The sequence below is a fragment of the Schistocerca nitens genome, chromosome 3 (assembly GCF_023898315.1).
Source record: "Schistocerca nitens isolate TAMUIC-IGC-003100 chromosome 3, iqSchNite1.1, whole genome shotgun sequence".
In the NCBI taxonomy this organism is placed as follows: Eukaryota; Metazoa; Arthropoda; class Insecta; order Orthoptera; family Acrididae; genus Schistocerca; species Schistocerca nitens.
This window is the reverse complement of record NC_064616.1, coordinates 331,126,833-331,198,921: the sequence shown is the minus strand read 5'-3', so window position 1 is coordinate 331,198,921 and position 72,089 is coordinate 331,126,833. Positions and strand designations below refer to the sequence as shown.

Here is a 72,089-nt window from a genome sequence, read left to right as displayed (position 1 = left end):
ATTGAAGAAATGTATGATGAGATAAAAGCAATTATTCAGATTGTGAAGGGAGACGAAAATTTAATAGTCATGGGTCACTGGAATTCGACAGTAGGAAAAGGAAGAGAAGGAAACATAGTAGGTGAATATGGATTGGGGCTAAGAAATGAAAGAGGAAGCCGCCTGGTAGAATTTTGCACAGAGCATAACTTATTCATAGCTAACACTTGGTTCAAGAATCATGAAGGTTGTATACATGGAAAAGTCCTGGAGATACTAGAAGGTATCAGATAGATTATATAATGGTAAGACAGAGATTTAGGAACCAGGTTTTAAATTGTAAGACATTTCCAGGGACAGATGTGGACTCTGACTACAATCTATTGGTTATGAACTGTAGATTAAAACTGAAGAAACTGCAAAAAGATGGGAATTTAAGGAGATGGGACCTGGATAAACTGACTAAACCAGAGGTTGTAGAGAGTTTCAGGGAGAGCATTAGGGAAAGATTGACAAGAATGGGGGAAAGAAATATAGTAGAATAAGAATGGGTAGCTCTGAGAATGGATAGCTGTGAGAGAAGAAATAGTGAAGGTAGCAGAGGATTAAGTAGATAAAAAGACGAGGGCTAATAGAAATCTTTCGGTAACAGAAAGGAGAAAATATAAAAATGCAGTAAATGAAGCAGGCAAAAAGGGATACAAACGTCTCAAAAATGAGATCGACAGGAAGTGCAAAATGGCAAAGCAGTGATGGATAGAGGACAAATGTAAGGATGTAGAGGCAAATATCACTAGGGGTAAGATAGATACTACCTACAGGAAAATTAAAGAGACCTTTAGAGAAAAAGAGAACCACTTGTATGAATATCAAGAGCTCAGATGGAAACCGTTCTAAGCAAAGAAGGGTAAGCAGAAAGGTGGAAGGAGTATACAGAGGGTCTATACAAGTAGGATGTACTTGAGGACAATATTATGGAAATGTAAGAGGATGTAGATGTAGATGAAGATGAAATAGGGGATATGATACTGTGTGAAGAGTTTAACAGAGCACTGAAAGACGTAAGTCGAAACAAGGCCCCGGGAATAGACAACATTCCATTAGAACCACTGACAGCCTTGGGAGAGCCAGTCCTGACAAAACTCTACCATCTGGTGAGCAAGATGTATGAGACAGGCGAAATACCCTCAGACTTCAAGACGAACATAATAATTCCAATCCCAAAGAAAGCGGGTATTGACAGATGTGAAAATTAGTGAACTATTAGTTTAATAATCCACGGCTGCAAAATACTAAATGGTTCAAATGGCTCTGAGCACTATGGGACTTAACTTCTGAGGTCATCAGTCCCCTAGAGCTTAGAACTACTTAAACCTAACTAACCTAAGGACATCACATACATCCATGCCCGAGGCAGGATTCGAACCTGCGACCGCAGCGGTCGCGCGGTTCCAGACTGTAGTGCCTAGAACCGCTCGGCCACTCCGGCCGGCTGCAAAATACTAACACGAATTCTTTAGAGACGAATGGAAAAACTTGTATTAGCCAACGTCGGGGAAGATCAGTTTGGATTCCGTAGAAATGTTGGAACACGTGAGGCAATACTGACCTTACGACTTATCTTGGAACAAAGATTAAGAAAAGGCAAACCTACGTTTCTAGCATTTGTAGACTTAGAGAAAGCTTTTGACAATGTTGGCTGGAATACTCTCTTTCAAATTCTGAAGGTGGAAGGGGTAAAATGCAGAGAGCGAAAGGCTATTTAAAATTGTACAGAAACCACATGGCAGTTATAAGAGTCGAGTGGCATGAAAGGGAAGCAGTGGTTGGGAAGGGAGTGAGACAGGGTTGTAGCCTCTCCCCAGTTGTTGAGGCTTTCGTGGCCACTTGTTGACAAACTGCCTATTGGCTTCTGTCTCGGGTTCTTCGGCCGACGTTCATCATTAGATGAACGTCGGCCGAAGAACCCGAGACAGAAGCCAATAGGCAGTTTGTCTCTCCCCAGTGTTATATTGAGCAAGCAGTAAAGGAAACAAAAGAAAAATTCGGAGTAGGTATTAAAATCCATGGAGAAGAACTAAAAACTTTGAGGTTCGCTGATGACATTGTAATTCTGTCAGAGACAGCAAGGGACTTAGAAGAGCAGTTGAACGGAATGGACAGTGTCTTGAAAGGAGGATATAAGATGAACATCAACACAAGCAAAACGAGAATAATGGAATGTAGTCGAATAAAATTGGGTGATGCTGCGGGAATTAGATTAGGAAATGAGACGCTTAAAGTAGTAAAGGAGTTTTGCTAATTGGGGAGCAAAATAACTGATGATGGTCGGAGTAGAGAGGATATAAAATGTAAACTGGCAACGGCAAGGAAAGCGTTCCTGAAGAAGAGAAACTTGTTAACATCGAGTATAGATTTATATGTTAGAAAGTCGTTTCTGAAAGTATTTGTATGGAGTGTAGCCATGTATGGAAATGAAACGTGGACGATAAATAGTTTGGACAAGAAGAGAATAGAAGCTTTCGAAATGTGGTGCTACAGAAGAATGCTGAAGATTAGATCGGTAGGTCACATAACTAATGAGGAGGTATTGAACATAATTGGAGAGAAGAGAAATCTGTGGCTCAACTTTACTAGAAGAAGGGATCGGTTGGAAGGGCATATTCTGAGGCATCAAGGGATCGCCAATTTAGTATTGGAGGGCAGCGTGGAGGGTAAAAGTCGTAGAGGGAGACCAAGAGATGAATACACTAAACAGATTTAGCAGGATGTAGGTTGCAGTAGGTACTGTGAGATGAAGAACCTTGCACAGGATAGAGTAGCATGGAGAGCTGCATCAAGCTAGTCTCTGGACTGAAGACCAGAACAAGAACATTACTGTTCCATTTTTTCTATGCTTTTAGTCGATTGTCAATTGCTTCATCACACAGCTCGTTCCACCATCTGCGTCTTGGTATTCTTCGTGGTTGCCCCATTTCTTTAACTGACTCTAGCATTGTTTCTTTAATTTCTTCCCAATCATCCATTTTCCTTATGTTTAGTATATCACAGAATTCGTCCTGATTTTGCATGAGAAATTTAGTGTTTACTCTTGGAAATCATCTTGGTTTTGGTTTAGGTTTGTTCGGTTGGATCATGGTCTTTATTTCAGCCAGATAATGGTCTGAGTCTATGTTTAGGCCCTTCCACACTCTGACATCCAAGATTTCCTTGTAGCTGCGAGTCGTTATTGCCACATGGTCCAACCGATACTCACCTTGATTTGGATTAGGTGATACTTGCCTTTTTTCTTTCTGGCAAGTTTCCTGAAACATGTCGACATTAGTTTTAGATAAAATTGTTTACAAGAATCTGAGTCTTTCCCCATTTCTGTTGGTTCTTGCATGTGAGGGATAATCTCCAACTACTGATTTAAATTTTATTTCTTTGTCAACTTGTGCATTAAAGTCACCCACTAAAAATTTTTTATGTTCTTTTGGTAATATGGATGTTTCGTGTTCTCTCATTTCCCAAAAAATCTTCCACTTCGTCTACATTTGTTCTGTTATGTTGGTTGATGGGTACATGTGCATTTATAATTGTGTAACGTTTGTTACCTGACTTGAACGTCAGAAATGAAATTCGTTCTGAAAGGGAGCTAAAATTAGTTATTGCTTCCGTAAATTGCTTTTGATTATAAACGCGGTCCCTAATATAGTCGTATTATTGGAATTTTTAATGGCTGGTTTTCCTTTGTAGATCCTGTATCCGCCTGACTCAAATGCATTTTCATCCAGATACCTTGTTTCTTGAAGTGCTAATATAATTATGTTGCGTTGATTGGTAGTGTCTGTTAGGTGCTTGTTTTCCAACTTTCATAAGTGTGTTGATGTTCAGAGTCCCGATGTTTTATCTTGGGTCTCATCTTTGAAGAAGTACTAGGAAGCTCCGACTCTTCCTTACATGATGTTATAGGCTCTCCAGAATCCAAAGGCCTAGTTGCACCGCCATGAATAGCGATGGAAGATTGGTTACTTCCTGGAGTAGTTTTCCTTTTGAAATTTACCATCATGTCTTAGGTTAAAGTTTGGTTTGGGGAAAGGTAGTTGAACCTTTCGATGATAGAAATTCAAGGATTTAGCTTAGAATTCTAACTGAGGCCGCCACTAACATATTGGACATACGTCTTTAGTAGCCGCCCACTGTGGGAGCAGACGCTACAGTCTGGTGCTTTTATACAAAGGCCTGCCTCTTCCGCCAGTTCCGCCGTTCTGATGATCTTCATCGCCGCCTTCACTGCCGTTGAGGTCTTCACCGTTTCCCTGGCAAGGGACCCTCACGAGGTACTGTCACCCGGGCCAGGTGAACCAAGGTTTTTGAACGACGTGTTACTCCTCTTCTTCCTACTCCTCCTCTCCTCTTTCAACCGGGCTTGGGGCCCGCCTTGGTGTATATATATATATATATATATATATATATATATATATATATATATATATAATCACACGTCATTTGCAGTCTAATAATTGTAGCTATTGCAAATCGCAAGCAGGCCGCTGTGACCGAGCGGCTCTAGGCACTTCAGTCCGGAACCACACTGCTGCTACGGTCGCAGGTTCGAATCCTGCCTCGGGCATGGATGTGTGTGATGTCCTTAGGTTAGTTATGTTTAAGTAGTTCTAAGTCTAGGGGACTGATGACCTCAGATGTTAAGTCCCATAGTGCTTAGAGCCATCTGAACAAGTCGCATGTCTTTAGGTTGTTTAGTACCTCCACGTACATGTGGCAAGAGCAAGCTAGTAATGCTTATTTTCCCCTGGGTACCAGTTCAAATATTGAAGCGTGTAGACATGGACGCAAATCGGGTAGTCTCTACTGACGGACATAGTCCACTTAGTAGTGCAGTTGCGACCATGCAAAAAGCAGTAAACATCAGGTCGTAAGGTTTGAGACGTGCTTGTGGGAAGAGTATTCGACGCTGAGACGAAACAACCAACCCACTGCTGTGTGAACATATTAAAGTACAACTTATAAAAAATCTGCACTTACATCCGTTACTTCTGGTATACATTCAAAGACAGAAAAAAATGACACCCCACGAAGGAATTATCCGGATGGGACGGAAATCGATACATGTCATGTACATGGAGAGACAATAAAATAATTACAATTTCTGAAGAAATTAGAAGATTTATTCAAGAGAAAGAGTATCTCAAAATGAAAAAGTCAATAACATACTCGTCCAGCTCTGGCCTTTATGTAAGCAGTTATTAAGCTTGGCATTGATAGACAGATGTGTTGGATGTCCTCGTGAGGGATATCGTGCCAAATTCTAAGTAACTGGGGCGATATATCGCCAAAATCCCGAGCTGATTGGAGGGCTCTGTCCATAATTCTCCCAGCGTTTTAGTTGGGGAGAGATTCGGCACCCTCGTGTGCGGGCAGGCATTACGTTGCCGATATGTAAGCCCAAGATGGCTTGTTGTGAAGGGCAAAAAACAAAACGGGGCGCAGAATGTCGTCGACGTACCTCTGTGTTATAAGAGTCTTTCGGATGACCGCCAAAGGGGTCCTGCTACGAAAAGAAATGGCACCCCAGATCATCATTCGTGGTTGTAGGGCCGTATAGTGGGGGATAGGATGGCATCCCACTGCTTTCCTTGGTATCTCCAGACACGTCGTTGGCCTGGAATCTTACTGAACCGGAGTAGAACTGTGTTCAGTGATGTCTCGCTTCGAACTGAGCCCCGAGGATCAGCGTCGAATGACTGCTTGCATAAAGGCCAGAGTTGGACCAACGCGTTATTGACTCGCTCAGTTTGTTAAGCCCTTTTATTGAATAAACCATCCAGCTATTCTGAAATTGCAATCATTTGTTTGTCTGAACATGTAAATCACATCTATCGATTTCCGTCCCATTCGGATAATTCCTTCGTGGTGTGTCCTTTTTTTTGTCTTAGTGTGCATATATACTGGGTGTCTCATCCAAGACGTCAAGCGAATTTTCTCCAGTATTTTGGCAAGTATTTGCAATGTCGTTTTTGTAATGTGTAAATTGTGACGCCGTAGGCCCCCAAGAAGGCACCTCATAAACTTTGGTTATGGATGCGGCCGACAGCGCGGAGTTTATGTTCTGTGTAACAGTTGTCGGAAAGTATTTGTATGGAGTGTAGCGATGTATGGAAGTGAAACGCGGACGACAAATAGGTTAGACAAGAAGAGAGTAGCTTTCGAAATGTGGTGCTACAGAAGAATGCTGAAGATTAGATGGGTGGATCACGTAACCAATGAGGAGGTATTGAATAGAATTGGAGAGAAGAGAAATTCGTGGCACAACTTGACTAGAAGAAGGAATCGGTTGGTAGGACATATTCTGAGGCATCAAGGGATCACCAATTTGGTATTGGACGGCAGCGTGGAGGGTAAAAAACGTAGAGGGAGACCAAGGGATGAATACACTAAGCAGATTCAGAAGGATGTAGGTTGCAGTAGGTACTGTGAGATGAAGAAACTTGCACAGGATAGAGCAGCATGGAGAGCTGCATCAAACCAGTCTCTGGACTGAAGACAACAACAACAACTACAGTTGTCGGCGCATGATCTCCAGTCTGACAGATAAGATGGATTGGTAGAAAGACACGTGGTGGCTGAGCGTGGCCGTCCGCTAGATGTCGGCGCTCTTTGAGGTCTGCTATTGGAGCGGACACCATGTATGAGAAATTCTAATGTTAGCAGATGAGTAACTCACTGTGACAGCTAATCGTCGGTATTTCCAGTGCTCGAAACCCGCTGGGGAGAAAACTGGTGGAAAGGGCCCCCATGAGAGACTAAAGGATCTTGTTAAAGACTGAAAGATCAAATATGTTCTAATAAAATGTGAATCCAGTATGATACTGAAGAGCCAGTACCACAGAAATAAAGGGAAAATTATAGCAAGTACGAGGGTATAAGTGCGTCCTCGGTGCGATGAATGCTTTTTAAGTTCTACTATGTTAAACACCTTACAAACTGTAAGTACTGTATGAACTTTAAGAAATTGTAACTCGGTGACAGGTACACCGATTTTCATAAAAGAAGTGTCAATGGATAGATCTCGTAGAGATCTGTCAGAAAATTAAACCAAAATTGTGATAAACATTAAAATTTTTGAACTAAAGGCCGCAATTCCGTGCTGAAAAATTGGCAAATTTAGCCACACGATTAATTTATGTCGTAAACGTAGCGGTAGCATTAAAGAACAACAGTAGTTAGGAAAGTAGAAATAGGTCCATAATCAATTTTTTATATTTGTTAACAATAATATCACCAAAAGTAATGTTTTCATGTTAAAAGTTTAATTCATGCCAAAAGCAATGTGTGTGCTAAAAATCTTATTTCAGCACTGAATAGCTTATAAAATTTGGAAGTGATTTCATGTATAATTATATCAACAGATTTATACTTTTATCTGATCAGGAAGCAAATATACTTGATTTGACTCATGTGACCTATGTGAGAGTATAACTACTCGTCCACCATCTTGGCTGAGGCAGGCTGGTTTGGGTAGTATTTGCGAGTAGTCTCTGTGTGAGTTGGTCGTCTCGTGAAAGTATTGAGATTTATTACAGTGCCGAGTTGTAGACTTTCGTTTGTGTCGCCAGTAAACATTTAGTAATATTTTCAAGCTGTGGACTTGTATTTTCTCAGCAGAGGACGATTCCGAATTCTTAAAATTTTACAGCCGATCTAGAGTGTGGATTCGGACTTGCAATTTTTCGAGTCTTTGGAGTAAGTGGGGACCTAGGTGAGGAAATGTCTAGTTATTTACGTTTTCGCGCAGGATAAACATTCATCCTTGGAAGTTGATTAAGCTTGTTGCTGCGGCTCATAAGGGGAAAAAATCTAATAATTTCTTGAAAATCAAATCTTGAGAGTTGTGAACTTTATTATTCAAATCCCTGCCTGCATTCTGTTGAATAATTTGGACAAATGCGACGAGTGAATGGTTGGTCCCTAGAAGTTAATGCAGCAGAGTTTAGAAAAACCCAACTTTTCAATGTGCTCCATGGTGGTGTGCTACTAACTAAAACTTTAATAAATAGATAATTTGCACAGTAGTGCTGGGAGCTCAGAGCTGTTTCAGTGATCCACTGGAAATTGACTTTCAAGTGACGTTTGTTCAGTTCAGTACATCAGTTTTAAGTTTACATTTTCAAGTTAGCGAGTGCACATGTTAATTAGTGGGCAGTGCAGTACAATCGCAAACCGGAGTTGATTTTTAAAGTGGAATTTTATGTGCCTGTTCGACAGAGTACCTACAGATAAGTCTAGTACGATATTAGTTTTATCGATGTGTATAGCAGGGACAATAAAACAGGAAGGTTTACTAGTACTCCACCAAAGACCGAGTAGCGCTGCTGGATAGCGTTAGCAGACAACGTGAGGCGAGTCGCTGCTGGAGTTCTGGTTAGTCTTCTTGTTTTACTTCCCTGTTAATACACATCGATAAAACGAATATCGCACTAAACTAATTCGGGACCAACCTATCAAAGTGGCACATAATATTCCGCTTTAAAAAAATTTTGTCTTTAATGAAAAACAAACCAATATTTCCCATTGACACTGGGCATCGCAAGCAACACGTGATTAGCAGTATTTATTTGGGCTGATTCCAGTTACACATTGCAAAAACTAAATTGCAAACACGTGCTGAAACAATAACGAAGATGCACCTTATGACTCTTACAACAGGCACCCTGTACATACACCGGGTGTTACTTCTAAGAGTAGGTAGGACCATTTCCTGTGATGTATATGTACAGATATTCACCGTTTCGTTTTTGTGATCTGTACCTGGAATCGTCCCAAACAAATACTGCTTTACACAGCTTTCATGTGCCAGCGGCCAGTGTCGATGGAAAGCGTCGGTTTGCTTCCCATTATGAATAAAATGATTTTTAAAGCAGAATTTTACTTGGCCATTCGATAGAGCGGTCTCATATTGGTGTTGTGGGATTTTTATTTTATCGATGAGTATTTTTGCACGGCAGATCCAACTCAAGGATCTGCAAATAAATTTGTGAAGTCATTACTGTACTTAGCGCAGACAGCAGAGTGTCACATCCGACTCATACCATGTGTCACGATCGGTATCTGCGCGCACAAACAGTGCCGGTGTTCAGAACGCAGAGCCCCTCTCGTAATACATTTCCACACCGAGCCAAACCGTAATCAAGGAAGGTAAAAGGCGGAGTATGACAGCGCCAAATACGTCAGTCTGCAAGCACAGCAATAAGAGTCATAACATGTGATCACCGACCTCATCCGCTTCACAGTATCCTAGCAGTGACGGAAAGTGCAAAGGCAAATGGAACTGACAACTGAGAGACCACAATGGGGGCAAGTATGCTGACACCTTTATATAGGAGGGCAAATGACTGAATCACCAGCCGTGATGACGCTACGTCCAGCTTAAATACGACCGATTCAGAAGCCTAAGGATCAGTATCTGGTCATCCCGTCTGCATCCCTGATTCCGACAGAATGACAGCCTTACTAATTACTGGATAACCTGGTTGGCGAACTGTGATCTGCTGCCTGCTTCCTAGACAAGACAGCTGGCTGTAGGGAAACCTAGCCGCTCCAAGCTGCCACTGCTGTTTGGTTCCCTCAGTGACTGATAGAAGATGTGGACGAAACTGAGCCTGGTCCTGGAAAAGGGCCATACCAAGTGACTGCAAAATAATGCCTACATCTTACTTGGCGAGACACATGAATTCAGCCTCCTGATTGTATGCGGTACTGCCTCCCTGGCCATATGCTGTTTGGTTGTTTTGGGTCCTGGACTTCCACCTTCATGACGCCCCCCTCTCTGGCACTCTACTGGTACCAGCTTAAGCACATGTCCATATTACAGAGTGCTGGGGCGAGCCACACAAGATAATGGCGATCCACGGTAGGCGTGGGCCTACAGACTCCTTTCCAGGTACCTACACGACATCGGCCGCTGGGTCCTGACCTACATTGCTGCCGCAGTCAACGAAGCTCTGTGTCCACATCTCTTGTCACACTGGAGTGTGTGGAGAAGACAATGTGCACTGTAAAATCACAAGTAATAAATATTTTCCCAGACAACGCTGTTTCACTGCCGCTTTAGGGCGTGTGACAGCCACCCACACCATCTCCCGAACTCAGCCTCCTACTTCTGCACATGACTACCTTAAAAAAAGGTTCAAATGGCTCTGAGCACTATGGGACTTAACATCTATGGTCATCACTCCCCTAGAACTTAGAACTACTTAAACCTAACTAACCTAAGGACATCACACAACACCTATTCATCACGAGGCAGAGAAAATCCCTGACCCCGCCGGGAATCGAACCCGGGAACCCGGGCGCGGGAAGCGAGAACGCTACCGCACGACCACGAGCTGCGGACTGACTACCTCACCTGATCAGTCGCCATTCCTCTTAAAATCCTGAACTGAGGACTGACTGCTACATCTGGTGATCAGAAGTTGGCCTCATACTGACGCCACTACAAGTGGCATAAGAATTTTCTGACGACTACAATAACTGGTGGCCACAGGTGAGCTTTACAACGCTACCACTGGCATTAGTTTCTGAAAACGCTATAATCACCATAGCAGTTACGCTCTTTTTGCAGTCAAAGCTTCGGACAATGTAGGGCGGTGAGTGAGAAGCATTTCGTTTACCTTGTAACTGGCCATTTTCGTTGTATAATTTCTTAGTCAAGGTGGATTGTAGGGATATCTGTTTTAATCTGAAAGTAATTCTTGTGAAACTGTGTTAACCACCTGACTTGCCTGGCAAGGATAACTGTCATGAGCCATATTTAACACATGTATGGTGTACATTTTGCAGCCTTTTTAGCCACGAGTTGCCGTGCACGATGGTGGTGCAAACCATACGCTTCTCTTGTGACTTTGGTCGTCAATGGAATGAGACTGTAGTAAATGTAGGTGGCCTATGATATGCTTTAAGAAACAGACTAACTTGTTGTGTATGACGTACTCTAGAGTGTGGACCTTGTGGCATTCCCTTTTGTATCGTATATCTCTTTCTTGTTTGGGCAGTAGTGGAATACACAAGAGGCTAGTAGAAACACACGCCGCTAGTACGTCTGATTCTATCGCTGCTGTGACAGAGCATATCGTTAGGTTACAAGCATTGGTCGAACAAAAAGCTGGTGAATTAGAACATTACAAGGATCAGGCACAGGACAATTTGAGGAAGTTAAGTCTATGACGAGTGTACCCTCTCCTTTTATCGATTCTGCAGCAGCAAATTTGATATGACCACTTTACGGTTGACTGGAGAGGGTAAGGTATACGTTAATTACCATGAGACCTAGCGGGATGCGCGAATATTCAGACATTTAGCTGAGGGCTCATGACACTGGTACTGTAAACAAGGCAGCACTTGCTTCTTTAGGGAGAAATTGCATCCGTTAATGCTGAATCGTAATGAGTCCTTTGAATCATTCTCGGATGGGATTAACATCCAGATGTACAAGGTAACGCAGAATGAGGAAGTCCATACAGTGTTAAGCCGAGAAGTCGAGAATAGAGGTCTCGACGTATTTTTGCTCGACATTCCCGCTGAAAAGTAGCGTAGGGTTAGGATGGAGAATCCGTCTGATTTGGCTGCAGCTATTAGGATCGCTGTACAGTTGGAAGAGATATATTGGTAGCGACTAAGGGCCGTGGTGATCGCCGTGTGTTTGCTTCAGTAATAAAATGTCACGGGTATAGACATGAGGGCCATGCCCAACGACAGTGTCGTCAGCCGGAATACTACGAGTGTGGACGAGTGGGTCACAAAGAACAGGAGTAAGAAATGGGAAAATTGCGATCAACAAAAGCGTTCGTTTAAAGTGAATGGAAATGATCACTTGTCGGAAAATGTTCCCACCAAATAGGATGGATGCAGAGAAGAAATGTTGCTTGTGGAGTTTAGTTGGTGGCAAATAACGTAAATTTTAGTAGATATAGGGGCATATGTATTCGCCTGTGCACTATCTCATGGGTAGAAAGAGACTAAAGTCTTTGTATTATAGGTTATGTGAAGTTGGTAATAATGATATAGGTTCATTGGGGAAAACATTGCTAAATGGAGCATACAGAAATGTTGCCAAAGGTTGGTGAAGGGCTTGATTTCCTTATATACATCATGCTAAAATCGACCTCCGCAGCATACAGTTGAGATTGTAGGGGCTTTCTTTCCGCTGGGTGACACCGCCACGAGTGAGGCAATGTCGCAAGGCGCACTGATCTTGAAGGCGTTGCTGCCTGCACTACATACATGCATGCTGAACATAGGTTCCCACAATAACGTAGCATCAGGTACAGGGAAATTAGGTTGGGTCTCTGCAGGTACAGACCTACCACAGGAGACGTTATGTATGGTTGAGCCACCTGAAAATAACGAGCATCTGGATACAATGCACTGTTTTGTACATAGAAGTTCGGGACACTTAAGTACTTTGGATGGTGTCTGTATGGTTCTGATTAGCCTAGACAGTTTCAATATGGACAGTGTACGTTTACCGAGGGGCTGAATGATGGCCACATTGAATATTTTGAATGAAGAGGATATAGATAGGTCATGTCCTGACCACAGCCAAAAGCATACCATCAATAATTCTGCATTACGTGACAAAGTGGGTCATCTGCTGGGCAGTGACCAGAGAACTATGTTACAGTTTAAGCATTTGTTTAATGCACAGGGTTCATTACCCATTGCTATGGTTACCCAAGAATGCATTCCAAGAGGAAATAATGATCCAGTTTATAGGACACTGTATCGTACACCAAAGCAATTACAAACATTCATAGAAGAGCTCATTGACTAACAGAGCTCGTAGCAGGCATCATAGAATCTAATAATAGTCCCTGAGGGTCACCTGTGATCCTGGTCAAGAAAAAATCGACGGATGATATAAAAAAAAATATCACAGAAATGCTTTATAGCTTAGGCAGATGCAAATACTTCTACACAATGGATTTGTGGAGTGGTTACCACCATACGAAAGTTGTGCTAGAGGACAGACCTTAACAGCTTTTACAGTCCCATGGGGTCATTTTAAATATCACAGGGTGCCGGTCAGGCTTAAAAAGGCACTACCCACATTCAAAGATTGCTAGATGGGGTTTTGCATGGCCTAAAACCTTGAAAATTGATGCTATATCTCAATCACATAGTTTTTTCAGAAGGTACGAATGAACATGTAAAACAATAGAGGAACTATCCATTAGATAAAAGGCAGCACATCTTACGCAGAATACTGAACAATCTAATTCTACATGGACTCAGCACAAGTACCTGGGCCATGTTCTACGTGAAAAAGGTGTATGAATTGATCTCCGTTTCATGTCAGTAGTATTAGAATTTTCTACCCCTCAAACAACGAAACAGCTACAATCTTTTCTGTGACTCTGTAACCATTACCAAAAATTTGGCAAACACTTTGTGCAAATTGCTCAACAATTAAATAATTTTCTGAAAAAAGCTGTTAAATTTCAATGGTTGCTCTCAGTGTGAGGTTGCCTTCCACATGCTTAAAAAAGCATTAACAGAAGACCCAGTACTGGCGTTTCCCAATTTTGACATAGAATTTATCCTTTCCTGTGATGGTATCAGTAGTGCTTTTGGTTGCATTCTCTTTTAGAATATATATGGCGAAGACCATCCTGTAGTGTACGCATCTCAACAGCTAAACAGAACAGAATGAAATTACTCTATCACAGAGAAGGATACGTTGTCAGTGATCTGTGGGAGCACTTGCTTTTGGTATTACTTATACAGACAGGAATGGAAAGATATAACAGATCACACTCGATTGAAGTGGTTCCTGGGTTTCAAGGAGCCCTCTAGCAGGTTCTTAATCTGAGTGAGTTCAACTACAAAGTTATTCACAAACCTGGGAAGAAACACACAAACTCAAATACTTTGAGCTGTGAGGTCGTAGTCCTACAAGCACTTGGTAAAAGTGTGAGTGACTGACAGAGTGCAGGCAGATTGCTTGTTTGCTCCATTTGCCTTTGTATGGACCAGTGTCTGGTCACTGTGGTTGTGTAGACTTTTCACCACTGTGCCCTGTTGCAAAATCAGTGGATCATTTATCTGTATGTGAAGTGCATGGCTATGAGGGTAAACTGAAGGATACACACATAGTGGCTCAAGAATAAGTGTAATATTTTGTGGTATTGTAAGAACACGTGTAAAGAGTTCTGTAACTCAGTATAGAGTTATGAGAATATTTTAGTTAATAGATTATGCGATGAATGCTTTTGTCAAAGCTGAACGAATAAATCAGAATGAGTAAGTGCAGGCAGATGATGCAGACTATCAGAAATTTAGGGCAGAGCCACAGTTCATAATGCACGACAGCTTAATATGCAAGCCAACAAAATACAGACCACACCTAGTAGTTCTGTTGTCACTGAGGAATGAAGTACCGCGATGGGCACATGACGATGTATTGTTGATTCATGGTGGTCAAAGAGTGGCACATAGAACGGTGACCAAAACATTTCGTTGGCACATAAGAAAACGTGATACGGAACAGTATGTTTGAAACTGCATACCGTATGCACAACAGGCCGATCGCAGCCATAAAAGAATTCCTCTCCAAAGTTTACCAGAAGCATCAAAACCTTTTTATATATTATGATCTGATATTTTGGATCCGTTTAACAGAACCCCAGTTGGTGCTAAGTATATATTAATAATTATTGATAATTTTTCACATTTTATATGTATGACAACAATTTCAAACCTGCAGGTTGCTACAATTGCTTCAGCATTAGTGAATAACTGGATTCTTAACTTTGACACAAAAACTGCTTATCTGGTCCGATGAAACACCTGTGCCGTGTACGCCCTGCTCGCAAGTTACGGACAAGTCCCTCCCAGCCATAAGCAAATGGCTGAACAGAATGCACTCGTTGAACAATCTCGAAGATGATGACTCATTAGGTTAAAAGCCAACATAAATATTTGGACACAGATTTAAAATTTGTGGTCAGTGCATTCTGTTCCAAAGTCCATACTGGTACAGGTCTCTCACTGTATGACATTGAACACAGAACGAAAATACCAGAGCCTTTGATGTGTTACAACCTAAGTTAGGTTCCGACGTGGTGTCAGCTTATGAGTTCACCAAACGGATACACGAAGTTTGGCAAAGACTCAGACTAGCGAATACGAAAGTTCTGGAAAGACGAAAACACATGGGGCAGAATGCAAGTCAACTTCAACATTTCAGAGTTGATCAGTAGGTGTTAGGTATCAGTCCTTACACACTGAAAGAGAAAACCAAAACTTTAAGAAACATAATGGTCCTTATCAAGGCACAGAAATGACCTCCCCTGTCAATGTTAAGATTCACTTACCAATTAAAACTTCCATTGCACATATCAGTAGAGTAAAACAATTGAATCATTCAATCAGTGACTTATCCCAAATTCCAGTACCGGTACCACAGCAGAGCAGTAAACCAAGAAAGGTTCAGACAAATGCACTACCTGGTTGGTTGGTTGGTTTTTGGGGGAGGAGACCAGACAGCGAGGTCATCGGTCTCATCGGATTAGGGGCGGATGGGGAAGGAAGTCGGCCGTGCCCTTTGAAAGGAACCATCCCGGCATTTGCCTGGAGCGATTTAGGGAAATCACGGAAAACCTAAATCAGGATGGCCGGACGCGGGATTGAACCGTCGTCCTCCCGAATGCACTTCCTGGTAATTATGCTATGCACAAGGCACCACAACAATGTCACGAAACCAGTAGTTGACACTTCCATATTATTCAGTGTATTCTGCATATTGTATTATTACTTTTTCCCCTTTGTTGTGCTGTTGCAATTATCCTGTGTGTTAGGAGTTAGTATGACATTCGTGTAAGACATTTCCCTATTTGTGCTACGGCGTGGGCACTCTTTTTTGAAGTAGTTCATTTTTGATGGAAGTTCCTTTCCCTCAGGAGGTGTAATGGCATAGGAACCCCAAAGCATAATTGTAATCTGAATGCCATGGCTTGTCATCGAAGGAAGAGTAGGAGGTGCAGTCATGAACCAGCCATTGAACCCTGGAGTGTTGTTTTCCAAGCTCGAAAGTTAGTAACGAGATTTGTAGCCTATAAGACAGATTCAAGGAATTATGTGAGGATGCGTGGAAAGAAACCACTTTATGGGAAATTAGTGATGATTATCAAGAATTAGAATTGTCTTATGGGAAGCCACAAGCATAGCTGTGGCAGATAACAGATGTCTTGCCACAGTCATATATACATACAAAAAAGGGGTTGGATAAGTACGGGAGGGGGCTTGTTAAAAACCTTGTTTGAGACCATAAACAAAGAAGATTTGTGGGAATCTTACACAACATTACGTCACATGCAAGACACAGTAAGAAGTATTGAGGTCAAAGAAGCGTGGCATAGTACACAGCTAACGCATCTGGAGCAAAATGTGTTGAACAATGCTAAAGTAATATGTGAGACAGCTACAGATCTCACGGGATTCGTGTATAATATGGTAGCAACAGTAAGTAACAAACTGGCAATAATTCAGAAACAATCACGTACTCCGGATGAAAGGATAACCGTCGATAGAGTGTTATGGATACAGACAGCATTAATGATGCAACATTTAGAGTAGCAGGAACGGAAGAAGCCGTACGTCATACAGTATGCAGACAGTTAAGTTCAGCATTAATGCCACCACAACAGTTTTTGGGAGGGTTTTCCCAACACAGAAGGAATGCCCAACAAAACTACAGCATGTAGTTCAGTTAAAACAAGAAAATCTAGCACTTTCCTATCATGTACCAACTGTCGAAGAAAGGTGAATTGGGCTTATTATGATCTGATTGCCAGTAGTACGAAGAAGCCACATTATCAGTGCTACACCGTTCATCCGCACCTGACGAAATGGAAAATCATGAATAAATACCTGCAACTACAGACTAAGGAAGTGTTGGTGATTTCGAAACACGGAGATGCGCATGCTCTTACGACATTAGAGGAACTGCGAGGGTGTTGATTGTCCAACCAGAATAGCCGCATAGTCCTGTGCAGTTTAGTTGTTATGAGTTGAACTTGAGGGGGGGGATGTAATGGACTTTGGTCCAAAAAATCGATTTTTCAAAAATATTGTTTTCCTGATCTACACCGTTTAATCTATGTTGTGTGTGAATTTTATCGTGATAGCAGCTCTAGAAATGCCTTCAAATTGTTAAACTGATTAACTCTGTACTGGCGGCCACTCCCACCTTTTGTGAAATTTGGGAAACTGCTTGCTTCAACGAATTTTTGTCAGTGTGAAGGCTATTTTCTTTTGATATCTTTAGCTGACATTTATATCTCTGGCTGACATCTATATCTTAGCCAGAAAAACTTCCTTGCATGTGGTTTATTTACGTTTGCACAATACTAACACATATAAGTAGGTGAAAGGTTGAATTCGCAATCCTTTAAGTGGAAGTAAAGATTTATGCATAATGGATGCTAGAAAAACTGTGTTTCGGAAACGGAGGTGTCATGAAAATCTGTTTACCAACAGAAAATAGGAAGCAGCTCGAAATGAAGAACATAAGCTCTCAACTTCAGCATCGAAACTTGGGACAGGACAATTGTACAGGTGCGTGAATGATGTTGATATGGATTCCACTGGATTCAGACTTATTGATTTGGAGCTTCTCTGCCAGGTTATAAAGTTTTCATTTTCATGTGTTAGCTGTAAAAATACGGAATGCATGATTGTTGTTGAAGAAAGAAGAATGAGAATAGCTTGTGATTTTAAATTTGTAATTCGTGTGGCTATGAATTTGCATTATCCCCCTCCAAAAAACCTGACACTGGAACCCATGAAAGCAATTTTAGGTTAGCATATGCAGATGCTCTGGACAGGGCACGGAAGGAGGTAATTTATTGTGTGGTTTTCTGAACATACCTCCACCTTGTGCAAGGTTTGAAAAAATAAATAAAGAAATGTCTGATGCTGTATGCGGTACAGCCCAACTTTCTATGAGAAAAGCAGTAGTGGGATTGGTGGAAATAAACTAAAAAGAAATAGATCCTGGTGTAGATATTCATGACAGTGAATCTCCTGCAAATGTTACTGACCTGTCTGTGTGTGTGTGTGTGTATGTGTGTGTGTGTGTGTGTGTGTGTGTGTGTGTGTGTGTGTGTGTGTGTGTGTGTGTAGATGGGGCCAGGATGAAAAGAAGTCACATATCTCTGTATGGAGCTACATCTGTTATTGGTATTGACTCGTGAAGTTTCAGATGTAGAAATTATACACTCCTGGAAATGGAAAAAAGAACACATTGACACCGGTGTGTCAGACCCACCATACTTGTTCCGGACACTGCGAGAGGGCTGTACAAGCAATGATCACACGCACGGCACAGCGGACACACCAGGAACCGCGGTGTTGGCCGTCGAATGGCGCTAGCTGCGCAGCATTTGTGCACCGCCGCCGTCAGTGTCAGCCAGTTTGCCATGGCATACGGAGCTCCATCGCAGTCTTTAACACTGGTAGCACGCCGCGACAGCGTGGACGTGAACCGTATGTGCAGTTGACGGACTGTGAGCGAGGGCGTATAGTGGGCATGCGGGAGGCCGGGTGGACGTACCGCCGAATTGCTCAACACGTGGGGCGTGAGGTCTCCACAGTACATCGATGTTGTCGCCAGTGGTCGGCGGAAGGTGCACGTGCCCGTCGACCTGGGACCGGACCGCAGCGACGCACGGATGCACGCCAAGACCGTAGGATCCTACGCAGTGCCGTAGGGGACCGCACCGCCACTTCCCAGCAAATTAGGGACACTGTTGCTCCTGCGGTATCGGCGAGGACCATTCGCAACCGTCTCCATGAAGCTGGGCTACGGTCCCGCACACCGTTAGGCCGTCTTCCGCTCACGCCCCAACATCGTGCAGCCCGCCTCCAGTGGTGTCGCGACAGGCGTGAATGGAGGGACGAATGGAGACGTGTCGTCTTCAGCGATGAGAGTCGCTTCTGCCTTGGTGCCAATGATGGTCGTATGCGTGTTTGGCGCCGTGCAGGTGAGCGCCACAATCAGGACTGCATACGACCGAGGCACACAGGGCCAACACCCGGCATCATGGTGTGGGGAGCGATCTCCTACACTGGCCGTACACCACTGGTGATCGTCGAGGGGACACTGAATAGTGCACGGTACGTCCAAACCGTCATCGAACCCATCGTTCTACCATTCCTAGACCGGCAAGGGAACTTGCTGTTCCAACAGGACAATGCACGTCCGCATGTATCCCGTGCCACCCAACGTGCTCTAGAAGGTGTAAGTCAACTACCCTGGCCAGCAAGATCTCCGGATCTGTCCCCCATTGAGCATGTTTGGGACTGGATGAAGCGTCGTGTCACGCGGTCTGCACGTCCATCACGAACGCTGGTCCAACTGAGGCGCCAGGTGGAAATGGCATGGCAAGCCGTTCCACAGGACTACATCCAGCATCTCTACGATCGTCTCCATGGGAGAATAGCAGCCTGCATTGCTGCGAAAGGTGGATATACACTGTACTAGTGCCGACATTGTGCATGCTCTGTTGCCTGTGTCTATGTGCCTGTGGTTCTGTCAGTGTGATCATGTGATGTATCTGACCCCAGGAATGTGTCAATAAAGTTTCCCCTTCCTGGGACAATGAATTCACGGTGTTCTTATTTCAATTTCCAGGAGTGTATCTAAATACTGCCACCAGTGTGCAACAAGGAAAATGTCCAACAATGAAGACAGTGAAAAATTGTGGCAATAAAAGCATGCAGTAGCATGCTCTAAAAATTATAATGGCTCAAGTGGGGGCATGGAGGCTGCTGCAGTTGTAAGGATGTTCTCCAGATCTGAGGACCAGTATGGTGTTAGATATACTAAATACCTTGGTGAAGCAGACTCCTGTTCGTTCAAAGCTGTAACAGATAAAAATCCGTACAATACAACAATAGAAAAGTTGTAATGTGTTGGCCACATCCAAAAGAGGCTTGGTGGTAGGCTTCGTCGCTTGCTGATAGAGAGGGAAGTTGAAGTACTTCAGGATGGAAAACCACTAGGAGGAAATGGCAGGCTTACTCTGAAAGAAACTGAGTCTCTTCAATTACTTTGTGGGAGAGCTACCAGGCAACACACTCATAATTTAGAGGCAATGAGGCGTGCTGTGTGGGCAATATTTTTTTTCTACAAACGATTGAGTGACCAAACACCAATGCTAAATCTGTGACTGGAAGACGATTGGTGTAAGTTCAGCAACAGAAATGAGACGTATTCACATAAACACTCATTACCGGAACTCACTGTGAATGCAGTTAAGCCCACATTCAGGTTTCTTGCAAATCCTGGGTTATAGAGGAAGTGTCTTCACGGAAAGACACAAAATGCAAATGAAAACCTCAATAATTTAACTTGGATTAAATGCTCAAAAAGTACATTCTGTGGACCTGAAGTATTCAAAATAGGTGTCTGTGATACAGTTTTATGTTACAATAACGAAAATAATGGCAGAATTGAAGTGCTGAACAGAGTTGGTGTAGATCCTGGTTTGTTTACAACAAAAGCATTTTACACCATCGACGAGAGCAGGATCAAGAAAGCTACAAGATTAGTGTCTTACCTGCAAATACAGGCCAGGCAGATTCGAAGAGGAAAGAAGACAAAACCTGGAGAATGAGGAGTACCAGTATGGAAGATTTTAAAACTGAGGTAAACTTATTACATGTAGAAGTATGAGAAGAAAGCCTTTGAACCTCATTTTCTCTGTTTTACATTTTATACGTTATTAGAAGCCTTTCCTAAAAAAGTATATGCGCTAATGCTATGAAATTTTAAGGAACTGTTCGCAACCTGTTGCTGTCTCCTTAGAACTAAAAAATACGAGATCCTGCAATTACATTGATAAAGTTAATTTTGGATGTGCAAAATTAAAAACTCTGTCAATGATACAGTTTGTACCATAAATTAATAACTGCAGTTCAGTGGTCTTGTAACCTTCTCAGGACACTACGACCACTTAGCAGTTGGTTGAACCACCAACAACAACAACAACAATGTTGTGACTTCTCGGCTAATGTTCTGTTTGCTCTGCTACAGTCTCCAATCTCTACCTGTGTGCTTGCAAAGGGAGAAAAATGTTATTTCTTAATTCTAATTTATATAATGCTGCGTAACACTGCGTCTCTGCGTCACTCTGCGTCTGTGCCTATCACCTGAAAATTCTGTGCCCTAACAGCTACACAAAAATAGTAAAAAAATGCAAAATTTTCCAACACAATAACACACGCCCTTTTCCCTACAATTCTGCTTTCTTCACTACCTGTATCTATTCTGATCCCAATCTTTGCAAATAGCTATTTAATACATGAAAGAAAGTTCTTCAAAGTGCTACTGCTGCAACGTGCCGTGCCTAACTATCCTGACACTTTCCTATCCTGGTAACTTACCTATTTTACCTATCCTGGCAGGGTCGCCATTTTCTGTGGTGTGGGGTTGATCTGTTATTCTGTTGTTCTGCGCAACAGATTAATCTGAGATGTACCCTTTACCCTGTGGCTCCTGCAAGATGCAATTTCCACCCCCACACTACTACAGAAGTCAGACAGACGCTCCTAACGTTCTAAAGAGAAATGCCTGAAAAACTTTCAGCAATAAATATCTTCTGGAGTCATCTGCTGTAAGGAAATGACACAAAAATTCACAAAATTTCTTACGTAACTAGTGGGATACTTGGGTACTGGAGTAGTGCTAGTTAGTGTAATAAAAACATAAAACTACCGAAAATTATTTATTTTTGCAAAAATTCTGAGGAATCACAATGACACTTTTAGTTATGAACTTAACACGTTATTTCCAGGTTCTTTTCGGAATATGAAGTTACCTCTCAAGGATAGGATTCGCTAATGAAATTTGTGTACAAAGTTTAAAATTGTTATTGATTTGGCGGAATGGCTGAGAGCCGCGCCTACTCAACTTTAATAATTATCTGTTAGAATGTTGCTAGGCACGGTCGAGGCTGTCGTGTGTGAAATGCAGTGAAGGGTACTGTTGTGGAGGAAATATGGGGCTCGCAATAGCTGTAGCGCACAATACCGTAAGCTGCAATGACTGCTGTCTGCGCCGCTCACTGCTGACAAATAAGGTAACTCTCGTTCTATCTGGATTGACCTTTGCCAATCTCTCTCCCTACGCCTTGATGAAGTCAAGGACTCCTATTCGCCCCTAGTCTAACTATTGGCGTGGTGCACCGGTCAGATAACCAGTCCACTGCGATGCCAGTCAAAATTCGCTCACAGGCGTTTAACTATAACTGTCCGTTCACACCGCACAATAAGTGTTGCGGCCAACACAGTGAACAACGCTTAATTGCAAGGACTCAATATAGAGTCGCACTTCGATTCGCTCTCGACAGAGGTGCTCTCCCAGTGAAGTACTGAGGAGAGACTAGTTCCTCGCTCTTTGAGTACACGTACGAGCGCGCACGCTCTCGTTACGTGTTCTCGCTCCAAGAGCGACAACGGAACGGCCCCCTCGGCACCAGACGTGAAGGGGTATATCTTTCGGTCTCTTCCATTACTCCTTCAGCTCAAGGCGTCAGAAATATCGTCTGCCAATCAGCATTGCTCTTCTAAAACAGGAGAATGACGTTTCGTTTAAGGCGACCAATCCAGAAACCTGTAGTATCGGCGTTTAGCGTTTGCTGTCTCCATGTGAAAATCTCTGAAACCGCATGCTATGTGTAAAGAATGCGTAGGCTGGCTGCTCCCACACAAAGTAGCGGAATTTGCTTTTAAGCCGAACACGGGGACGTTCCTCCTTTCACTCGGACAACCGCTGTCTGCTCTATGGCCGGTCACAGGCCAAAATAGATAGGCTGGGTCGTCGTCTGAAGGGACCAGCCCCCTGGCGTGCCGTCTGCCTCTCTCGAACTAAAGGCTCCTGTGACTGTCGTGTCTGGAATGTATGTGTGTACGCCAGCCTCGAGTATTTCAACCACGGTGCGCTTACTGGTTATTTGCATATTGTTTACATGAATTCATACAACATTGACTTTATCTTATCGAGAGTGGGTTCGAATGAAGCGTCTTCATGTGCGGAATATGATTGTGAGGGCGGAATATGTAAGCAAAAGGTCAGGAGACCAGGACGTCTTACACTACTACTACTAGCCAGAATGAATTACTATTTACCTGCAACCATTACCGGTATTAATACAATCAAGTTATCGACACCAATGTTGTACTGGCCATAAAAACGTTTGAATAACATATCTATCCTTAATCTAACCTTTATTAACGACACTTTGACTTTTGGAACTCCTACACTCAATAGATGAACTGACAGCATCAGAAAAGGGGTGTATTACTATCTAACAGATTTTCGAACATATACGACATTTCTGGGAAAAACACTATCAGACTATCACAATAAGTGTTTCTGCTACTAGCATACCTGTACTTCTTACAGAAACTTGTGTACTCTAGCTACCCTTTAAGCGTAAAGCTACCAGTCTTTCGGATGTACCCTTGCACTAGATCCCCATTGAATGGCTTGACGCCATAACTAAGAAGTGGGAACTGAAAAAAATTGTACCAATACAGATAATTAAATTACAGCAAGTAGAACGAGAAAGATCTCGATTCTGTTAGTCAGTAAAACCTACTTTTAAGTGGGAGCAAGTATTTCAACTACTCTCGTGATATATTATTCAGGATTTTACAGTAGGGTAAATCCGAGAGAGTTGGTGCACTTGTAGTAAAACTTTTTTTTTGTACAATTAAACAGACCCATTGTCTATGACATACATTTTTTGATTCTTTTCAGTAAACATTAAAACATAACATCTGAGCATAAAACATCTTTACATTGCAGCGTCTCTCCCTTATGCTATGGCTGATATGCCACATGCTAAAAACCACAAAAATACCCTGTTTGTCTATGTCAGAGCCTGAACATATATACTTCTAAATACATTTTTGAGTAAAAATATGTTGTGAGGTGAAGGAAAAAGGTATGAAGTGTTAACAATAGCTTTATAAATACCTTATCTATATATCTAACAAGGGAAACTCCCCATCGCATCCCCTCAGATTTAGTGGTAAGAGGATTCAGTGGACAGCCCGTCAAGAACTGAACACGGATCAAGCATGAAGACAGGAAGGTGGTCTACTGGACTGTGAAAAAAAGCAAACAAGAAACACTGAGCGGTCCAAGAGCAAGAAGTCCAATATAAAGAAGGTGGGAAGATAAATGGCGTCTTTGTTAAGTGGTTATGGTGATACACTGCCAGTTGCCGACCCGGTAGCTCAGCGTGTTCGGTCAGAGGGTTAGCTGCCCTCTATAACAAATAACTGACTGGACGCATCAACAATCAACTTTAATGGATGTCATGTGACGTCCGCCCTGAACAGATGCAACGAACAATAATGAACAAAAAAGTTCGCTTTTTGCTTTATTCACGTTTGTGTCTGTGTCATGGTGTAACCTCTCTTTGCAACAGGGAGGTGTAAGGTAGGGAGGGACCTATAACGACTACTCTGGTAGCAGCCGAAAGGAAATGACTTTCGAATGGGAACTGAAAACGTTTGATGGCAAGGCGACAAGTCAGCCGAATCCTCCACCGGAAAACACGTCTGGTGTGTCATACACGGCATTAGTGAGATTACGTGTGTCATATGATAGGAATTTATCAAGATACCTAATTTGTACGCATGGTAAGTAAGTGAGAATGCCTCCTTGTTCGATATATGTGTTCGTATGACTGTGAATGTGATCACTCCCAAGGAAATAATGAAAACATAATCGTTTGTCACATAAGCTGTAACAAATGAACGCATCAGTTTCACAATCACACAGCTTGTCTGTGCTCTGACAAAACATGTGTTTTTAACGTTTTTGAAGTTGCGTTCCGTTTTAGAAGTCTTGATTCTGGAATTCCTTTGTTGTAATAGTTCACATCCGTTTGTACGTTGTTTTCATTTCAGTGAATTTCTGTGAGACGTCTATGTGGTATCTCGCCTGCTCTTCATCACATTTACTTGCGACGGTAACGTATTCTTACCACATGACTCATATTCTATAACCAATGTATAGTATGACAACTGCCAAGACTACAGAAAGATAACAAACATTTCAAGACCGGACAGACATTTCATAATGTTTTTGGGGGAAAAAAGTTGGCATGAAGGTGCTTTTAACCCGCCTCGCCCGCATGACAGTCCAATACCAAGACCACTTACCCACAACGCCATTGCTGTGTCACATTGTCCTTGGACCGTTCAGTGTTTCTATTTTGCCTTTTTTTTTCACGGTTCAGTACACCTTCTTCTTGTTTTCATGCTTGATCAGTGTTCAGTTTTTGATGGGCTATGCACTGGGCCATCTTACGACTAAATCTGAGGGTGGGTTGAGATGGTGAGTTTAGCTTCTAAGTACCTCACTGGTTTAGATAACTAGTTTACTTACTGATAGTTAAAAACATTAAAATGAAGACATATAATCAATTTATGTTTAGTTAATACACTCAATAAATCCTGGTGAAATATTAAATCAAAAACAGAAGCGAGATTTACAAGTGTTGTTCGTTCAGGTTTCTTTCTACTTTCTCGGCCACAATCTACACAAAACATATCTAAAATAGTGTAACTAAAGCTTACAAGTTGCGCAACATAACCAATCTCTTTTTGCTGTTTTCAAGTACAGCTCTCCAATCTTCTTACACATATGTAGGGATACTTTTTTTATTCTGTTGTGTCGTCATCGAGGAAGTCGGGATCTGAAACGTTGTGCATACTAAGTCATCTAAACTAAAATGCAAACAAAACTGAAATTTTTTCACTTATTTGAAACTGTTATTTGATTTGTGCGGGAAGTATGTACTGGATTTCATTGCGGCATGTATACCGGTCTGTAGGGGAGAGACACTGCACCATATAAATTCAAGACTTTGATAGCCAAGATGGCCCCACTAGAATCAAAACACACCCAATAGAACTTACTGTTAACACAACTTCTCAAACATTTGGAACTATTTGACTGTTTAGAATACACTAAGAACTAATTGCGAAGCTAAAAAAGGTTTTTGAAGGGGTATTTTTGGACTTGTCTCAGTAATTCCCTCAGAGTTTTTGTAAAACTTCCTCGATCGAAATTTAAACGCTTTTTTTCTGCCTGGCGTCTAATTAGCAACTGCAGTGGTGATATACACTCAGTCGGTGTTTGACAAAACTACAAGGGATGCGCGGTGTATACTGCATCCGGTGCCTCTCCAGGATTAACGCTATAAAAAAGTGTAAATGTAATCTACGTATTATGCGCGAAAGTGCTGTATAGGTCTATTAATATTTCCGCACGTGTGATGCAATTGTTTATTATTCTGTTCCGGTTGTTTATGTTCATTCTGTGAAACGACAAATGCGCTAGCTGCTTCATCACGAGTGGTCCGGCAAAACACCACACCCAACTATACAAATGTACTTAATAGGTTTGCTATTTTCAACTAAAGAAGCGAAAGCAGACTGACAGAAGTACATTGGTACACACTCCAAAAAGTACTTTTACATGTCAGGAAAATGTTCTCCCATATAAGTTTAAGGCGTAAAAAAAAAAAAAAAGAGAGAGAGAGAGAGAGAAAGAGAAAAAGAAAGATCAGTGGGGTTTAAACGCAGGAACTTTGGTATGAGGACCTCACGCTCTACCAACTCACCCTCGCGAGGTCTGCAAAGCAATCATTCACCGACACACTTTTCCTGTGCTTCGTAGTTCTGGTATTACTTTTAATTACCCTTCACGCATGTTCTACTGGACAATAGCACATTTCACTAACTAAATCTGTGTTTTGGTTCATACTCTACTGACATACAACGTTTGCTACCGATTTGCGTGTCTGTGTCTGACATCTGGAGGTTTGGGTGTGAGCACCATTCGCACTCGGAGTGGTTAAGGAAAATTTCAAAAATACACTGCTGGCCACCGTAAATGCAACACCAAGAAAGACAAGAGGTAGCACAACAAAATTTATTTTGTAGATAACATGTTGACCAAGTATCAAATGATTATGTTTACAGACGTCTGTGACATGTGGTTCCTGCCAGAATCAGTAGCCAGAGAAGCCGCCATTGTTGGAGATCACCGCTGCCACACGTCTCGGCATTGAGTCAAAGAGACGTTGGATGCATTCCTGGGGTACGGCAGCCCAAGCAGCTTCCACACGTTGCCAAAGATCATCTGGTGTGGCAGCTGGGGATGTAATCTGGGTCACTCGTTGAGCAACCATGGACCACATGTTTTCTATCGGCGAAAGATCCGGAGAGCGAGCCGGCCAGGGAAGCAATTCAGTCTGGTTATTGACGAAGAACCTTTGGACAATGCGTGCCACGTGTGGTCGCGCATTATCCTGTTAAAATGTGGCTGTGGCCGAGCCCTGAAGGTAAGGAAGGAGAACTGGCTCCAGCACCTCGGATATGTAGCGCCGGCTATTTAAAGTACCGGCAATGCGTACTAGAGGCGTGCGAAAGTAATATCCAATACCGCCCCATACCATAATACCCGGTGCAAGACCAGTGTGGCGGTGCATAATGCAGCTGTCCAGCATCCTCTCTCCACGGTGTCTCCACACTCGAATCCGACCATCGTGGTGCTGCAGACAGAAGCGTGCCTCGTCAGTAAAGACAACGTCATTCCATTCTGCCGTCCACATCCGTCTGTCATCACACCATTGGCGACGGAGACGTCTGTGGTTCTGCGTCAATGGTAGACGAAGCAATGGACGTCTTGCGGACAGACCACTCTGCTGTAAACGGCGTCGAATGGTACGCGCAGACACTGGATGATGCGTTACAGACGCAATGTGCTGTGCTATGGTTCGGGATGTCACTGAGCGATCCGTCACTGCCATGCGCACAATTTGCTTATCAGCACGTGCAGTGGTGCACCGAGGTGAATGCGATCGACCACGTCGGTCTGTCGTACCCTCCTGCATCCAACGGTCACATATCCGCATTACAGTTGTTTGGTTTCGTCCAACACGACTAGCGATTTCTCTGTATGATAATCCACAATCCCGGTAAGCCACTATCCTTCCTCTGTCGAACTCGGATACTTGATCAAAAGATATTCGCTGTTGTCTACGAGGCATAACGGATCGTCTTGTGAAACAACCACAAGGTAAACACACGTGCCGAACGTACTCTCGTCGAAATCGCCAAGCCTTAAATGGCGCTATGAGGTGGCGCCACAGGCGCGCGTGATTTGCGTCTGCGCTGAAATTTTACTCAGTTGCATATCTCATCGCTGCAAACCCATGGTGTAAATTTCACTTGATTCGGATGCTTCCATCAGGGTGTTGCATTTAGGGTGGCCAGCAGTGTATATAAATTGAAAACATACAATATTGCAACTCGACTGGAGAACCTCGTGGCACAAGTGAGCTAATTTAAACTACCGCCTGTGGGGATGGGAGGATTGGGGGGCGGAGGGGTGGGGAGGGGGAGAGGAGGAAGGAGATGGAGTGGAATGAGGTGGTGAGGGGACAGGGTAGGCTGGGCTGAGACTGATCTCATGAATGACAGTAGGTCAAAGAACCACTGGGAATTAAAGCATCTTATAAATTTGGTAGTTATGAGGAAATTTCATCTGGGCTTCCATAGGACCTGTGGTGATGATGGATGGCAAACGACAGCTGTGGGCTACGTGAACATTATTGCGATATTGACGCTCGCCTACATCCTTTGATGCATGATCTCTTCTCAGAGGGCGATGGCGCCTTCCAGCAGGATAACTTTCTGTGTCACAAGGGCAAATTTATACCACAGTGGTTTAAAGAGCAGGATAATGAACTCATGTTGATCTTGGCCATCAAATTCATCTTATCTGAATGCGATGGAGTACATGTGGGACGTCAGTGGGCACCGTGCCCACACCCACAAACCACACGCACGTAACTTAGGGAATTTGCGTGAACTGTGCGTTGAAAACTGGTGCCACATACCTTCGTAAACCTACTAAGGACTTGCTAAATCTATGCCATGCGGAATCGGCCCTGTTTTGCGTTCGATAAATGGACCAAAACGCTATTAAGTAGATGATAATTATGATTTGGCTCATTAGTGTATTTGCTGAGTCATCAAAACTGATCTGCTTGCCAAAAAGTCATATACTGTATAGCAGTGTACTATTATTTATAACTGACATTCCGACTCTCATTTAACTGCGAAGGCTCTCATACATCACCACGCCTGTCAACAAAACATTCACTAGGACTGTGCACAAGAATAGGTACGTGTCTTTACTCATTCGTAAGTTTTGTAGCTATTCCAGATTTAAATACTGGAGTAGAGAAGTGTGCCACCAGTGATAACTTTGCACTGTTTCCATAACGCGCTTGATCTAGGAGCGTCTAATGAAACACCTTCGCACTTCAATTCGAGTTGATAAGATTTTGAAACCTCTCTTCTGGAACTACCTCCTCATTCTCCTGCTCCTCCTGCACCTTACAAGTTAAAGGAAATCGTTGACGCCCCCTCTCTACTAAAAAAATAATGGAAGTACACATAACCTCATTTGACCGTGCTGGTTATATCGGAATAGCTGATGTACAGACGCCATACGTGTAAAACAACTGATGCTCGGTAACTGGATGCCCATCCGGATAACAAAATCAATTCAGGCCTAACTTGTAAGCATCCCAATAAAAAATCTACATCTATACCTACATCCATACACTTAAATCCACCTTATGGTGCGTGGCGAAGGGTACTTTGTGTGGCACTCTCTCTCCCGCCTTTCTTGTTCCACTCGCGACTGTTTCGCGAGAAGAATGATTGTTGGTAAGCCCTCGTGCGAACTTTAGTCCCTCTAATTTTACCTTCATGGTCTAATTGCAAGATACATGCGGCAGGAAGCAATATATTCGTTGATGTTTCTAGGACCGCACACCCTCTGAATTTACCAGTAAAACACACCGTGATGCACAACGCCTCTGTTACAACATCTGCTAGTGAAGTTGACTGATCATCTTTGTGATGCTTTCACGCTCACTAAATGAACCTGAAACGAAACGTGTTGCTGTTATTTGTATATTCTCTATTTCCTGTATCAATCCTGTCTACTACGCATCGAAAATGACGTGGAATATTCAAGTATTTGCCGAACGAGGATTATGTAAGCTACCTATTCCGTGGGTGGAGTAGACTTCCTGAAGATTCTTCCAGTGAATCCACAAACATACTACCAGATATTTAATGGATATGGCTGCTTCCGGCCGCGGTGGTCTCGCGGTTCTAGGCGCGCAGTCCGGAGCCGTGCGACTGCTACGGTCGCAGGTTCGAATCCTTCCTCGGGCATGGATGTGTGTGATGTCCTTAGGTTAGTTAGGTTTAAGTACTTCTAAGTTCTAGGGGACTGATGACCACAGCAGTTGAGTCCCATAGTGCTCAGAGCCATTTGAACCATTTTGGCTGCTTCCAGTGATGCTCCGAAATCGTGTAATAATACAATAACGCGTGCTTCTTCTTATTTATAAGGTTGGTGCATACGTTCGTAGCGTTTTTGTTTTGCATATTGGTATTCCGCTTACTATGGATTTATTTATCGATTGTCATTTTTTATTTGTGGTTCACTGCTGCTATTTGAGTTTACATATCGTCATTTTATCATCTGGAGATGGTGAGTGGAGCTGTGGACGCTAGAAGATGGAGTGCCAAGTAGAAAAATCGGAACGTTTCCGACATATTGTTCAAAAAATGTTCGCCGGCCGATGTGGCCGTGGGGTCTAGGCGCTTCAGTCGGGAGCCGCGTGACCGCTCCGGTCGCACGTTCGAATCCTGCCTCGGGTATGGATGTGTGTGATGTCCTTAGGTTAGTTAGGTTTAAGTAGTTCTAAGTTATAGGGGACTGATGACCACAGATGTTAAGTCCCATAGTGCTCAGAGTCATTTGAACCATTTTTTTTCAAAAAATGTTCAAATGTGTGTGAAATCTTATGGGACTTAACTGCTAGGGTCATCAGTCCCTAAGCTTACGCACTACTTAACCTAAATTATCCTAAGGACAAACACACACACCCATGCCCGAGGGAGGACTCGAACCTCCGCCGGGACCAACCGCACAGTCCATGACTGCAGCGCCTAAGACCGTTCGGCTAATCCCGCGCGGCACATATTTTTCTTTTTTAATACAGTAAATGGGTGACAGCAGCGGAGGAAGCCATAAACATTTTCTTCGTGTATGGGGATAACGCCATTGCACAGAGCACGGCAAGAAAATAGTTTCCTCGTCTGAAGGAGGTTCGTTTTGGCATTAGCGATTCTCCACGTTAAGGAAGGCCTACGGGGTTTCATGAAGATCGTTTAAACGCATGAATCCACAATGATCCACATCATTGTACTCTAGAACTGGCAAATGTGATGAACTTCGATCATTCCACCAACGAGCGACATTTGTATGCAATGAGGAAAGTTCAGAAAACGGGTGTATGGGCAGCGCATGCTCCAAGCCCAAGCCACAAATATCAGCGAGTGGCTATCGGTCAATCTATGTTTAGTCGTCATGAAATTGGTTCGTGAACAAAACCGACCATTCGTATCCTGTAAGGTTACTGATGAAGCGAAATTCTGTCTTTATGCTAACATAAGGAAAAGAAAGGAATGGTTCAACTCAAAGAAAGCAGCAACTCACCGTACAGAGACCTGCGCGCACCCTCGTAAGATAATGTTATGCTTGTGGCGGAACAACGACGGTATTGTGACTACGAATTGCTTCTCCGAAGTGTAACCATCACCACTGCCACTATTATCAGCAACTGAAACGTCTTATAGATGCAGTCCAAGAACAACGACCAGGAGAACTGTGTGGAGTGATGCTCCTTCACGATAACACCCTCCCGCATTCGCCAGACTGACAAAAAACACTGTATAGGAATCGGGTTGCGAAGTCATTCCGCAACCACTTTATTCGCCTGCACATGCACCCTTGGATTTTCACCTTTTCCTCTCTCTATCGAACAACCTTCAAGCGCTCCGAACATGGCTCGACGAGTTGTTCGCCTCAAAACGTGATTTCTGCGTCGCGGAATCGAAATGTTGCTCCAGCCTTGGCAGACTGCTGTAGACAGTGAAAGAGAATAAAAATTTTATGTCTAAAGTCTCTTTTAAGTCTGTCTGTTCTGTTCATTAAGCTTATGGAAATACGCTACGAACTTATGAACCATGCGAATATGTCAAACACATTAAATTTGTTTATTCTTAGACCCAACAGCCATCCCTGGCACCAAGCGTTGACTCTCCGCAGGTCTTCCTGCATTTTGACACTGTTCTGCAGCGCTGCGAATTCTATAAATATAGCGACATATTCTGCGGAAAACCTCATGAAACATTTGTTGTAATCCACTAGAAAATTTATGTACACACATCAAAAACAGTTTCGGAAACTGTACAGAAAATTGGAAGAGAGATCAACATAAACATCATTTCCGACCTTTTTATTGCTCATGAAAACCACACATTGCATGTTGTACCACAATACAGCGAGACCTTCAGAGGTGGTGGTCCAGATTGCTGTACACACCGGTACCTCTAATACCCAGTAGCACGTCCCCTTGCATTGATGCATCCCTGTATTCGTCGTGGCATACTATCCACAAGTTCATCAAGGCACTATTGTTGCAGATTGTCCCACTCCTCAACGGCGATTTGGAGTAGATCCCTCAGAGTGGTTGGTGGCGTCGTCCATAAACACCCCTTTTCAGTCTATCCCAGGCATGTTCGATAGGGTTAATGTCTGCAGAACATTCTGGCCACTCTAGTCTAGTGATGTCGTTATCCTGAAGGAAGTCATTCACAAGATGTGCACGATGGGGACGCGAATTTTCGCCTATGAAGACGAATGCCTCACCAATATGCTGCCGATATGGTTGCACTATCGAACGGAGGATGGAATTCACGTATCATACAGCTGTTATGGCGCCTTCCATGACCACCAGCGGCGAACGTCGGCCCCAAATAATGCCTCCCTAAAACAGCCGGAAACTTCCACCTTGCTGCACTAGCTGGACAGTGTGTCTAAGGCGTTCATCCTGACCGGGTTGCCTCCAAACACGTCTCCGACGATTGTCTGGTTGAAGGCATATGCGACACTCATCGGTGACGAGAATGTGATACCAACCTGAGCAGTCCATTCGGCATGTTGTTGGGCCCATCTGTACCGCGCTGCATGGTGTCGTGGTTGCAAAGGCGGACCTCGCCATGGACGTCGGGAGTGAAGTTGCGCATCATGCAGCACATTGCACACAGTTTGAGTCGTAACACTCTGTGGCTGCACGAAAAGCATTATTCAACGTGGTGGCATTGCTGACATGGTTCCTCTGATCCATAATTCGTAGGCAGCGGTCACCCAATGCAGTAGTAGCAAACTGGGCGGCCTGAGCGTGACATGTCATCGACAGTTACTGTCTCTCTGTATCTCCTCCACGTCCGAAAAACATCGCTTTGGTTCATTCCGAGACACCTGGACACTTCCATTGCTGAGAGCCGTTCCTGGCACAAAGTAACAATGCCGACGCAATCGAACCGCGGTATTGACCGACTAGGCATGGGTGAACTACAGACAACACGAGCTGTGTACGTCATTCCTGGAGGAATGAGTGGAACTGATCGGCTGTTGGCCCCCCTCCGTCTAATAGGCGCTGCTCATGCATGGTTGCTTACGTCTTTGGGCGTTTTAGTGACATCTCTGAAGAGTCAAAGCGACTGGGCCTGTGATACAATATCCACAGTCAACGTCTAACTTCAGCAGTTCTGGGAACCGGGGTGATGCAAAACATTTTTTGATGTGTGAATATTGTGAAAAGTAATGGTCCCACTACACTCCCTCGAGATACGGCCGAAGTAGTTTTCGTCTGAAAGTTTCTCTCCGATAAAAATGACAGGCTGAGTTCTGTTTCTGACAACTTCTTTAATGCCATAACACCGGTGGTCTGATATCCCGTACACTCGTATTTTGTTTGCTAGGGGACTGTGCGGAACTTGTTGCAGAATCCGATTTGCGTCTTCCGCGACTTGTGACGGGTGTAAACTTAAGCGTGTGTAACCGAGTCCGCGGAATGGTGTAGCCCTGCCGCCTTGGGTCGGGCGGCGCAGCTGGGCGGCGGGAGTAAAAAGTGATTTTATTGTGCGGCCCGCGAGCTGGTTAGACGCTGCCAAGGCCGATGCCGGCGCCAGATAAGGCTCAGGTACCGGCGGGACCACACTCACTCCGGAATCGGAGTGGCCGCCTCTCCTCCGTGTCGCTGTGCTTTTGCTACACTTCAAAGCTCACACGACTCGATTCATTGTTGACAAAAACCTGATTACCTACTTAGTTTCGTGGCCCGTGGATCATTTGTACGATTAATAGTAATGTACGATTAATAGTAATGATGTGAACCGCCTCAGTTACAATAATTTATAAATATAGCTACATGCTCCCATTTAAAATTTCATTTTATTTAGTAAACAGATGTGAGTTAGTAGCTGCTACCCACCAAATTTTACGCATTATAAAAAAAGGAAATTTTCTACATAACAGAAGGAGATGTAAAAGAGTCACTATTTCATTTTGTTTTCAAATTTAGGTTTGCCGTATGCCACACCTTTTATATCACTAGGTAAGTGATCAAAAATTTTGGTTGCATCATTGAGCACACCTTTTTGCGCTAATGTGGAGTAACGAACGTCATTTTCTTTCTTCTGGTATTGTAATTGTTTACTGCAGTGGATTATTTGTAAGAAACTTCGTGCAGGAGTAAATATACTGTGAAGTAGTAGGCAAAATACTTGATTCCTAGAACAAATGTCTACAAGATGATCATGGGGAACGCCACATTTTATTGCTACAACAAATTTTTGACTAGTGAAGTTTTTCTTTCTTATGACGACTTCCCCTGAACATTATATCACATAACGGTACTGAATGAAAATACGCAATATACACAATTCATGGGATAGCGATATGCACCCGTGCAGATGGCGGTAGTATGGTGTCCACGCGGTATTAAAGAGCAGTCCAACGGCGGAGTTGTCATTTTTTACTCAGGGAATTGGTGTGAAAACGTTTCCGGCGTCATTATGGCCGCGCGCCGGGAATTAAGACATTGACGGATGGGACATTCCATTTCGCAAATCTTTCTGGAACTGAATATTGCAAGATCCTCATTATCAAGTGTATGCCGAGAATACCAAATTTCAGTCATCATCTCTCGTCACAGACAACCCAATAGCCGACGTACCTCACTTAACGACCGATAGCAGTGGCGTTTGCGTAGTGTTGTCAGCATCACTGACTGAAATAACAGCAGAAATCAAAGTGGGACATACGACGAACGTATCCTTTAGGACAGTGCCGTGAAATTCGGCGTCAATGGGCTATGGCAGCAGACGACCGACGCGGATGCCTTTGCTAACAGTACGACATGGCCTGTAGCGCTTCTCCTGGGCTCGTGACTGTATTGTTTGGACCCTAGACGGCTGGAAAACCGTGGCCTCGTCAGATGAGTACCGATTTCTGTTGGTAAGAGCTGTTGGTAGGGTTTGAGTGTGGCGCAGACCCCACCAAGCCGTGGACCCGAGTTGTCAACAAGACACTGGTAATGGCTCCATAATGCCGTGAGTTAGTTTACATGAAATGGACAGGGCCCTGGCTATATTTGCCTACTTCGAGAACGTTTGCAGCCATTCATGGACGTCATATTTCGAAACAACTATGAGATTTTTATGGATGACAATGAGCCATGGCACTGGGCCACAACAGTCGTGATTGGTTTGAAGAACATTATGGACCATTCGAGGGAATTATTTGGCCATGCACACGACGGGACATGAATTACATTTATGGGACATAATCGACAGGTCAGTTCGTGCACAAAATCCTGCAGCGGCAACACTTTCCCAATTACAGATGGCAATAGGGGCAACATGGTGCAATATGTCTGCAGGGGACATCAAACGACTTGCTGAGTCCATGCCACGTCGAGCTGCCGCACTAAATTGGCAAAAAGCTGCCCGACACAATATTAGAAGGTATCCTATGACTTCTGCAAATTGAAAATTTGGAAAATTGTGGTAAGGACTATAGGACCAAACTGCTGAGGTCAACGGTCCCTAGAAAACATGTTTTTTCTGTAGTTTAAATTCTGATCAATATGGATGCTCAACGAGTTTAAAGTTTCCACCTTTATTATCACTCCCTCACTATCTGTTACACTTATCATTGGTGTAGTTCCTATAGGTGGCCAGAGCTGAATATGTTGTGTATTTTTGAAATTGCGTATGAAAACATCCAAAGAAGATCATTCAGTAATGCTTTTAAGAACGTTATTTACAAGTTCTTCTGTTGCTGTAGGTATGTTTGGATTGATTACAATACTAGTGTGTTTGACAAAAAGAACTAATTCTGATTGTTGTGCATTACACAGTTGGACGTTTTCATATATGGGAAATGGGAAACAATAGCGGGCCTTAGATTGAGCCTTGTGGAACCACATAAGTTATTTGCGCCCTCTTCCTCCCCCCCCCCCCCACACACCCTTGGTTATAAGAATCTCCGCTGTTTAGACTGGCTCAACTATGAAACGTAACTTTCTGCGAAACCTCTGGTAGAAAAGTACACTGATAAGCCAAAACATTATGATCATCGGCTTAAATGTTTTTTTGTACGTCATTGGAACAAAATACATCACTGATTCTGAATATTAGGGATCCGACAGTTTTTCGGCAGATTTGTGGAGGTACGTGGGATTAGATATCTACGCACAGGTCATATAATTAGCATAAATAACGGGCCACAGATTCGCGTAAGCAGTGGTGGCGCCCGATAGCGACCCAGATCGGTTCCATAAGATTTACATCAGACGAATTTGGTCCCTCAGACATCAACGTGAATTCACTAAAATGCTCCTGAAACCACTGTAGCACGATTCCGACTCCGAGACACGGACAATTATACTGCTAGAAGATAACGTGGCTGTCGTGGCAGACGTCAATCACGACGGGATGTAGGCGGTTCGGAGCTGTCAGCGTGTCTTCGATTACTTCCACAGGTCCCATGCAAGTGCAACAGAATGTCTCCCACAGCATAAAACTGCTGCACCAGCCTGCGTCCGTGGTGCGCTGCACGTTTCGAGCTGCCGTTCATATCGATGATGGCATTTGTGGAGATGACCATCGGCCTAGGGTAGCCCAAACGTTATTCACACGAAGAGCCGACAGGTTTCCATTAATCGACGGTTGAATCCCGATGATCCGGTGCCCACCGCAATCGTTAATGACGATGTCGTCGGGTCAGCATGTGAACACGTAAGGGTGGCTCTGAGCACTATGGGACTCAACTGCTGAGGTTATTAGTCCCCTAGAACTTAGAACTACGTAAACCTAACTAACCTAAGGACATCACAAACATCCATGTCCGAGGCAGGATTCGAACCTGCGACCGTACCGGTCTTGCGGTTCCAGACTGCAGCGCCTTTAACCGCACAGCCACTTCGGCCGGCACGTAAGGGTGGTCTGATGCAGAGCTCCATGTTCACCAACGTACGATTAACGGTGTACTACGAAACACCTGTGCGTGCACCAGCATTGTGCTCTTTTGGCAGAGATGCCACAGATCACCATCTGTCCTACTTTACAGAGCAGACGAGCCTCCGCATCCCCCGTTCCGTGAAGAGTCGTGCATATCCACCCATTGAGCGCCTAGTGGTAGTTTCACTGTTCTTCCACCTCTTTCCGTAGATGCCCACAATTGTAGTACGTGAACATTCTACCAGCTTCGCCGTTTTCGAGATACTCGTTCATAGGCTCTGAGTAACAATAATCTGCTCTTTTTCGAAGTCGCTTATCTCTATGGATTTCCCCAGTTGTAGCCCATATCTTCGCTAGGGTGATACCCCATCTGTGTCTGCTCCGTTTACATGCTTCTATTACCGCGTCATGTGCCCGCAAAGCCACCAGGCGGCGTTCAACGTCGTCATAACGTTATCATTGATAAGTGGATAGCTAGTGTGCAATAAACAAAATATGCGAAAGATGGAAGAATCGGTTGATAAGGAAGTGACTCATGGTTGTAGTTTATCCCAAAGGTCATTCAGTATTGACATTCAACAAACTGTGACGGATACCAGGTAGAAATTTTTGTCCATTACAGGACTTCGAAGAGGAGATGAACGGAATGGGTAGTGCCTTGAAATCAGGTTATGGGATTAACACCAACAAAGTTAAAGCAAGGATAGTGGAATGTTGTCGAATTAAATCAGGCGATGCTGATTAGCAAACGAATTTTGATTTTGGGCCAGCAAAATAATTAATGATGGACAACATACGTTGAAGCGCCAAAGAAACTGGTATAGCCGTGCATATTCAAATACAGAGATATGTAAACAGGCAGAATACGGCACTGCTGTTGGTGGCACCTATATAAGACAACAAGTGTCTGGCGCAGTTGTTAGATCGGTTATTGCTGCTACAATGGTGTTATAGTCGGTGCACGAGCGATGGGACACAGCATCTCCGAGGTAGCGATGAAGTGGGGATTTTCCCGCACGATCATTTCACGAGTGTACGTGAATATCAGGAATCCGGTAAAACATCAAATCTCCGACATCGCTGCAGCCGGAAAAAGATCCTCCAAGAACGGGAGCAACGACGACTGAAGGGATTCGTTCAACGTTACAGAAGTGAAACTCTTCCTCATATTGCTGTAGATTTCAAAGCTGGGCCATCAACAAGTGTCACCGTGCAAACGATTCAACGAAACATCGTCGATATAGGCCTTCGGAGCCGAAGGCCCACTCGTGTACTCTTGATGACTGCAAGCCGCGCGGAGTGGTTGCGCGGTTAGAGGCGCCATGTCACGAACTACGCGGCCCCTCCCGCCGAAGGTTCTAGTCCTCCCTCGGGCATGGGTATGGGTATTGTTCTTAGCATAAGTTAGTTTAAGCTAGTTTAAGCAGTGTGCAAAGCTAGATACCGATGACCACAGCAGTTTGGTCCCTTAGGAATCCACCGATATTTGAACATCTGACGACTGCACGACACAAAGCTTTACGCCTCGCCTGCACCCCTCAACACCGAAATTGGACTGTTGATGACTGGAAACACGTTGCCTGGTCGGACGAGTCTCGTTTCAAATTGTGTCGAGCGGATGGAAGTGTACGGGTATGGAGACAACCTCATGAACCCATGGACCCTGCATGTGAGCAGGGGACAGTTCAATCTGGTGGATGCTCTGTAATGGTGCGGGGCGTGTGCAGCTGGAGTGATATGGGACCCCTGATACGTCTAGATACGTCTCTGGCAGGCGAAACGTACATAAGCATCCTGTCTGATCACCAGCATCCATTCATGTTCATTGTGCATTCCGACGCACTTGGGCAATTCCAGGAGGACAATGCGATACACCGCATTTCCAGAATTGCTACAGAGTGGCTCCAGGAACACTTTTCTGTGTTTAAACACATCCGCTGGCCACCAAACTCCCCAGACATGAACTTCATTGAGCAAATCTGGGATGCCTTACAACGTTCTCTTCAGAAGAGATCTCCACCGTCTCGTACTCTTACGGACTTATGGACAGCCCTGCAGAATTCATGGTGTGAGTTCCTTCGAGCACTACTTCAGACATTATTCGAGTCCATGCCACGTCGTGTTGCGGCACTTCTTCGTGCTTGCGGAGGTCCTACACGATGTGAGGCAGGTGTACCAGTTTCTCTGGCTCTTCAGTGTAGAAAGGATATGAAAAGCAGACAAAAATCGCAAGGAAAGCTTTTCTAAAAAGAAAAATCTGTGAACGTCGGATATAAAATCAAATATTAGGAACACCATTCTGAAATTGTGTGTCCAGTTTGATCTCGTATGGAACTAAAACGTGGACAATAAACATTTCAGAAAATTAGAGAAATGAAGCTTTTGAAATACGGTGCTACAGAAGAATTCTTAGGATTAGATGAGTACCGTTTGAATCTGATTGAGAAAGAAAAAAATTTGTTGCATAACTTGGTTAAGAGACCGAATCGCTAGGACACATTCTGGAATATAAAGGAATCAAAAATTTGGTGCTAGAAGGAAGAGTGTGTGTGTGGGTGGGGGGGGGGGGGGGGGAGGGGAAGGGGAAAATTGTAGAGGAAGATCAAGACTTACAACCAGGTTCAAATAGATACAGGCTGTGGTAATTATGGAAAGATGAAGAGGCTTGGGGAGGATAGATTAGCGTGGAGAGCTGCATCAAACCAGTCTACAGCCTTCAAACCGCCACAACAGCATCTGAATGGTCAAATGTTCCAACGGGCCATCGGAAACTGCAGGCCAAATTCGGCCACATGTGCTGATGTCACGCACCAATCTTGCACATGCATTACCTGACAGACGCTGTTATCATACTTCCGATCTCGTCCTTGAATGTCTTCTAGATATTAGTGTTAATGACGTCAAAAACGGCTAATGTGGCTAAAACTAAACAAGGTGCCAGCGATGGAATCCATGTGAGATTCCATACAGAATTTGCAGCAGAGTTGGATACCATTTTAACCATAATACCCCGTTGATCTCTTTAATAAAACACTGTGACAAATGATAGGAAGAGGGCTTTGGTCACATCCATCTACAGGACGGGTAGCAGAAATGATCAACAATCTCATTGATATTAAACTTGCGAGGTGCAGGGGCTAGCAGTGTATTTAACACTAAATTCTTCTAGAATCTTCATATATAAAGGATGCCCTAAGCCCCACCTATTCTAACTCCGACTTTTGCTGTTGCACATGGATTAAAAAAGAAACGCAAACTGACTGTAATCGACCCTGCAAGTGGTGTAGAAAAGAGTTTGGCACCTGCAATAATTTAATTTGATAAATAAGTTAAATAAAGGAAAGTTTCATTAACGTAGTGAGAAATGAAAGGGTTGCACTACCGATTAACAGACTGAAAGTTCTGTCCAAAATAACAACATGATTTATTATGACTAAAATCAAAATAATAAACAAATCACATGAAAAATTTTACAATACATCAAATTGGCTCAAATTGGATACTCAAATAAATGCTGTGAAGGTGAAGTTGTCCCTAAACTAGATTGTGACATGTATGACGAAGTGGTATGTGGAGCCAATTCCTTGCAACTCAAATCTTAAGAGAAACACACAGCCAACCCAACATTAATTGCTGCTACAGTAGTGAGAATTCAGACAATGAACACCCAAGACAGAACAAAGTTAGAAAAAGACGTACAGGCGCGCTCTGCTTAGCTCTGATTATCACCTAGGAAAATCCCTATCTGCCGGTGCTGCGGACATACATTACCAAACTGTCTTCTTAACTGCAAGAACACGATCTGGCGTACCGGAGGCAAAGGCTGGTTGGTTTGACGTCCCGTCGTGGTGATGATAATGTCACAAGTATAGCCCGAAACTAATTATCCTGGTCTGGTTGTTCAGACTAAAGACTTCCTAGCAATACAAATGCGCCTCGGAGGGAGACGAAGAAGGCTCGCCACACAATCACTGACGGTACAGTGATTGATTTTAACAGGCGAAGTCACACTGTAACTCCGATACAGTCAACTTTAGCCAAAACTGCTCAAGACAGACAACATAGGCCACTTTTACGCAGAACGCTCAATTGCCAACTGTACTCGGAAAGTTACATTGAAGTCGAAACTTCAGCAACTTCGTCAAACAGTTACAATTAAATAAAAGTATATTAGACAGCCAACGGAAGGCAGGCTGTCCAGAGCAGCGAGAGCTCAGTCTTGTAACCTACCCCGACCGAAAGGCGAGAGCCGACTCCTCAAGAGCACCCGTACAGGCAGAACACCAAACATTCCCGCCCCCACGACAGTGGCCGTGGTTAAATGTTCCAATCAGCAACTCGAAAACCAGCGGAAAATTCCACTCTATTGCCGGAGCACTACCATTCCACCAATGGAGATTCTTGGCGCCAATCTCTGCGCTGATTTTGCTACGTCACGGAGCTATGCCCTGAGCAAGCCAATCAAAGTTACTATTTTGCAGAAAGCGCGGGAATTTTCCCGCTACAACTGCCTGGTTCACAAGTCATTCCCACGCCTTGCTGGTAGCCCGCCAGAAAGTGTTTTCGCTAAGTTTCTGCGAAGTAACGGAACCTCTAGCCCAGTCGCTACTTCAGGCCCCTGCGGGCGTGTCTTTTGACAATGTCGGCGTCTGGAAATCATTCACTCGACTCCCTCACACCCATCGGCTTAACCCTTTCAAGATCAGCAGAGCCCGCCTGTCACCGGACCACCCGGGTGACGAGAGATGCTGCGTGGCAAGTCCGCGTGTGAAGGAATAGCGACTTTTCACCGCATGCAATTAGAGAGGGAAATCGTAAGATAGAAATATGAGAGGGGGCTCATGCCACCTCTCAAACTATTATATGATTCTTGAAAATATTCTGAAATCGAACTTACTGACCTCCTCCAACTAGCATAGATGCCGGAAAAGTCGATCATGCGAAGCAACCCTTGCACTTTTCTCACAAGACATCCTGAAAGTCGTGGATCATGACAGTCAGGTAGGTAAAGTATTTCTTGACTTCGGAGAACTCGGCGTGTTATTTTGGATGGAGAGTCGTCGGCAGAGGTAACAGTAAATTGAGGCGTGCCCCAAGGGAGTGTAATGGTACCATTGTTATTCATGTTTTATGTTAATAATCTGGCAGATATTGTTAAATAACCTCAAATTCTTTGCATATGACGTCTTTATCTGTAATGAAGCGTTATATGCAAAAATTTTGTAGCTGTTTGTGTTCTTACTGTTGATTAGTTGAGAGCAAATGAAATGTGCTACCTGTAACTGTTTCCCTGTTAAATCTCTCTTTCCTGGACCTTGGAGATATGTCTTCTTCTCCTACTGCAACTACTTCTGTTGCCTGTCTTAATGAATAGGAATAAGGGAAAAAGTACAGACGTGTAACAGACACTGAATTGAAAATAAAGCAAATATATTCGCAATAAAAATTACGATAAATGCGAGGTAGTCTTGCCACAAAGAGTGGAACTTAGCCAACCCACAATTTTGGGTTATATGGCGAGCTGCCGTCTAGCTGTAGGAAAAGATAAACGTACATAGAAAACTTTGAGAAGCAAATGAGAAACAATGATATCTCGCCCAGTCCGTAGAGAGAGTGATGATCACACACTGACAGGAATTCTGGGAAAAGAGAATCACGGAAGGAAGTTCTTAGCCATGAAGAGTTACACAATATGAACGCATAAACAAGGACAACACGACAAAGCTCACAGCGCCAACGTCGATGGAGTCGTAATGCCGATTTCTTGCGTTGCAAGTAACGTAACTGCTTGATATCTGCGACCGGAGTTGTACAAGCGTTCTACGTTGAAGCTGAGTCAGTATACATATGGTTGCTTCCAAAGTGATGGAAGCAAACATATGTACAATAAAATAACGGAATCTCCCGCACTATTACAAATAGCGATGTGAAGCCGACCAAGAACTGTAACGAAATGGGGTCCAGAGATCATCTCTCCAGGGTTTTGTAAAGTCATACGCATCCTCTGATAGAAAAGATCCCTGTAGCAAAGTTGACAGGTAGGTGGCAGTGAAATGGCTCCTAACTCTGCATGGTTACGAATTTCCTCCTGTACGTTAGTGTGCTAGTTTTCTTCTTGTGATAGCTCTCTACATAGTCAGGGACAGGCGGAGAACTAGATGGTCTTCTAACTAATGGAACAGTGCTGCCGGAACATGTTGGGTTTTCGAGGGAATTAGCAGGGGTCTGTAACTTGGACAGGGACATCTCTTACTATTCGAAATCAGGTGGATTCAAATGCTAAATATGTAAGACTGGAATATTCGTGAGAATACGGCAGGTAAGCCATACTGTGACGAAAGGGGAGATGAGAGGAGAGTTCTATACCGTTTGTTAAGGCTTTCGTGGCAACTTCTTGACAAACAGCCTATTGACTTCTGCCTCGGGTTCTTCGGCCGACGTTCATCTAATGATTTTTACTGACGTTTCGACAGCACGAGTGGCTGGCATTGTCAAAGCTTCAACCTCCATTGCTGGTGGTGAACTGGAGCAGAGCTTGCGGCCGCAGACTATATGTACACTCTTTGACATAAAACTCGACCGGCGGCCGGCCGCTTCAGACGCTAAGTCCGCGCCGATCACGACATGGGACAAAAAAACTGGCCAATTCGCTAATTCTCTAAGTCCGGTTATCTGCACAATCTGGCAACACTGTAGACTGCAGCACTTCCTGGAGGAAGCTCCAGAGCTCGACAACTATTCCTCCAGAACTTGTGGATAGTCGTCACGTTCATGTGCCGTCTACAACGCAAATTTAATGTTACTATCCTAGGAACTAACCTGCAATACGTTTTGTATTTCATAATAGGAACTATCTGCATTAACCATCATCAGAGCAATGTCAGCGAACAGAATGCAGCAGTGCCTTGGTACCTACTTGGGGACCTGCTTGAGTCGTGTTCTAAGGAAAGGGTAGTTGCTGGTTCACATTATATTACAATAGCGAGAAGTACCGACTTTTCCTTTTCTCTGCAAACATCCAGAACTAAATTCAGTAACTAAATGCTAAGAATATATTTGCATTGTGCCAACTCAAAGATCAATAGATATGGATATAGATATAGATATAGATTTTTACATTTAAAGCCATTCTCGTTCTGCGTTGGAATAAACATCATTCATTATTTGCTGGTTCTTGTTACGATTGTTATTGTCATTCTCTCACTCGCAAGAGTTTTCACATTCCTATTTGGTATCGATGCACATGAAGAGTGGCTATGAAAGAAGGGAATACTGAATGTTACGTCATGCAGAATACACTCATTTACTTCGGCTCCTCGTGATCAACGCTACAGGAGAAGTGAGATACATAAAGTTGACAGTGTGAGGACAGACATGCTGGCACAACTCTGCAACTACACAGTGTTACCAGATAAAATGGTGCTGCGGAATCGAAAGTGTAGTACGGACTTTGCCACAGTAGCAGACAGCTGCTAATTTCGGACCATACCGTGGATTACACTTCGGTCAGTGCTGGTTAGAGTGTTGCAACTGTAAATGGAAGGCTTTGTTTGATAGTCTTGTGCTGATGCTGACTGAATAAATTATGCCACTGGATAAAAAGCGGTTTAGTTTTGAGACCTAACCCACGAGGGGGGAAGGCACAGTGGTCTGCTTCAGGAATTCCAAGCAATAAAACACAAAAAATAACCCAGGAAGGGTTCGAACAGCTACTTTCATGCAGAGACATGCATTTGGAATCTGTTCATCGTTACGGGGTCAAACAAGAGGGTAACATTACTGAAACAATGATCAGGCTACTTAGTATATAATAGAGCATACATATTTCAAGGAGGAAACGTATGAAGACGCAGACTTCCTCGTTATCAATATGTGCGGCATATCTTTCGTGTTAACGAAAGTAATATCCCGCTTTACCTCTTCTTACGTCTCAAATGAAATGAATGCCATGAGGAATCGAATATTTGTTGACTGCATCTCTTCTTGCTTCCATCCTTACCAACACATTTCTTCATTCTCGTGGTAATGATGACATTTTATGTGTATGCTGCAAAAGATTGCACGTGGACAAATTCGACATCGAGGTGCAAAGCGTTTGGTATCTTGCATTATATTCAATTCGAATAAGCTTCCGATGTATTTTTACTTCGTTTGTATTTTTAGATGATTATGAACGTTACGGAAAATTATCTCACATGCTTTATGTTGAATGAGAAACATTGAATGACCCGTTTTGCTTTCCCTACGTTGAAATGATATAATGTCGGCGTCAACAGCTTTCTTCCACGCCGGAAGCTGAAACTTGTATCATTCTGGATTAATGATAATTGAATGTCTCAAATGTATACATAGCCCACAAGGCGACGTCAGAAACCATCAGGGGAGAACGCCGCATGAAAACCAAACGTGCGCGCGCGTCTCCACTCTGAAGAACCGTATCGGAGAATCACGGCAAGCATTTCGCTGAAGAGCTGTCTCATAAGAGAGCCGAGAAATGGCAGCGTCGTAGCAAGTATTTGTCAACACTCTGATAGTGCATTTACTTCCGGGTGTAGGCCGGCATTACCTCGCTAAATTCACTTAACATTCGTTTTCCACATCGAAGACTCGTACGATATAATCCACTGTAAGATGACACAATTAGAAAGTGTATTTAATTTCTGGACTCCAAGAACGGCGTTCTTCACATAAGTAACACCTGTTTGTGTGTGCATTCGGGAGGACGACGGTGCACTCCCGCGCCCAGCCATCCTGATTTAGGTTTTCAGGGATTTCCGTAAATCGCTTCAGGCAAATGCCGGGATGGTTCATTAGAAAGGGCACGGCCGATTTCCTTCCCCATCCTTCCCTAATCCGAGCTTGTACTCCGTCTCTAATGACATCGTTGTCGACGGGACGTTAAAACAGTAATCTCCTCCTCCTCTGTTTGTGTGTTTAAGGTTGCGTTTTGAGGCTCAGGCAACGTCGCAGTGACTATAGTCCGTCTCTTGCCGCCAGTGTGTCGTTAGCTCAGAGGTTCCCTTGTGCGTTGCAGTGATCGTACTATATGACATAGCAGTTCCAATCACGGTAGAAGCCGCTGACTACAATCTTTTATTTTCCATTTTAATTAATGGAGTTGCAAACTGCTAGTAAAAATTCCTTATACGAAATCTGAAGAATGCCTTTAAACATCAATCTTTGTCCGATTTCGACTTAGTAAATTAAGTTAATATCATGGATGTCTGCTTTGCAAATGCCAAGGTGCTTCACTGTAAAACAGATCCTGAAAAGATTCAAACCGACTGTCAACGATATAAATTTGAGCTTTGTTCGTCATATAGGTATAACATGTCAGAAGGTTATTTATGAAGTGCACATGTTGATTAACATAGTTCCCCTCTTCTAAATTTTTGCAATAGCATTTAACTGTAGACGTTTTCTAACACCGGCGTTAGCAATTCCTTTCCGTTCTCTGAAACCTCCAAAACGACAAATTTTTCTGGTTTAAATCTGATGACCTTAACTATCACTTCCGATCAACATTAAATACTTCATGAACCCATACATGGAACTCCAAATGTGCAGTGTTCCTGCACTGCTACAGAGCATGCATTGCAAAGTATTCACACTGTTTATCGCATAGACTTACCATAAGGAATGAAACAAGAACTGTAATATACTTTACACTACAGACGCTCACTCTGGCTTGACGAAAACATCCGAACATTGACCAAAAGGTGCACAAATAATTGAGTTTGGAAGGAAAAGAAACGAGGTATGAAGCATTTATAAATTCATCGAATGTAGTGAGGTGGTTTAATTTCGTCCCAGTCTATAAAATTAATTTCGGGCCATACTCAGCTCTTGCCGATTAGTGTAATATAATACCCGCCTACTAATCAGGGCGTCTCTCTCCGTTGCTTTTGAGCGTGAATGGAAATTGTAGAAATTTTCTGTGGAGCAACATCTAATAATAAAGCGTTTTAAATCATCAAAAGCGATGAGCGGGAGCAGGCGCTTTCGATAAAGAACGGGGGAGTGCAGCGCCGCTGCTGTCGCCACGGCCGCTGCCGGTAGCCAGCAAATGGATCCCGGAGCTTTGCCGCATACGGCGTCCAGAGGACAGTCTGCAGGAAATCTGGATAAAATTTTGATATCGGTGTGTCAGAAACCGAAATAGATTGAATCTGCGCTACCATTACATTCACGTCTTCAGCATTCAGACAGAAGAGTCTATAAAAATATTTTATGCCAGCTGTTCTTGATCCACTGACATTATGAACAGAAACAACGCTCGCTACCGCTAGACCACAGACCTAGCCTAGTGTTTCTCTATCATGGGACAAGTTGTCCTCCAGGAAGTGCCGCAGTCTACTGTGTTGCCAGACTGTGCAGATAACCGGACTTAGAGAATTAGCGAATTGGCCAGTTTTTTTGTCCCATGTCGCGATCGGCGCGGACTTAGCCTCTGAAGCGGCCGGCCGCCGGTCGAGTTTTATGTCAAAGAGTGTACCTGGCGCGCCAACGTCCGAGGGCTTCTCCGCGGTCATTTCCGGTGCGGTTCTCCTCTTGCTACCTGCGACGGTCGTTCGCTGCACTACGGGCAGCCAGGATCCGTTTACCTTAAGGCTTTCCATTTTCTTGTTGAAGCTGTTCACGTGTTTTTGTATTTCTACAGCTTCTCTGAACAAGCACGTGTGATAGTGCTTCTCTACAGCCAGAACTTGCGTGTCGGCGAATTTTATTAAGTGGTCTGTCTCATTCAGTGCGTGCTCTGCCACGGCCAATTTCTCCACCTGCCCCAACCTGCAATGTCACTTATGCTCTTTGATCCTGGTGTTGATTGATCGTCCAGTCATTCCGACATAAACTTTTCCGCATGCGCATGGTATACGGTATATTCCCGACATTGCAAGTGTGTCCCTTTTCTCCTTTGCCGATCTAAGACACTCTTTGATCTACCTTGTCGGTTTGAAAATCGTCTTTACGCCATGTTTGCACAATATACGGCCGATTCTGTCAGTCACTCTGGGAATGTATGGCAGAAGGCTGTACCCGAAATTTATTTTTCTGATTCCTTACTTCGCCGAGTGCTTGGCTCTGTTACACTAATAATAGAATTTGTGGAGTACCTATTGCTTCTCAGAACACTTTCCAGGTGCATTTCGCGTCTGAGGTGCTGCGGCTCACATATTCGTCGTGCTCGCGTTACGAGCGTATTAATCATGCCTCTTTTCTGGCTCGGGTGGTGGTTTTCTATACACGCTGTGTATAGTATGGCAGTTTTTTTATCCTTTTCTACTTCCATGGTAAATTTTATGTTAGTATGGAGGTTGTTCAAGTGTCTTAGGTAGTCAGCGAGCTGTTCTTCACCATGGCTCCACTCAACGAAAGTATCATCGACTTATCTGTACCACACCTTAGGTTTGCAAGTCGCCAAGTCCTGTGCCTGTGCTTCGAATTGTTCCATGAAGAAGTTGGGCACCACTGGACTAAGAGGACTACCCATGGCGACGCCTTCCACCTGTTCATAGAAATCGCCATTCCACTTGAAATAGCTCGTGGTGTGACTTGCATGGAAGATCTTTGTGATGTCTTGCGGGAAAGTGGAACCCATGTGCTCCAGAGCGTCACTGAGTGGCCCTTTCGTAAACAAAGAATCATCAAAGCTGACCAGGATGTCGTTTGGTGCACGTTTCAGTTTCTTCAGCTTCTCAATGAAATGTCCTGAGTCCTTAATGTATGTGTCGGTCTTCCCCAAGTGTGGATGGAGCAGAGAGGTGAAGTGTTTTGCCAGTTTATACGTCGGTGAGCCAGGAGCTCAAACAATCGGTCTTAGTGGAACGTTGTTCTTATGGATCTTGAGTAATCCATACAGCCGAGGCGGTAGGGCGTCTGTCTTGCGCAGGTTTCTCTGTATGTCAGCTGGCAGAGAAGACGCCTTCATTAATCGATTGGTATTCCGTGTGATGCGCTGCGTCGGATCTGCGCTTAGTTTTCGGTACGTCGTCGGATCTAATAGGTCTCGGATCGTTTGCTCATAATCTTCGGTCTTCATTACGACTGTCGCATTCCCCTTATCGGCAGGCAGTACCAATATACTCTTGTCGGCGTTGAGATTCTTAATGGCTTGTACCTTTTCTTTCTTGAGGTTGCAAGCTGGTGGTTTTGCTCGGCGCAGTATCCTGGCTGTTTCAGTGCGGATATCCTCTGCCCTTTCGCAAGGAAGGTTCCGAATGGCCGCTTCGGTGTTGGCAGTGATGCCCTCCATAGGAATAGTTATTGGGATGATACCGAAATTTCCTCCTTTTTGAAGAACAGACACTTCCTCTTCGGTCAATTGTCGTGCAGTGAGGTTGTCCATTGTGTATGACGTGTCGGGAATCGCCTAGTCGGTCTGCTTCCGGAAGCTTTCAAACTTTTTCTTCTGTCGCTCGGTGCAGCGCTCGAGTTCGTACTGCATGCTCCTGTGAGTGATGCTGTCGATCTTGTCCCAGTCGTCTCGATAGGAAATGTCCAAAAGTTCCTGACCCGTTCTTGCCAAGTCTCTCCGTTTTGTATGAATTCGCTCACGAAGAAAAGCTCGTTCCATTCTGTCGTAGATACGATGTGCTTGGGCGGCGGTGAATAGGCGTTTACATTTCAAGAACTTCAGTGTAGCCGCTTCATCTCGGCACCGTGACAGAAAGGCGAGAGAGGACATCAATTGCACTTTCTTCTTCTGTCGTTGGTCAAGGGGTCGGTACAATCTGCAAATCTCCTCCCCGTCGAGGCGTAATACAAAATTGTTAAGGCTTTCGTGGCCACTTGTTGACATACTGCCTATTGGCTTCGGTCTCGGGTTCGTCGGCCGACGTTCATCTAATGATTTTACTGACGTTTCGGTAGCACGAGTGGCTGGCATTGTCAAAGCTTCACCCTCCACTGCCGATGGTGAACTGGAGCCGAGCTCGCGGTCGCAGACTATATGTATGTGCAACACCTAGAAAGTGTTCTGAGGAGCAATGGGTACTCCAGAAATTGTACTATAAGCGTAACACTCGGCGAAGTAAGGAATCAGAAAAAGAAATGTCGGGTACCGCCTTTCTGCCATACATTCCCAGAGTGACACAGAATCGGGCATATATTGCGCAAACATGGCGTAAAGACGATTTTCAAACCGACGAGGAAGATCAAAGAGTGTCGTAGGTCGGCAAAGGAGAAAAGGGGGACCCACTTGCAATGTCGGGAATATACCGTATACCATGCGCATGCGGAAAAGTTTATGTCGGAATGACCTGACGATCAATCAACACATAGGCGACATTGCACGTTGGGGCAGGTGGAGAAATCGGCCGTGGGAGAGCACGCACTGAGACCGACCACGTAATAAAATTCGCCGACACGCAAGTTCTGCCTATAGAGAAGCACTGTCACACGCGCTTGTTCAGAAAAGCTGTAGAAATACAAAAACAGGCGAACTGTTTCAACAAGAAAGCCTTAAGGTAAACAGATCCTGACTTCACATACCGCAGCGAACATCCGTCGCAGGTAGCAAGAGGAGAACCGCACCGGAAATGACCGCGGAGAACCCCTCGGACGTTGGCGCGCCAGGTACATGTAGTCTGCGCCCGCGAGCTCGGCTCCAGTTCACCACCGGCAATGGAGGGTGCTGGCGAAATGTCAATAAAATCATTAGATGAACGTTGGTCGAAGAACCCGAGACAGAAGCCAATAGGCAGTTTGTCTATACCGTTTCTTCTAAGTGTTTTGGGCAAACATATTACAGCCCCTCACATACGTCTCGCGGAGTGACTGCAGTGAGATAATTAGGAGTTCATACGAAGGTTTCTACAGTGAGATAATCAGCAGCAGAAACTCCGTTTGTCGTTTTCTTGATAAGTAAGAGACTACATTCTTCCGTTGGTTTTGTATGCCTATAAATGGCCAGCACTCCGTCTTCAGGCCACAAGTGGCCCACCGGGACCATCCGACCGCCGTATCATCCTCAGATGAGGATGCGGATAGAAGGGGCGCGTGGTCAGCACACCGCTCTCCCGGTCGTTGTGATGGTTTTCTTTGACCGGAGCCGCTACCATTCAGCCGAGTAGCTCCTCAATTGGCATCACGAGGCTGAGTGCACCCCGAAAAATGGCAACAGCGCATGGCGGCTCGATGGTCACCCATCCAAGCGCCGGCCACGCCCGACAGTGCTTAACTTCGGTGATCTCACGGGAACCGGTGTATCCACTGCGGCACGGCCGTTGCCTATAAATGGCCAGACTGACATCTTAATAGTTAGACTAAATTTACATATATATGCTTGCTTCTCACGGTGTGTGGCCGATGGTATGCTGTATTAATGCTAGTCATTCCCTTTCCTATTCCACTCGCATCTACAGAGAGGGAAGGAACTACCTATATGTATCCCTATGAGCACTAATTTCTCATATCTTATCTTCGTAGTCCTTATGCTAAATGTATGTTGGCAGCAGTCAGCTGCAAATGTGAGTTCTCAGTAGTGTTCCTCTAAAAGAACATTGTGTTCCCTCCAGGGACTCCCATTCGAGTTCTCGAATCATCCGCCCACTAATTTGTCGGGAGCCATTAGGAACGCTTCCATAGGGCTGTATTCTGAGGGAAACCTAGGTCTACAGAGTGGTACACGTTTGGGATTTGGCGCCAGTAGACAGATATTTTGTAATTGCTCACTGTGTCAGCCTTTCCGGGAGATTTCGAAAAAGTCTCTCAGTACGTTTCGGTTTGCAGGGAGGATGACAGGAAGCATATTATTCAAACTTCTGGTATTTACCCCAGCGACATTCAAGCGCCCATTCCTTCCGAGAAGGATAGGACAACTTTTGCGAGTCTGGAATCATTAACAGCTGTCCAGCATGGCGAACAGTGGGTTGTCTGCAGGGAGTGGTACAGACCTGACGTGCAGGCGGAGGTTCGAATTCCGGTGACAGCTGCTCACATGCGACCCGATGGTGGAGGCGTCGAAAGGCTGGAGAAGAGAGTGAAACATCCTACTGCCGCCATAGACCGACTCGTCTCAGCTGCATTAGTTCTCAGTGTTTTACTTCCACCAGCATGACAAGACCACCGAGAGACAGAGCGCAATTAGCGTTCAACGTCTTCAGCTATTTGACGATGGTTACCACCCATTTTGGTATCGGAGTTAAGTTACTGCCTAGCCTGTGGGAAGCCTCCACAGACGTCAAGGAAGCGTCTGTAACGGTTACCTGGTTAATGGAATCCGACTGCAGGAAAAAATTACTCACTATGCAGAGGGACTCTCATGATCAAATTAAGTAATTAGCCTATCAATATGATATCAGTGACGTGCCGCCGGGTGAGTGGAAGCGAGGGCGAAGTACCTCGGATATGATTCTTTCTTTGCTGCGAGATCTTGTAACAGAATTCCAATCTCCCACCTATACAGAGAGAGATGATCATCGTATTAAGATCAGCTGTATTACCCAATTTGTAAAGTGATATGTAGGTAAAACTGATAATTACAACCTCTCTAGCCGGCCGTTGTGGCCGAGCGGTTCTAGGAGCTTCAGTCTGGAACCGCGCGATCGCCACGGTCGCAGGTTCGAATCCTGCCTCGGGCATGAATATGTGTGATGTCCTTAGGTTAGTTAGGTTTAAGTAGTTCTAGGGGACTGATGAACTCAGCAGTTAAGTCCCATAGTTCTCAGAGCCATTTGAGCCATTTGAATTTACAACTTGTCTGTGTTGTTACCTTGAGACACTTCTTATGAGATGAGACATTGTTTACTTTAAGAGAGAGTCTGAAAGTGAGGAGGCATCCTGTGTCAGAGGTAGAGCGTGTTCTAAGCGCTCCGTTATGGGCCAAAAATGAGTTTAATATTCTAGTCCTGTGATGCAGGACGAGGCAGATAATAAAACATACTTTTCTACCTGATGAGAAAGTGCTTAGAGGAAATGTAGTCAATGCTATAGTGTTGCACAAGCTTTTCACGCAAGTAACGATACTTTAGCGATGCGAAAACGCCTGTATGGTCCGATTTCCTTTACTATCGAAAATAACTCGTATAAACTTGCGACTCGTAAATAGATATAAGAGTGTTTTGACAAAACAACATCCTCTCTCGGATTTTTTTAAACTGATGAGTCTATGCCAGGGATGGAACTACTGTAGACAACCCAGCCGCGGTTTCTCGGCCGGCTCCTCAGGTGCACAATACACTCCGTAGATGGCGCTGGACTAGACTGGAGGTGATTGGGGGTGGCTGGTCAGTTCTCTTTTTCGTCTTTAGACACTGTTTCCAGGTAAGATAATGAGAACTACGTTCAAAAAATTTTTTGTACGATATATTTCCCATGTTGGCTAGGATGCGACTTGCGACTCGTAAATAGGTATAAGTGTGTTTTACTCTCAAATGATATTGGTAGCGGAGTCCTGTATGTAGGGGGTGTCCTCCTTCCTCTCCATCTCCCCTATGATTTCCTGGCCCACATTGACCGCACCTTCTCCACCTATGTGATTGCCACAGACCTCAATATCCACAGCCGTACTCCTGACGAACTCCAGCGGTGGCATCGGTTTATCACCACCGTTCAAGGAGATCTGGTTGACCTCCCCCAACATACCCGACCTGAATCCAACAACACTCCCGACTTGATCTTAGCCTCTCCCAACCTCCGTGGGCACGTCACCGCAGATGCCCTTGACCTAATTGGCAGTGACCATGCCCCGGTCCTCCTCACTATATCTGATGGTCGCCATCCCTGCTCTGTTTCTCGCCCCGACATTCCTTGTCCACGAATACACCCGCGTCAGCTGGGATGCCTACCATGACTCCATACACACCCAGGTCGAACGCCATGACCCTACCCTTCAATCTCCCGATGACATTCTCCGAACTGCTGCCTTCCTCCTCCAGACCTTGTCTGACGCCATCGCCACCCATATCACTACCAAAGCCATCCACCCTCACCGCCCAGCCCTGCCCCAACAGGTCATCCTTCCCCTTCGTGAATCCTGTCTCCTCTACCAATACTTCCTCTGCACTCGTGACTGGGATACACTCACCTGCCACAGGCAATTACAACATCCGCAGTGCAAAGAAAAGCCGTGCCTGGCGACAAACATGCACACAAGTCAACGCCACTCTCCCGATAAACTCTTCCAAGTATTGGTCTGCTTTCCTAAAAAAAAAAAAAAAAAAATATATATATATATATATATCTTCTCCATCATACACTCACCCATCTCCTCTTCCTCCAGCTTAACTCCCGTCACTCCATCATTTTTGTTTCCTTAGACCTCAAAAATTTCTACAACCACGTATGGTATCCCTGTTTAAACTCCAGACCTACGCCCTTCCTATCAACTATGTCCGTCTGATTGCCTCCTTCCTCTCCCGCCGCCCCTCCTACGTTACCATCCATGACACTGATTCCCGCATCTTCTACACCTCTACAAGTGTGCCCCAGGGCTCTGTCCTCTCCCCTCTCCCCTCTAATCTTACTCTTGCTCACTCCAGATATGTCCTAACCCCCCCCTCCCCCCTTCAGTCCACCTCCTACAGCATGCTGATGACACCGCCTTCCTTGCCCTCATTCCTACACTTCAACAGTCCCAACACCTTCTCCAGAATCACTTTGACCTTTTTGCGACATGGTGTAACCAGTAGCTCCTCAAAATCAATCCTTCCAAGATCCAGGCAATCATCCTAGGTCATACCACTCGCTTCATCCGTCTCCTCGATTTTCCTTACCATCTGCACCCATCCTGTGCATCTCTCCCCTAGTCTCATTTACACTGGACTCATCATTGACCGTCACCTCACCTGGATCCCTCATCTCTGCTCTATTCAATCCAAAGCCCACAACTGCCTCCGTCACCTTAAACTCCTCTCTGGCTGGACATGGGGGTTGAACCCCTCTACCATCTTCCACACCCACCAATCCTTAATCCGTCCCATCCTCTGTTATGCCAGTTCCACCTGGATACCCGCCCCCCCCCCCTCCGAATTTTATAAGTCCCTCCAGATCCTCGAGCCCAATGCACTCCGCCTTGCCTTCTGTATACACCTCCTGTCCCCTACGCGGATCCTCTATGACCAGATGTGTTTTCATCTGCATCACCAGTCCTTTGCTTTTATATTTTCACTTCTGCAACTTTTCGCCATGTTACAATTTTAAAGTCACCGTTTTATCGCCTTTTTTTATTGTTTGTTATCAACTTATGATGTTTTTAACTCTTCTGTAGGCTGCAGAGCGGTATATTATGCTGCTGCAAGCCCATCCCTCCCTATGGGGTGGGGGTGGGGGGGGGGGAGGGGAATCGAAATTCAATAATGGAAAAAAAGTCTTATAATATGGCGTTTCAGTCTTCGATCGCTATACATTATTTTCAATTACCGGTTTCGGGCTAGCTGCCCATCTTCAGATCATATATTGTAGTTACAGAGTAACTTGTCCGTACAGAACACTCGGTTCGCGAACCGAGTGTTCTGTACGGACAAGTTACTCTGTAACTACAATATATGATCTGAAGATGGGCAGCTAGCCCGAAACCGGTAACTGAAAATAAAGTATAGCGATCGAAGACTGAAACGCCATATTATATTAATGAACGATCGCGGAATTCCCATTCAGACAATTATGTCTAGTTTTGATAAAAAAAGTCCTCGCCGGCCTTCGCCCGTTGCCGCACCTCTATCGCTGTATCCCTTCCTCTCTCCACACCCACACCCGCCATCACTTTGATCAGGGCAATTTACAGCACCTCCCCCTCCCAGATGATTAACCAACCATAGCCTGGCCTTGTTCCCTCTCCCTCAAATGGTTCAAATGGCTCTAAGCACTATGGGACTTAACCCCCCCCTCCCCCCGATTAGCTGACTGGACAGCGCATCTGACTACCGTGCAGCAGGCATGGGTTCGATTCCCAGCCGATCAGAGATTTTCTCCGCTCGGGGACTGGGTGTTGCGATGCCCACATCATCATTTGGTCATCATCGACACGCAAGTCGTCCAATGTGGCGTCAACTGAAAAGACTTGTAACTCGCCGGCCGAACTTCTCCAAGTGCTGATTCCAGGACATCAGTGCCATACGATCTTTTCATTTCATTTCAATGTTGCTAACGGTATGTCATGAGATACAATAATCCCCTTTTTGTATTATTGCATTTCATGATCTTAGTGTTCATGCGATTATTATAACGGAAACCAGCAACCTCCTGCAGAACGAAAATAAATTGCGATATAGACTTTTTATTATTCTATCCAGTTAGATTTGGATAAGATATAAAGTGGTGCAAAAACTGGTAATTTTTTGACAATATTCATAAATGTGAAACTGAGCAGATGGTGGTTACAGACACCTTACGATATTACATCGGCTCCAAGCATTCGCTCCTCATGTGGTCTGTCTGAAGTTTATTTTATGGCTTTTTTCTACTAAGGTTCTTTCATTGTTGCTAATAGTAACATCAGATACAATAATCCACTAAGTGTTACTGCATTTCATAATCTTGGTCTGCAGACGATTATTCTAACGGAAACCGACAACCCTCAACAGAACGAAAATAAATTGCGATTTGGGCTTTTCCTTTTTGTTTTTCTCTCCCGTCAGAGCTTGATAAAATTTCAAAGTGGTGGAAACTTTGGCAACTATTTGACAACGTTCAATAATGTAAAATTTTGCACTTCAAAAAAACTCAGAAAAATAGTATCTTACGATTAAGAAACCAATGTATCATAATTAGCAAGCGTCAACTCACACAAAGTTCGCATCCCGTGATCTGGTGATTTGAGTCGCTGCCTGTGGATCGTGGGCTCCCGGGTTCGAATCTCGATTGGGCCGGAGACTATACTCGCTCACGGAGTGAGTGTTCGTTTTGTCCCAATAATTTCATCTCATCTTCATCATAAAGACGACGAAGTGCTGTCAAGTAGGAAGACTGGCACCAGGCGACCAACCAACCGTAGACGGAGTCGCATGGACGATAATGTCATACGATGATTCAACTCGTACAAATATTTGCTCGTAACAATTTGTGGGAGTGTGAAGTGGAATGGTCACATAGGCTCAGTCGTAGGTAAAGCTGGTAGTAGACTTCGGTTTATTAGTAGGGTACTGGGAAAGTGGAGTCAGTGTACAAAGGAGATTACTTAAAAATCACTTGTGCAACCGATCTTGAAAATGCTGAAGTGGACGTGACCCTTACCAGACGGATTTAACATGGTATATTTAAAGTACACAAAGAAGACCTGCACAAATGGCCGCCTGTTTGTTTGACCCAATAAAGAGCGCCACAGAAAAGCAGAAAAATCTGGGCTGACGAATTTTTGGAGATAGAATCCATTTATCTCTCCAAAGCGTACTTACAAATATCTTTTCCATGCTGTGCAAATTGCAGAAGCTGTAACCATATCAGAGTAGTAATTAATCGTTTGACAGAATCTCTTTACGGGTAGTATTTTAATTTACTGAACTAGTTTCGGGAGCTGTATATCTCCATCAGTATCTGTAGGACACAAAAGACATATGTCTTACAATACATTATTTACAGTGTATATAGTAGCGTTTTATGCAAATGGGATTTTTCAGTTCATTGTAATGTGACATGTCTTACATGTAATGTTCCCTACCTCTTGATGACTGGGTGTTGTGTGATGTCCTTAGGTTAGTTAGGTTTAAGTAGTTCTAAGTTCTAGGGGACTGATGACCATAGATGTTAAGTCCCATAGTGCTCAGAGCCAATGTTCCCGAGCGTATTCCAGTGACAATATTTCTCGTAATATTTATGTAAGGATATGATTACGTGAGTTTATTACATGCATACAGTCATTATAAGGATTTTTTTACGAAATATTTGTAGTTGTCTTTAATAATTGCTGTACATGCAAAGATTATTTTTGGCATATATAACAGGATATATATAATGCTACTTCTAATTTGCTCAAAAATGGTTCAAATGGCTCTGAGCACTATGGGACTTAACATCTGAGGTCATCAGTCCCCTAGAACTAAGAACTACTTAAACCTTACTAACCTAAGGACATCACACACATCCATGCCCGAGACAGGATTCGAACCTGCGACCGTAGCGGTCGCGTGGTTCCAGACTGAAGCGCCTAGAACCGCTCGGCCACAACTGCCGGCTTCTAATTTGTATTATCTATGTTAGTAGAACAAAGAGTTGTGTTGGCAAGGCCGCGGTGGTCTAGCGGTTCTGGCGCTGCAGTCCGGAACCGCGGGACTGCTACGGTCGCAGGTTCGAATCCTGCCTCGGGCATGGGTGTGTGTGATGTCCTTAGGTTAGTTAGGTTTAAGTAGTTCTAAGTTCTAGGGGACTTATGACCTAAGATGTTGAGTCCCATAGTGCTCAGAGCCATTTTTTTGTGTTGGCAATAAAGTATTCTAGCGAGACTAGCGAAATTTTCTAAGAATTTTTTGTGTTTTACATCGGTCTGTTTGTTTAAAATAACGTCACGATGTTTTATTATAAAGGGTGATTTTTTTCCATCGTGTAAAACTCCTAGGGTTGAGTGATGAGAGGATACGGAACAAAAAGATCTAATGAACTTATGTCCGCAAATGGATGGTTTCCACGCTAGAGACCATTTATTCAATCATACATTATTACAGGGACTTCGACCTAATACGGACTGTCCCACGCAGCCACAGTTACAGTATGCATGCCCGAATGCTCTCTCCTGCCATAGTAATTGGTAATGTTGTGTCCGATTCACTTCTCTTGCTGACTCACCTTGTAGTGGATGTGGCACAGCGCGGTACACAATGGTTCCGTTTTCGAATCGAGACCTTGTCGACAAGGTGTTTACTTACGGACGGCGGGAGGCAAGATTGTATCAGGAGACCTACCCCCACCGACAACAACCACAGCATTTAATGTTTGCAGCAGTATTTCACCCTTTGTCTGAGACAGGGTCGCTTCAGGAAGGAGGAAATCATGAAGGACGTACCTGAAATGTTGGGACACTAGACTTGGAGGAAAATGTGATTAACACTGTGGAAGGTGACCGCCGTGTCAGTAACAGACAGCTTGCCCGCCAGTACAGGGTGAGCCAGACGACGACACTCCCCATGACTATTGCTACTACCACTATCACTTAGAACGTGTGCAGGGCTTACTAGTGACAGACTTTCCACATCGGGAGCAGTTTTGTCACTGGTTTCTTCACCAGGCAACCACGGTTTCACGATTTGTGTCATCAGTCCTATTCACGGATTAGGCCACCTTTATGTGGAGTGATATCTTCAACTTTGATAAGTCGTCTGTGGAATAGTATGCAGAACCCCCCATGCTATGGTGACAGCGAGTCATCAGCATCGGTACGGCCGGAATTTGTGGGCCGGGGTAATTGGCGACTGTATTTTGGGACCAGTCTTCCTTCCACGTCGCCTAACAAGCCGGAACTACTAGCGTTTCTTGCGGATGACTTTGCCTCCCTGCTAGAGGAAGTGTCATTGATGATTCGAATGATTATGTGGCTGCTACATGATGGTGCTCCAGCCCATTTCGCCGTTAACGTGCGGACGCATCTCAATCGTGTCTTCCTTGGTCTAAGTATCGGACGAGGAGGTCCATTTGCATGGTCTGCTCGTTCACCGGATCTCAACCCGTTTGATTTCTGGTTATCGGTCCATCTCAAAAGTATATGCAGAGCCCATTCCACATGTGGAGACACTGGAGTAGCGTTTTAAATGGCTCTGAGCATTATGGGACTTAACTTCTGAGGTCATCAGTCCCCTTGAACTTAGAACTACTTAAACCTAACTAACCTAAGGACATCACACACATCCATGCCCGGGGCAGGAGTCGAACCTGTGACCATAGCGGTCGCGCGGTTCCACACTTAAGCGCCTAGAACCTCTCGGCTACTCCGGCCGGCTCTGGAGTAGCGTATTCATGCTGCCTTTGACACTGCTCGGATGCAGCCTGGCCGGTATCAACGTGTGAGAAAGAACATGCTACGGCACGTACACGAATGTGTTGAGGCACATGGAAACTACTTTCAACACATACTGTAACTGTGGCAGCATGGTACAGCACGTATTAGACCGCAGTCTCTGTAACAATGTATGATTGAATAAATGGTCTCTAGCATGCAAACCATGCATTTCCGGACAATCGTTAAGTAGACGTTTTCTGTTCCTTATCCTCTCATCGATCAATCCCTAGAGTTTGTACACAGTGGAAAAATCAACCTGTGTATGTGAAAATTTCTGTCTTACAAAAATATCCATTTTCGGCTATATGTGGGACTGACAGACACTGCGAAATATTGTCATTGGCATACGCGAGAGAACGTTACATGTAAGACAGATCACGTTATAATGAATTGAAAAATCTCGTATGGATAAAACACTAGTGCGTACATTATAAATAACGTATTATTAGAAATATGTGTCTTACGTGTACTACAGATACCGCTGATGATGGTCAACCATTGATACTAGCTCGGTAAAACGAAATACTATCAACAACCAGCTTCTCAGGAACAATTAATTAGTACTATGACGTATTTACGTACTCACTAAATTTCAAAAACCAGTATTAAGTGAAAAATCATAAGATATTTCCCAGCTCCCTACGGATCGCACCCGTACGGAACATGAACAGGAAAACAGACTAATTAAAACGCGCAGAGATGCTATTAAGCAGTCATTCTTATCGCGTTCCACACGCGATTGGAACAGAAAGAAACGCTGATATACACTGATCAGCCAGAACATCATGACCACCAACCTACTATGGATATAATCCCATCCAGACGATAGCAGCGTCACCGGGCGAGGAATGACTGCTAGTTAGACACGCGCGGTGCACGTAGTTCAAAAATGGTTCAAATGGCTCTGAGAACTATTGGACCTAACTTCTGAGGTCATTAGTCCCCTAGAACTTAGAACTACTTAAACCTAACTAACCTAAGGACATCACACACATCCATGCCCGAGGCAGGATTCGAACCTGCGACCGCAGCGGTCGCGCGGTTGCAGGCTGAAGCACCTAGAACCGCTCGGCCACACCGACCGGGTGCACGTAGTATCAGAGAGCGTGTTGTCCGTGTGTATAGTGGGAAAGGCGCGCGAACTCTCTGAATTTGACCGATGACCGATGGTGATGGCCCGGACGCTATGATGGGCCCATGACGATGGGCACTGGACGTTGGCGCAGTGTCAGAGCGTTGCATCGTCTGATGAATTCCAATACCTTCATCATGCCGATTGGAGGGCGCGAATCAGTCGTCTTCCAGGGGAACAGCTCCACGACGCCTGTACTGCGGGACATGGACATGCTGGAAGTAGCCAGCTCGTTTTTCCCGCGCGCCATTCGAGAGTGGAACGGTACAGAGACAGCTTGAAGGTGGTTCATTGAACCCTCTGCCAGACACTTAATTTTGAATAGCAGAGTAATCACGTAGATGTAGATGTAGCTCCATTGCGCGTTGCACAACATTCACGTGGGCATCAATGGGTACAGTGGAGCACGCGCAAGGCACCATGACAATCCAGGAGTAGCAAAGAGTGGTTGCAGACCGTGTACATACCTTCATGACGATCATGTTTCCTGACAGCAGGGACATTTTTCAACAAGTTTACGCGTCATGTCGCAAGGCCCGAAGTGTGATGGAGTGGTTCGAGGAACACAGTGGCGAGTTCCAGTTGATGTTCTGGCAGCCCAGCTCACCAGATCTGAACCCGATTGAAAACATCTGGGATGTGAATGAACGTGGCGTCGGAGTTCATCGCCCAATTCCCCGGAATTTACTAGAATTAGGTGACTTGTGTGTGCTTGTGTTACCGACTCCCTCCAGCGACTTGCCAAGGCCTCATTGCTTTCATGCCACTACGCGTCGCAGCCGTTATCAGTGCCAAAGGTGAACAAACCGGCTATTAGGTAGGTGGCCATAATGATCTGGCTGATCAGTGTATGGTACCATGACACATATCCTCTGTCATGCACTGCAGTGGTTCGCAGAGTATGTATGTAGATATAGAAAGGTTCCATAGAAAATAGCAGGTCGTTCTTCAGGGCCAGATACAACGGCAGGTACACTTTGTGTGATTATGGTCTGGTGCAAATCGAAATTCTGGATAAAACGAGGAAGAAAGGTTAAGTTTTAATGTCCCGTCAACGATGCGGTCTCTAGTTCCAGAGCACATGCTCTGATTGGGAAAGGACTGAGAAGTAAATAGACGCCGTCCTTTCCGAGGAAACCAGTCTGACAATAAGCTTAAGCGAATTAGAGACACTGCGGGAAACCTCAGTTTGGATGGTGAGACAGGGATCTAAACAAGATTCCAAGCGCACCACTCTGTAACCATAATGTTCTTTTCGTGAAGATATTCCCATGTGGTATGGACGTATTATAGAGAAACGCTGAGAGATCAGAGCGATCATCTCCGAACAGTTGTTCAATTACTGGCAGGCTGTAACCTGTCGATAACAGTCGAGACGTAGAGACGCTCAGAAGCGAGGACAAGATACTGGACAGGCAGTGTGAACATTTTGAGCATTAAAGTTACTTAATGGAGGGAGAATACATAACTGTTGTCCAGATTTGGAACATGGAAAAGAGATGGAAAGTGTACTCGTCACTGAAGAGGATGTGAGAGCAGCGACTGGAAATTTTAGCAAGGAGAAGGAAGAAGTCCAGAACAACTGGAGGGCGGAAAACGCTGCATTCTGCCAATGTGGAGGTACAATAAAATCTCAAATGTTATAAATCATTTGTAATTATGTCAATAAATAAGACGAAAGGGACTTTAACAGCAGTATAGGTATTTAGCTGCTGAGTGTGCCATACAAAGTAATTTCCTGAATCTTCGTAGAAAAATTAGTCTTTACTGAAAAGGTAGCCGGAGGTTAACAGGCAGGGTTTCATGAAGGAAGATCAAATACAGATCAAATGTTTAGCATTATGCACGTATTGGAGAAGTAGCCTGCTGAGAGTTTATCAGAGCCGTTCTGGCAACATTTGTATGTTACTCCGAAGCGTATAATAGTATGCATAGGCTGATCATGAAAATATGATGAAACTTGGTATACCAAGTCAGTTATTAGGTAAACGTGAAATACGAAGGAGAAACATCCAGGGAGTTTAAAGTAGTTCAAATGGCTCTGAGCACTATGGGACTCAACTGCTGAGGTCATTAGTCCCCTAGAACTTAGAACTAGTTAAACCTAACTAACCTAAGGACATCACAAACATCCATGCCCGAGGCAGGATTCGAACCTGCGACCGTAGCGGTCTTGCGGTTCCAGACTGCAGCGCCTTTAACCGCACGGCCACTTCGGCCGGCTTTAAAGTAGTCACATGTTTGTAACAAGGAAATGCTGTTTTACTCACACCGGTATTTTTACACGTCGCTGTTTCAACAGTGAACCCCAAACACCGCTACAGGCCATAGTAGGCAACAAAATGTTGATGACATGGGACGTCATCGACTGTCACGGATTGTAACAGCGTCCAGTGCAGAAAATGACACTCTAATTCAGTAGTGAACGACAGCCAACCAACAGACACATAATCCAAAACCACTGCCTTACACGCTTATCTATGCCTATCACACGTCACAGGGCACAGAGCTTGATAAGGGATGCTCCAAGGCTAGAAAAGTAATTATTTAAAAAAATAAATTTTTAATATACCAATGTATCTGAATCGGACAAAAAAGTACAAAATTATTCCTCCTTGCGTCATACAGATTCCTAGCCCCATACATATAGTCGGGAAAATTTGTGATTGTCAAAATATTTGTAAGATACAAGAGGAAAAACGTGGGGCATATGCAAGAGATAATAATGAGGAGGTGAACTATTCATGCATCGATTATGTATTGCGTGCTCCCTACGTTTTTCGTTTAAAACTTTACAACTATTGCCGGCCGGTGTGGCCGTGCGGTTCTAGTCGTTTCAGTCTGGAACCGAGTGACCGCTACGGTCGCAGGTTCGAATCCTGCCTCGGGCATGGAAGTGTGTGATGTCCTTAGGTTAGTTAAGTTTAAGTAGTTCTAAGTTCTAGGGGACTGATGACCTCAGAAGTTAAGTCCCATAGTGCTCAGAGCCATTTAAACAAACACTCTACAAATGCTTCATTTTTACAGTTGTCACCGTATCACTGCTATCTGAACCCAATAGCACTGATCTGGAGCCAAGTTAATGGATTTGTCGCGAGAACTAACAAGACATTTGAGCTTCCAAACGAACTGGAACTAAGTCACGAAGCTTTGTGACATGTTACTGCCGAGCGATGCGAAATGCAGAACAGCACGCCACAAAAGAGGAGGAGAAAATGTGGACTTTCTGATGGCTTGGGATTCTGTTTGCTGATCGCCTCTTTATCAACGTAACGGTACTGAAATGCATTCCTAGGCGTCCGATATGGAGGGAGTTCAGAGATTACAAGACGACTGACTGTAATACCTTCAGTGGCTTCGGTATTTAATTACATGAGAAATACGCAGTGCGCTTTTACGCCACGCATAGCTCATGCAGAAAAATTACCCTTGTTAAGCCAGAACTTGTCGTCGCTCTTGTTTTTAATTACAAGATCGAGAACATGTTATGTTTTCCGTCAGGTCACCTAAGAAGGGTTTCGCCTGAATTTTACCATGTATAATTTCCTTCTGTTTAAAAATTAAATGAGACTCAAAGCTAGAATGTTCTCTCCTCGTCTCTTTTTACGTCTTTACTGCAACTGTTCACATCACTGCAGGTTAGTTGGATCACTTGCCTGGCCATTGTTGTCAAAGTTAAATGTGCCGGTCAAGCTGTTGCCCCGTATCATCGCTGAGTCGATCTACGGGTAATGCACAGGTTCAAATGGTTCAAATGGCTCTGAGCACTATGGGACTCAACTGCTGAGGTCATTAGTCCCCTAGAACTTAGAACTAGTTAAACCTAACTAACCTAAGGACATCACAAACATCCATGCCCGAGGCAGGATTCGAACCTGCGACCGTAGCGGTCTTGCGGTTCCAGACTGCAGCGCCTTTAACCGCACGGCCACTTCGGCCGGCTTAATGCACAGGATAAAACGTGTTTTCACTATCGTATTTGACTGTACTCGAGACAGTTTGGCTCCCGCTTCAGGAGAAACTCAATCCAATGAGGTTCCAGCAAATTCGGATGGGTACATAGTGTAATGTTTACATAAGGTTTATTCTTATGCTAAACGGAGTATAGTCCCGGACGGAGAAACTCCCCCACCCGGCAGGGAATCGAATATAGGAGCCCCTTGATTGAGAGTTAGCAACTATAACTACGAGATCACGAACTGCTGACAACATGGTAAAAATGTTGCCTGTACTGATGATTCACAGAGTACGTCGATATGTCAATAGCAGGTTACTAGTTATAGCGATGCTATCCTCCCGTCCAGCTATTACAATACGGCACATCAAAGAAGATAAAGAAGATAGGGGCTTGGATTCTGTGCATTTGGGTCTTCTGTTCTGGGCAGGGCGGGTGGTGTGAGCGGTTAGTGGTGCAAAGGCACCGCAGAGTCTGCGAAATAACCACAATGATAGCCAGAATACTGGTGCAGGAAATTTCAGTGACCAGCAAGGAGACCCAAAGACCCTCCCAGGGGTGGCCAGCAAATGTTCAGCAAATCACAGAACAGAAATGATTGTAATAATAGAGCAATAATGAAAATGAACGTTTATAAGAGAGAAATAGGAGCTTACGACAAAGGAAATCTGACTGGGACAAAAAAAATTTAGAAGAAGCAAATAGTAAAGACCAAAGGCAAAAGTAGACAGACTGGGGGATAGCTGCCCGGTGATTGGCTGGCGCATCTTACCAAATGCTGAGCTAGCAGAACATGACACATGCTCATGATTCTACCACACTTCGCAGGGAGGCGTGGTAAAGGTCACTTCCAGTGGAGACATACTCGTAGCATACACTTCTCAAGGAGGTTTCGCAGACTGAAGAAGGAGTGGTATGTCATCTTGGTAGTTGATAGCGGTATTGGAATTTGTTTCTGCATGCAAAATAAGAGACATTTTTTTGCGATTGTAAGTATTTTAAGGGTAGAATTTCTATGAATCGTGTGTTAGAACCCGCAGCGTATTAGATGCGATGACATTTGCAGCTCTGTTAGGATTTCACAAGCTCCTGGCAACCCTGTCATAATATGAATCCTTATGTAACTATTATATTTTCAGCCTACTTGGTCTCGTTGTGTGACGGCCGTCGCGAGCAGAGTTCAACATAGATATCAGCAGATGTATTAAATTACGTTAATCCCCAGGTCAGCCGCTAGTGGTCTCGTTTTAGCGTTCTCGCTTTCCGAGCACGGGGCCCCGGGTTCGATTCCCGGCGGGGAATTCTATACATGGACAGCAGGCAGACTGATATTACTAGCAGTGTTTCTTCACCAGGTGACGCTGCTGTCGCCTGGACAAGTTATATCGATAGTAGGTCGGTGGTCGTAATGTTCTGGCTCATCAATGTATGTTTGAGACATTTCACTCTGCTGTCTTTCTTATTTATATTAGGTAATGTTAACTCCGAAATCGATGCGGTAGCGTTCTCGCTTCCTACGCCCGGGTTCCCGGGTTCGATTCCCGGCGGGGTCAGGGATTTTCTCTGCCTCGTGATGGCTGGGTGTTGTGTGCTGTCCTTAGGTTAGTTAGGTTTAAGTAGTTCTAAGTTGTAGGGGACTTATGACCACAGCAGTTGAGTCCCATAGTGCTCAGAGCCATTTGAACCATTTTTTAGAGCCGAAATCGATAACGTAAATTAAGTACGTACGTCACAAATAAATATAACTGAGCTGAATGTCATGCGCGCACACACACACACACACACACACACACACACACACACACAATTATCTGATGACGTAATGCCCTCCATACATTTGTACGTGTAAGACGAGTCGATATTCTACGAGTGCTTGTTGCGGTAGTCGTAAGGATTAAAGCATGTCTTCTATTTCGTCCACATTTCCTTCAACATCACATTCAGAATAGCCGGCCGGTGTGGCCGTGCGGTTAAAGGCGCTTCAGTCTGGAACCGCGTGACCGCTACGGTCGCAGGTTCCAATCCTGCCTCGGGCATGGATGTGTGTGATGTCCTTAGGTTAGTTAGGTTTAAGTAGTTCTAAGTTCTAGAGGACTAATGACCTCAGAAGTTAAGTCGCATAGTGCTCAGAGCCATTTGAACCAACCACATTCAGAATAAATGGTCGTACCAATCTCATGGAGTTGGGTGAAAACATACAAACACTGTTTGAACGCCTAAGGTCCGGTTATGAAAAACTCTACAGTATTTTTGATCTACATCTACGTCTAAATGAATACTCTGCAAATCACATTTAAGTGCCTGGCTGATGGTTCATCGAACCACCTTCACAATTCTCTATTGTTCCAATCTCGCATAGCACGCGGAAAGAATGAACATATATGTCTTTCCGTACGAGCTCTGATTTTCCTTATTTTATCTTGGTGATCGTTCCTCCCTATGTAAGTCGGTGTCAATAAAATATTTTCGCATTCTGAGGAGGAAGTTGCTGATTCGAATTTCGTGAGAAGATTCCGTCGCAACGAAAAACGCCTTTCTTATAATGATGTCCATCCCAAAGCCTGTATCATTTCTGTGACACTCTCTTCCATATTTCATGGTAATACAAAATGTGCTGCCTTTCTTTGAACTTTTTCGATGTACTCCGTCAGTCCCATCTGGTAAGGATCCCACACCGCGCATCAGTATTCTAAAAGAGGACGGACTAGCGTAGTGTAGGCAGTCTCCTTAGTAGGTCTGTTACATTGTCTAAGTGTCCTGCCAATAAAACACAGTTTTTGGTTAGCCTTGCCCACAACATTTTCTATGGCTCTGAGCACTATGGGACTTAACATCTGTGGTCATCAGTCCCCTATAACTTAGAACTACTTAAACCCAACTAATCTAAGGACATCACACACATCCATGCCCGAGGCAGGATTCGAACCTGCGACCGTAGCGGTCCCGCGGTTCCAGACTGAAGCGCCTAGAACCGCACGGCCACACCGGCCGGCCATTTTCTATGTGTTCCTTCCAATTTAAGTTGTTCGTAATTGTAATACCTTGGTATTTAGTTGAATTTACGGCTTTTAGGTTAGACTGATTTATCGTGTAACCGAAGTTTAACGATTTTCTTTTAGCACTCATGTGGATGACTTCACACTTTTCGTTAGTTAAGGTCAACTGCCACTTTTCGCACCATTCCGACATTTCTTCTAAATCGTTTTGCAGTTTGTTTTGATCTTCTGATGACTATATTAATCGATGAATGACAGCGTCATCTGCAAACAACCGAAGACGGCGTCTCAGATTGTCTCCCAAATCGTTTATATAGATAAAGAACAGCAAAGGACCTATAACACTACCTTGGGGAACGCCAGATATCACTTCTGTTTTACTCGATAACTTTCCGTCAGTTACTACAAACTATGACCCCTCTGACAGGAAATCACAGATCCAGTCATATAACTGAGACGATATTCCATAAGCACGCAATTTCACAACGAGCCGCTTGTGTGGTACAGTGAGATAGAGTAGATTTATTTCTCGAGTGACTTGTCAAAGCATGTGCCGAAAGTTGTGGGCAATGGTGTGGGTGATGGTGTTGCGCGAACGACTGAACAATGGAAAGGAGTGTGATCAATTGTTTTGTCGGCTCCCGAAGACTAATATGAAGTGAGGCCGCCACTTTGGCAGATTACCCGCCAGTTTTGCTTTGTCACGGTTGACCTGGCGGTGGGCCCCAGATGGTGTCGCTGATAGAGCGCTGTGGGGGCCCGATTGCAACTTCCCGCCGCTTTCTGACGCCAAACTTGCTATAGCCACACGTACACATTTCCGCTTGCCTCATCCTAAGGAGTTACATAGTAATACAGTGGTACGGCAAGTGAAATCTGATCCATTCAACAAGATTTATATGATCTTTGCTCATGAGGTATATAACGTGGGCCGGCCGGAGTGGCCGTGTGGTTCTAGGCGCTACATTCTGGAGCCGAGCGACCGCTACGGTCGCACGTTCGAATCTTGCCTCGGGCATGGATGTGTGTGATGTCCTTAGGTTAGTTAGGTTTAATTAGTTCTAAGTTCTAGGCGACTGATGACCTCAGAAGTTAAGTCGCATAGTGCTCAGAGCCATTTGAACCATATATAACGTGGACAACATAATCCGTGCCACAGAGTTTGTTGCAGAATTAATCGTACAATGAGTGCGAAGTTGAAGAGGAAAAGAAGTACAAAGCCTTTATCGAAATGGACAAACGAATGAATACTACAAAAGAGCTCACAATGAACCTCTGCATGCTTTCTATCAAAAGTCTTAACCGGATGTCCCCAAACTTATAATTATTTAAGAGGTTTCGGAAGTTCACTTTGAAGACGTCCTTGCTGTCGTTGCATCGGTATTAAAAAGCAGAATACAGTGATGTGAAACGCTTTACCTGCAGGAGAAAAACTGAAAATTACTCTTCGCATTCTTTAAAGAAGAAAACCCTTCAGGCCACGGGAGCATATGTACTGAGTTCCAGTTGCACCATCTTAGTGTTCCTGACGGATGTTCCGGCAGCCGGATCTGAGTAAAGCAGAAAGCTTTAACTTTTTCGCTTCCTTGGAGTACATATCAAGCTAGGTGTTATGGTGGGTAAGTTACGACACTTGACTCGCAGTCGGAAAGAACATCCGAGTATCTAGACTGAAGTTACAATCTCCCAGTTCGAGCTTGGGTTCCACATCCAGTGGCCTTGTTGTCGAAGAGCCGTGAAAATACAATTTCTCCTTCGATCTTTTCGCAGTACGAACATCTAATAGCTGTATTTCTTTGTTTTAATTATACTTAATCAAAATCTGGAATCCTCAATTTTTGTATCATTTGACGCATTGTTCTACCTTGTGCAGTTCCAGTTCACGTGGTTAAAATTCTGCAAACTCTGCAATTCGACGAGAGGGAGACAGATGAAAATATTAAAAAACATAATACACACTCGATTTTCGGCCCTATTGCTCTGTAAGTTTGCAGTGCAGTTACCAATGCTTTAATGAACGCCCAACAGGTGGCAGAGTACTGCACGCAAGCGGAACACTGCCCCGAAACCAGTTTACAATGGTTGCACAGCTTGTGACAGGCACCAATGAGGAACAGGATTCTTTCACGTCTTTCTGAACATTGAAGGTACGAAACTTTTTGAAATCCATCGATGAATAAAACTGCAGTATGGTGAGGCATGTTTGTCGCTGCTTTTTTTTTTATCTCATTTTGTTCGTTGAATCTGCTCGGGGCGGACGTCGTAAGACATCCGTTTAAGTTCGTTGTTGATCGGTTAACTAGGTGTTTTTTTATTACAGAGGGCTGCTAACCTTCTGACCGAACACGCTGAGCTACCGTGCCGGCATGTTTCAGTCGCACGGTAGGAAGTTCTGAAACGGCGCGACTTCTTTAGGCACATCGCGTTGTGACACCAGACTCTATTCCAGCAACTGAAGTCATTGTGAGGGGCAGTCACCGTCTGACTGTGGATGAAACAGCCAGTAACCTAAGTATTAGACATGCCTCAGCACATCACATTATTCATGAGGTGTTTCGGCTACGACAAGTATCTGTAAGGCGCATACCATGGCAGCTCACTCCAGAACTGAAAGAGCGATGCGTTGACTTCTGTGAAGAACTTTTGTGGCACTTTGTAATAGAAAGTGACGGCTTCTTTGCGATAAACCTGAGTTCTCACCAAGCCGAAACCAAGAGAGCAAACAAAGAATAGCGCCATTTCTCACCATCAAATCCCAAGACGTTCTACACGCAGCCGCCTGCAGGTAAGATTATGCTGACCCTTCCTGGAGCCTGTGAGTCACTAACTAGGAACAATATACGCCTAGGGGAAATGCGATCAATCCATCATCACTGCATCATATTGAAATTTGTTAAAAAATTATCTTCAGCCTTTAGTCAGATCAAATTGACATCTGCCCGCAAGTGTCATTTTGCAGCATGACAATGCTCGATTTCATACTACCTATGCAACAGTTACAATCATCATTGGCTTTCACTCTGATGCTTTTCCACATCCTCCACACTCACCAGATCTCGCGCCAAGTGATTACCACTAGTTTAGATCACTCGAAGAGGCGATGGCACAGGACTACAATAAATTTTTTCCATAGGAGTCCTTGCTCTTCTTGCGCCCTGGATGAAATGTGTTGAACGCCGTGGAGGCTATGTCGCAAAATGAAACACTTTGTTCCACTTTTGCTCAATAAACCGTATGTAAAAAATACTGAAGGTTTTCATTTGACTCAAGTCTTGTACAAGAAGTTTGACGAACTTGACTGTGCCTGTCTCGTTTCACTTGTTACTTGACGCCAGTTTCAAGCTAGTCCAGAGCTAATCGTACGCTAGCAGAACTGGTAGGCGACTATCCAGTTGTACGACTCAGACGGTTCTGGTTCGTGCTTGTTTACACATGGCAAGTAGCGCCCAAGTGCTGGGCGTGCTTACACGGCTGCCAGCTAAATGGTACATGACAATAATCACCACATCAGCTTTCTTCCAAGAATTATTAGTTTCCCTGAAGTTGTTACATAGT

The 72,089-nt window shown here is 44.3% G+C and overlaps 1 pseudogene; it reads right to left on the bottom strand.

Annotated features, from left to right (window-relative positions):
• Positions 1-51,640: 51,640 nt before the first annotated feature.
• LOC126249928 (5S ribosomal RNA) lies at positions 51,641-51,757 on the bottom strand (annotated as a pseudogene).
• Between the last annotated feature and the right edge of the window lie 20,332 nt (positions 51,758-72,089).